The sequence below is a fragment of the Durio zibethinus genome, chromosome 4, assembly GCF_047325235.1.
Source record: "Durio zibethinus cultivar Kanyao isolate XHJ-2024 chromosome 4, ASM4732523v1, whole genome shotgun sequence".
NCBI lineage: Eukaryota > Viridiplantae > Streptophyta > Magnoliopsida > Malvales > Malvaceae > Durio > Durio zibethinus.
In genome coordinates, this window is record NC_143165.1 from 17,494,152 (window position 1) to 17,557,535 (window position 63,384).

Consider the following 63,384-nt stretch of genomic DNA (forward strand, 5'->3'; position numbering starts at 1 on the left):
TTTAGCTTTCTTGAAGTAGAATTTTCATGAAAAATTTCATATCATAAATGAAATTTTTTAATGATTTTTTATACATTGAAAACTTAAATCAAACCTTAAGAGGTGTGAAATTATCAAAACACCCCCTAGGGGCATTTTTGTAATTTAATTTTTTCAAGGTTGAAATTTTGTAAAAAGCTCCAGATCATGATTTTATAATATTTCATGATTTTTAAATTTTAAAAACCTTGCTTATACCTCAAGAGGTATAAAATTACCAAAATGCCTCTTATAGGTAATTTCATAATTTGACCTTTTCGAGATGGATTTTAACGAAAATTTTCATATGTTAATTTCATAATATTTCATTATTTTTTGTGCTTGAAAATCTGAAAAATAAGCACATGAACATTGATTTATGCAAAATGGTGTTTTTATGTGATTTAGGGGCTATAAAAATCATATTTTTACGGTGAATAATGTGGACCTTTAGATCATTTTAGGAAAATGTACCCAATGATGAAAGTTGGCTCCTTGAAATGAAAAAAAAAAAAGAGAAATGTGAGTCATTAAATGGTTTTTTTATCCTACGTTCATATTCAATCTTGCAAGATTTTTTTTTTTTTTTGCTTCTTCTTCATTTCAGAAAATGGGACGTTTGCTACATGGAAAACCAGAGGAGGGGGCTAGAAAAAAATGTGAAACAGAGGAAAAACAACTAAAGAGAAAAATGTGGGAGAAAAAGAAGAAAAAAATTATTGTTGCTTGTTTACTTGAAGGTAGCTTTTCTCAACCTCCATCTTTGCATTTTAATATCTTCATCTCATTTTTCATTGCATTTTTCATCATATTTCATAAATTCCTTGCTTGATTTTCTTGAAAATTTTAGTTTATTTTCTTGTTCAACTTTGAATCAATTTTCATCAAACTAATCAATAGTTGGATTGAAGTTGAAATACAAGCAAAACAACACAAGTCCACTATTATAAAACCAAGTTGGAGGATAGGCCAACCTTCCCTCCCATGGTCGAGCCTCTTTTTGGCTCCCCCTTTAAATGTTTTCCTTATTTACTTTGCTACCTATGTATGCTTAGTTAATTGTTCATTTATTATATGTTTAGTTTATGAGTTAGTTTTGTGATATATAATGGTGTTTGGCTCATACTCTAGTTGCTTAGATTTTCTTTCTTATTTTAGTTTGTTTCAAGTTTGATAAATGACTTTTTATGGTGAAAATGGTCTTATGTGATAGTTTGGAAGGTAAATGAGGTAAGATTGGCTTGAATGAATTAAGAATGCTATGATGGGTTGATGAAAAAGATTCGGCCATAGTGGACTTTAGGTTGGCCAAACCATTCTTTTTGTTTTATGAATGTTTGATGCTTTGATTCTTGTATTAGATTATGTTTTTATGATGTTTAGCAAGTTTTTAACTTGTTTGAACAAAAGTTTCATTGAAAAACTATGGTTTGGTGGTTGTTTTTGGTGAGTTTTTTTATGTTGTTTGGTTGTGTTTAATGATAAACAATTGTGAAACATTTCAAAAGTTAAAAAAGTTTTTTTTTTTTTTTTTTATGTTTGATCCATTTGTCTTAAATTTTCATGCATTACATGTTTGTGATATTAAGTTAAAAAATACCTTATTTTGTAATTATATTTCTAGCTTATGCATTTGGCACATGAATTCATTAATAGTATTTTTGTAATCTATATTTATTTCATATCCATTTTCATAAAACCCAAAAAATTTTTGAAACCCCAAGTTAAAACCTCAAACTTGAAACCCTAAATCAAAACCACAAACTTGAAACTCTAAATCCCAAACCCTAACTTTAAACCCTAAACCTAAACGTAACCCTAAACCTAAACCTAAATCTTAACCCCAAAACCTAACTCTAACTATAAGCACTAATCCTAACCTAGACCTCAAATCTACCCCCAAACCTTAAAATCATTCATGCATTTACATTTCATTTTATCTTGTCATCACATGCATTTTATATTATTATGCATTCATTATCTGTCATTCATATTATATTGTCATCAATGTTTTAAAATAAGATAATATCTTAAGTAAATATGGTCATCAAAATCTTGCTTAATTATAGGAAGACTCTCGATGATTATTATTTATGAAAGGTATTATCTCATTTTATGGAGCAATTTGAAAACCTTTAAATTAGGAATATTTTCAAAACTCTACCTAATTATAGGAGAGTGAAATAAGTGTTTTGATATTTAAAGTGTTTTCATTTTCATCTAAAAATTAGAAAAAAAAAGGTTTTGTTTTAAATTTGATTTGTTTTTGTTTTAAAAAAAGAGAAAAGGAAAAAAAGAAAAGAAGAAAAGGAATTAACTTTAAACATTAAGTAAAACAGGACCATTCTCACTAAAATTAAAGAATAACATGAAATCAATTGGTATAATATTCAACAAGCATTATGGAGGTGCTAATCTTTTCCCACGTGTAACTAACTCTCTGACTCAATTTTGATTTTGCAGACTGTAAATTTGTTTTTTCTCTAAAACTTTTTAAACCTGTTTTAAAATATTTTATTAAAATGACAAAAATTTTTGGGTGACCAATCACACTTTTAAAAATATTAATGGTGACTCATTTCATTTTGTTTTTATTGAAAATATTTTTAACACTTGTCTTTCCAAATTTTTTTCATTCATCCAACTTTCGGGTTAGGCTACCCTTGGGCCTTAAGATGTTGTGACACCATATATTTTTCGTTCGTAATTTTTTTGTTCAATTTTTCTCTAGTTTTTTTCTTTCTCAACCACTCTTTCTCTTTTGTTTCTACTTTCTAGATTTTTCTTTTTTTTTTCACTGACCCTTATTCTTATTTTTATTCACATCTTCTTTCATAGTTTTCAAGCAAAATGGTGCATTTTGCTTCCATTCTAAATATATAAAAAAAAAAAAATTAAGCAACCAATTGTCATGGAATACTTGGCACAAAAATGGGCTTTAAGTGAATAGTTGATGAATAGTCTCCAATTGGAAGACTACTTTATATTGTAATTATAGATTATAAATATTGTAATCATGTTAAATAAACTAAAGAGTTACACCATATTGTCTTGTGAAAAGAAATAAAAAAAATCTTGTATAGTAACATAAATAAAAATTAAAATTAAAAACTAAAATTAAAACTCACTCCAAGCAAAACCAACAAAAAAATGAAGAGAAAAAATAAATGCCAAAATGAGAACTAATAGGTGGACTCATGGAGAGCTAATATGCATTTTGACATTGTTGTTACTTGGTTCTATACTCTCAACTTTTTCTACTCACCTATCTTATTTTGATTTTCTAATGATTATCCAACCCACTAAGCTGAAGCTTAAATCTTTTATAAAAGGTTGCATCTTTGCAACTCAAGTGTCTTAGGTTTCATAGAATGCAATTCTTTTTTAACTGATGCATTTTTTACTTCACAATTTCAGTATCAATTTTATTTTTAAATCCTTATTTGAGTGGTAAAATTTCAAAATAACATGTCATTGCTAGTTAGAATTAGACCTATGCATGTGCCGTGTCAAACCTATACATAATATTAATAAGTTTTAAGTTTGTCTAGGTCTGATCCAACCTAAAATATGGGCCTCATTTTACTATCCAAGCTTAATTCATTTTTAAAACATTCTACTCAAGCCCACCTATATTATAATTTTTAAAATAAAAAATAACAAATATCAACTCTAATAAAATAAATAATCAATAAAATAAAACTTTAACAATATTATATTAATTTATTTTTATGTTTAAATGTGGGTAGTATATATAGGCATTGAATATTAATGTATATATATAAAATTTTCAATTATCTATTTATTTTATGTAATATAAATATAAATAAAAATATATAATAATAATTCGGGTTGGGTTAGGCTAAGCTCAAGCCTTAAACTTCATGTCCAAGGCCTAGTTTGTTTTTAAACGGGCCTAAAATTCAAGCCCAAGTCCATTTAAAGGGCTTAAAATTCATATCCAAGCCCTCTTAAATTTAGAGCGGGCGTTCAAGCTTGGGTAAGTAGCCTCGTTCTTAGACAAGTCTAGATAAAATATTAACTCAAATTTTAAAAAAATTTCATAAAATATTTGTTTAAGATTTTTTTTAAGGTTGGCTAGATATTACTTGATGAACAAAAAGACTTGTAAGATAAGAATTCTAAAAGAAAATAGATTATTGGTGGGCAAGGCTTATAAAGAATAAAAATCTTAATAAGGTTATGTATGAGAGAAATATGCAAAGAAAGTTATAGGATTTTACAAGGTAAACACTCCATAAGATCAACTAGAGGATAACGAAAAGGTCCATATTACTATGTATGTTTGAATATTTAATGTGCGGATATTCTATGCAACTAGAGGAGATTGAGAAAGTACATGAGTATGATGATTGTCATGTTTTTGAAAGGACTAGAGAATAATTAGAGATCCCTATGGGTATGGTGACTATTTGCTTAGGTTGTTTGATTAGCATGTTTGAGATTGGGATGTGAATTTGAATGTTTAATTTTATGTATGTAATTTTTTATAACTACTGGATCTTTTGTCTTATCTGTTGATGTAGGTCACTTTGAGTTGTGTTGAATTACATTAAATTGTTATTTTTTATGTGGATGACTTACGATTTGATTACAATTCCAATTGCTTGGATATCGAATTGATTGGGAACTTTTAATGTAACAACTCATATCATAGCTAAGGTTCAAGATGAGAGAAAAGGCAAACCCTAAGGAGCAAAATTTAAGGAAGGAGTTCGAGTTCATGTATTAAGAGATTAGTGTAAAGCTAAAAACACATAAAAGATATTGTTACGAGACTTTCATTGCAGAGCCAATCATACTTAGCTGAAAAATAATGATTTGATGAAATTTGAGTAAAGGTAGAGATTATTAAGAATATTTACTCAAATCCCAAAAAATTTGGAAAGATATTTGTTTGAAATTTTTTTTCAAGATTTGCTAGATATTACTTGATGGATAAAAAAAATTTTAAGACAAATTTTAAGAGTAAAAGGATTCTAGGTGGAAAAGACTTGTAAGTAGTGAAAATCTCAATAGTATTAATTATGAGAGAAATATATAAGAGAATTGTATAATTTTACAAATAAACACCCAATAGAAATAGAAGAGAATGAAATGATCCATATGGTATCTATGTCCAAACGTTTGATGTGTGAATACTCTACAAATTTATAAAAGATTGAAAAAGTCCATAATTGTTATGTTTGTGAGTGAATTAAAAAAAAGTGAAAAGATGCACATCAATATAGTGAGTATTTGCTTAGGTTGTTTGATTTGTATGTTTGAAATTGGGATACAATTTAAAATGTTTTGATTGTATGCTTGTAATTATCAATAATTAATAAACTCTCTCCCACTTGCTTGGATGCGAAAGTGATTGGAAACTTTTGAGCTATAATAGTGGTGGTTCGAATACCATTTTACCAGATTCATATCAAACCCATCCGGGTCAACAAAATCGGTCTGGGTCATTGGTTCTTTTAAAAACAACCCAATCGCTGATGTGTGCATATTCTACTTAGACTGGCTCCTGTTACATGATAAGCTGATTTTACATTATTATTCACTAGGATTACATATACATTTGATGCACAATATACTACGATTCGAACAATTGTCTGAACTAGTAAAGGGCTGCTATCAAAATAATTAGAATTGAGGGGCAAAGAATGAGGCAAATAATAGATAAAAGCTATGCCACTTTAACTTCTCTTGGGCGTTTTCCTTCCATGGCATCCTTTTTGTTGCGGCAACCAGCACAAAGGAAGGGCCCTTGCCAGGGCTTTGAGCTGGTGGAGAATATGGAACCAGCATGAACAGAGATACCTTCACTTGGAGCAAGGTCAACTTGACATACAGCACAAGTGAAAAGTCCAGAAGTTGTTTGCCCTGCCGACTCATCATTTCCTAGTCTGTATGACACAGAAATTAATAAGATGTGAACAGGTATAATGTAAGAAACTACCACTCAAAATTAACTAGGCAACAAATTATAGATGTGGCCTAAAAAAAGGCTACCATCCAAATTAAAGGTTGATGTCAATGAAAGTTTTAAAGTTCAAACCTAGACATGAATATCCGTATTCTAGATGAACCAACTTTGAAACACTAAATTCCCATCCCCCATTCTTGCCCCTTTAGCTGTCTGGCTGTGTGCAGTCAACAGGAACCGAAAGCTAAGGCTTATCTCAATCACAATTCAAACCAAGGCCTTGGGCATATGTAAGAATGTAACCTATTCAAACTGAACATGTTACAGCTGAAATGCACATGATCAAATGGTTTAATCGATATTTTAGCTCAAAAGGAAGCAACAGTTGCTACATTTCAGTATAAGTATAATAAAATTAACATAAATGATTGTATTTAAGTGGCCATGCCAACTGTACATAAGGTATTTGTTTCATTATATGATGTCATGCAACTTTAGTTCTGACTGCAAAATATTAGAACGAAAGGAGGAACTTCAACTAGCAAGAGAAATCAAGTGCTAACCTTTCAGCAAGCATTGCTGAGCCTTCTTCAAACAGTTCTTCCACTGTACCAATAGCTGAAAGCTTCTTTGATAGTTTATTGGCAGAATCACAAGATCGCTTCCTGAATAAAAAGGTTCTCAGTTTATTCTGCTTTTTGGGAGGAGGCAAAGGATGTGCTAAATTGTCAGGTGGAATTATGTTGACAACAATGCAGGTTGTGTCATCCTTTAACCCTCGTGTCCTTAATGCTTCCTAAACAAGGATCATCAAAACATTATTAGGAAAAGAGGAAAACCGTAGGTTTAAGATAAGGGTAACAAAAGATGCACAGCAATGAATTAAATCACCTTAACAACTTGTCTAGCAGCAAGTTCAGCTGGCAATCCACGGCAAGATTTTGCTGCCATTTCTGATGATAGTGCATCCCAAATGCCATCAGAAGCAATTATAAGCCTTCCACCCGCATTTGACAGCTTTTACATAATAAGAAATATCAGCATTTTCAATCTTAAATAAGTATATATGCACATCAATGTGAAATGAGAAAGTAACGCTAACATTCAACAAGCACACAGAACAAAGTCATAAGCTTACCTTTACTTGCTTCACATATGGTATGGGAACTATAAACTCTCCAACATCCATATCTCCTATTGACCTAGACAGGCATAAACCTCCTGGCCAACAACGGAGAGGGCCAATCTGTGGCGATCAGGAAAATGAAGTGAAACAAAATGTTAGTGACAAAAAAAAAATCATGACTGTAAGTGACTCCAGTACATGTTACTAGGGAAGAAAAAAGAAAGCTAAAGCTCTAAAAGTACCTACCTCAGCACCACCAACAATGCTGAGCCTTCCAACTTCACCCCCACTTGCAGTGACACGTTCCCTCCTAACATCACAAGAAAACAGCACCAATTAAGAATTCTGTTCAGAAGAATGGAAGAAAGGAACCTTTTCAAAATAGAGACACACTCTTCGACATTCTCTTCAAGTCTGTGATCAACAGTAAGGCTGGAGATACCACCACCCTGAGTATCTAAAATGCATCGAGAATCCCCAACAGAAGCAACAGTCACTGTCCATGCATCAACTATTACAAATGTAGCAGTAGTACCCGATGTTTCCCCTGGAGACAATTCAACAAGGACAGAGAGAAATAGTGTTATCTAAATGTACAAAAAAAATAGAAGGCTAAGTCCAATTCAGAAACAAAGCAAAGACTGAAGAAGGCTAAATTTCACGCCTCTACTCTGAAACTCCTTGTCTGTCTTCACAAATCCAGCAACTAATGCCCGAGGTAAAGCTTGAAGCCACTCCTCCCGCCCAATGCCACGGGGAACAGCACTCAATACATGACTCAGGAGGTGCTCCCTCGTAAAAATTGCTGCAGCATTACCGTTGTGCCCGTCAAAGATCTGAAAACAGAAGAAAATAGTTACTATCACAGAGGAAGTGAAGACATTAATGAAGAAACCATCCAAGCACTGAACATATACAATTGAATTTTGCTGAGATTACTACAACTCATTAGAGAATGTATAATGTTCCCCTTGTTTGTTTGTATGTATCATACTTGAATTTAACCAATAAATGAAAATAATTGCTCAAGCATTGAACACTTAACCAAACGCTAAGCTAATCAACCTTGCATATTGTAATGATTAGTTGCAATTTCCACTAAAACATTTAATAGATTCAAAGCATCCCTAAGAACAACATTGATCTAAAAAATGGGGCAGTAAAATTTATCACAATGCACCAAGCATGTCAAAGATCAAATTTTTGAGACAGCAGCTAGACAAAGAAATGCCAGTTCAAAGGTAAGGCTTTCATGAGATGGAAAAAGACAGAATAGAATATGCATGAGAAATCGCAAAGATTACCGCAAAAACAGAGAAGGTAGATAAAGGATTCCCAGGTACTCGCTGACAATCCGTTTTAATCAAGAAATAATCTTCTCCTTTCCTAGACTGAGCCGCATGCCCGTATCTCACAGTCGGCTTCTCCATCTTCTCATTCTTCATCTCTCTGCTGATCAAAGCAGCAAGCGGCACCAGATCATGACGACGACGCCTGCCTTCTCCAGAGGCCATAATATCTACCACAACAAGGTTTACACTTTTGAACCAGTAATTCAGCTTACCAAATCCTTGGGCCCAAAATCAAACTGTTTCCCAACATCCTCAATAACCCATTTCCACGTTCAGTCTAACTCAATCAAAACGCAACTTGCTTCAAATGAACAAGATCTCCCACAAATCTCAAAACCAAAGCCCCTCCTTCCAATTTACTTGAACCGAATTATTTTGCAAAAACAACTGCAGTCGTCAAATGAACTAACTCCCCAAATTAAAAAAAAACCACCATCCAAAAAAGAATTGTAAGTTCACTTAACTATTTTTCAAAAGCAACTCTGAAGTTTCCCCTTGATCTGCAGCTTCATTGAAGAACACGTACAATTATTAAGCACCAACAAGAAAAAGAAACATGCCAGCGTAAGATCCAGCAAAACAACACCACAAGATCCAAATTGCAAATTAAGGAGAAAAAACTTGATCTTCCAAATACAAAATTAAACAATGTTGCTAGAAAATATGGGAAGGGAATAAAAATGGAATCTTTTCACACATTTTATAGCTACAAGATATGGATATGATTCCAATTTTGCTAAAAAAGACAGCTCAGTTAAGCTGCCAGCATTGAGGAGTAATCTAGAAAGAATAAAGCAGACAAGAAAGTGAAGGAATGTGAAGTTACCAGGAAAGAATGTTTGGTTTTGAGTTTCGTACAAAACCAAATGCAGATCTGGTGCTACACTAAACAAACCCAAAACAATGAAGAGAAAAGAAATCTAACACGGAAACGCAACGCGTTTTCGGTGACAAGACATGAACTGTAAAATCCCATTAATCTAAAAATAAAGTTCTCATTAAAAAAAAAAAAAAAAGCCTTAGTTACCAGAGAGAGAAAGGCATTCGTAATTAAAAAAAGATAGAAAAAATACTTCAGAAATGAATAATTTGAGAAAGAAAGAGCCCACCCAGGTCAGCTTCACGACATTTTCCTTCCAACAAATACTCAAACAAAGTTTTTGTTTTTTAAAAGTTCAATTTTCACGGAAAGGATAGCTTCAGGAAAAAAAAATTTGACGGCTTTTTTTTTTCTTTTTTTCACAAAGGAAGCACAGAAAGTGGGTTTTGCTGACTATAAAGCAATCTGTCGACAAAGCCACATTCTGTGTCTGTTTAGAGTCGGTTTCAACAAGCAAATTAGCTGTTTTTTCTCTGTCCCAAAGCCAACCTTTTTTAGTTTAACAATGAAAAACTGTTTCAAGTCCAGGTTAACCGTTAAATAAAGAAAAGCTACAAAAGTAAATAATCTTCGGAAAGACTGCCTTCTGTTTGTCCCCGACTCGGCTCCTGGTACATCTACACATAGAAAAATGTACCAGTATCAGAACAATCGATTAATTTTGTTTTTTTGATATCATATAAATTTCACCAAAAAGGCTTATATATTACTAGTAAATTTTAAAATCCTGTTAAGTGAATTTAAGAATGCAGTTGCTATATCTCACACGGGCTTTCTTTGTCAACTTTTTTTTTTTAAACAAACTAGATCAAATAAGGCTACTTCATTTGAGGACGAAGGTAATGCTGATTTACATCAAGTTTATAAATTATATTTTTTTAAATTATTGATAATCAAAATTGAATTTAAATTTTAAAAATAAAATATTTAATTTTTGTCAATTTGAATAATTCACTTAACCAATATGTTAGTGTCGAGCTCCAATATGAGGGTATTTATGTAAATGCAAAAAGAAATGTCGGTTAAAGGTAAAAGCGAAAGGTAATTTTACATTTGCATTTCGACGTATAAATCAATAAAGAATAGGTCAGAAAGAAAGTGAGCAAGTAGAAAGAAAAGGGAAAGATGAATTAAATGAACATGATTTCATGATGCTTGAGTCTCCATATTAATAAATAAATTGAGGGGGGCAAAAAGGCACAATTAGGACAAGGCTGAGTTAAGGTAGCACTGACCATGTCAGACTGACCTGACGTGTCAAGTCAACACAAATGACCAAGATACTCTGTTTGTTGAAGACTTTGAGAAAAAAAGACTACTATGTCCTTTTCACCATTATATGCCCTTAAAACTCTGTCCCCCATCAAGCAGTATAGGTATCAGATAACCAAATTTATTACCAACATCCTCGAAGTGGGGCAGGTGGTTGCATATTTTTTTGAAGGCTGACTTTGCAAGGGGAGGTCGGTCTTAGAAGACAACTAGTTTTGAGCCACAGTCCGACCTGACAGTTATTCGATCTCATGCGTGTATTTTGAAATGAGTGCATAATCGATTTAAAGGTTGCTGAAATGATAATTATCTGGGGTGATTCAAGATTATTGCTGGAGTTTTTTTGCCATGGTGAAACTTGTGTTTTCTTTTGAAAATTTGGACTTAGCCTTTATTTTGAACCCTGAAAGTGAACCGAGCTCTCGGGTTACCCTCGACAGTTGTTCAATTTGGCCTATTCGATCTAGGGTTCGATCGGTTAGGCTGATCTGATAGCATTAAATGAAGAGAGAGACGATTTAAGTGAGAAAATTTAAAGTAAAAAGATGAAAAGACATCTGCCTACCTGTGGTCTGACATGTGGCGTAGACTGTGCCATCCCTTTGTGCTAAAGCACGTCTATGTAAAAGGACTGGTAGGGCTACAGCTTTCTATCTTTCACTTTCTTTACTCTCAATCCGACCTAAAATTTTCAATCTCAACAACTTTCTTGCTTTCAAAGTTTTTTCTACACCCGTTTATGTATATATTTCTAACCATGTCTTCTAGTATGAGTTTTGGAGGGGTTAAGAGCTATAGGGTAGAACAAAAGGGAGGTTAGCAAAAAGCAATAGGATGACAACCTGATTCCCCCTATTATTGTAAGTTGTAACTATACAAAAATGGCATATTGGTTTAATCCGATGTCTGAGAAAGGACAGCGACGTAATGAAGAGAATGCTTAAGTAAGAGGAGGGTGAGTTTTAAGCACTAAAGAGCTATTTGCTTATATCAACTTTAAACTTCAAAATCCATCTACTTTTTCTATCTCTAAGGTTGGTCCATCTTCTATGGTTGACCTTCTTTCCTATTTGAGTATTCTCTCTTTTGAGGTTTAATCTATTCCATCTCATGCCACTTTTACTCTCTCTCTCAATTAGTTTTTCTTAACATCTAGACTTCTCTTGAGGGGTCTTCACCTTGTCCCTTTTTCTTTGGGATCAAGTTGCTTTTCATCCATTATTTTTCTTCAAGATCCATCTCTCAACCAAGAGTCAGATTCTTTTGACGATGAAAGTTCTGATGAGGGATAAGAGAAAGAGAGCACCTCAATCGAAAAAAGTGACAATGAGGGAAAGAGTCTTATAAAGTGGTACAAACTCACTAAGGTCCTTGTATATACTCTATGTGACATCGACATGGTCCCTAAGGATATGATAAGTGAGCTAAAAGGCAAAATAAATCTTAAAAATTATCTTAACATGTGTTCAACTTATCACGTTCGAGCTCTGGGTACCATTTTTCTTTTTTTCAGATAGGGGTATAGCATAATGACGCTAAACTCCTCAGGTCGAGTTACTAACAAACTAAAGCCACATCAGCTCTACGTTTACTGAGATTCATTTGTAGTCGGTCTGAGATTTCCACTTCATGTTTTATTTGTTTTAATTTTTAATTCTTATAATTTAACCATCACTCAACTCACTCTAAATATTGTTTGGTACATAGTCACTTTTATTATTTTTTGTTAACAACTAAATATTATTCCTTCCTTTTATCTATTCAGAGAGTTCTTCTTTCTTAAAAAATATCCTAGTGATAGTAGGTGATTTTATATCACAACTTAGCTAAATAAAAAATTTCTCGTCGATTGTTCGAGCTCAATAAAAAATTAGAAGATGCTCTTCCTATACCTCAAAAAATAAAAAGCTAGTAAAGATGGTGAGCCCAAAGTTGAGGCTTGAGAAATAAAGAGTACATCTAGCTCTTTTGTAGACATATCAGTGGCCCTCTCCATCTTTGATCTATCAAATAAAAATAAAATTTTAGATTTTACGCATATGAGGTAACTCGTTATCGATACTCATAGGCTAACCTCCTCGAAAGTAATAAACATGACCAAGTATTGGGGTAGGTTTGAGATAATCTCGTAAGGTTTTGTTTTAAATTAATTTTTCATCTAACTGTTAGCTAGGTTTTACAGATATAACTGAAGCTGAGAAGGATTTTGCATCTCTTTGTACCAACATTCATTAACGCCTAAAAAGAAAAAAAAAGATTCAACTTGGGGCCCCATCCCATGAGAGAGACAAGGTGATTAATATAGCAATACCCATGCTCTTCCAAGTCAAAAATCAAAAGCTAGGATAGATCAAGACTTGTTCTCCATGTCTGTGTGAACACCACCCCTTTCAGCCAAAAGATCATGGGTGAAGATGTTATCTTTTTTTCTTATGAATCTCGAAGCTAGAGTACTGAGGCCTAGCTCAGAAAAAATATCCATAGAGTTAGAGTTTGCTCTAACAGATAACCTCATCTCTAACTTTAAGGTTGCCAGAAGTTTTAGAAGGTTATGATTTATCCTCTTAATGAGTATCTTTTGAACTCAGCTCAATTTTTTGTTGTTATTTTTATTTTGATTTTTCTAAGTCTAAGGTTTTTCTATATAGTCCAAAAGAAGTTCTTATCTTACCCTATAGAAAATAGCGGCCAAGCTCTCTATCAAGCTTATCTTGCCATGGGGTATATGCTATTGACTAAAGGAGATATAGTTATCTTTGTCAATGAGCATAAGAAGAGTTCGGAGGTAATGGGCAGCATTAGATCAAGTCTCAGCATATCTCACAAGAAAGAGGTTGAGTTAAAAAGAAAGGTAGAAGAGTTGACAGTGAAGCTGAAAGCCATCTCGATGGATAAAGTCTTAGCTGAATCAATGAAGGAGCAGGCTAAGCTAAAACTAAATGATGTCAGGCCAAAATTGCAAGGCTAAGGTTTAAGTTAAAGGTTCGAGACAAAAAAAAGAAGAAGCTATAGATTAATGATATAAAGAAGTATAAAGCCTCCGATGAATGTCTCTAGTTCAAGGTAGAATTCTCCAAGAAAAATGTTCTTGGTACTTTCTAGCTAGCTAAGGATAAGGTATAATTCAAGTTCTCTCTTAACCTTGACCTCTTTAATATTACCATTAACAATATCAAATCAAAGACTTGTCAAAATCAGCCTAAAGAGGAAAAGAGAAAAAAAAAAGATAAAGATAAGGCCTTAGAAAAAGAGTTGGAGGCTACCATGAGGATAAAAGAGAAAGATGTGGACGTTGTTGAAGCTGAAGTCATCCTTCTTGCTCCTACTGATGAGAATACTTATCCTGTCACTACTGCTACTGATGAATGATTTTTATAATTTTTTTTTGTTTTTAATTTTGTAAACTTTTGACTTTGAAGTTAGCTTTTTTAAAAAACCTATACTTCAACTGATGTATCTTGTTATAAAGAAATAAAAAAGAGAATTTTCTTAATTTTAGCTTGACTTTATTGTTATTTCTTTCTTACTTGCATTAGTTTGAGAATGGGTTACTGATCTAAGGGTAAATAATTTGGACTACTGGGATCAAACGAATATAATTACAACTTCTAGGTTAGGTTTCTTTGAATCACTTAAAGGTAAGTTTACTAAAAATAATTCAATTTATATGCTTGCATGCAAAATAATAAGTGTGGGCTCGATCTACTCCAATCTATTGGTAATATAGTTGATTTGTATTTCACATACTTGGGGTGGTAGTGTCATTCATAAAATAATACAAGTGTAAGCTCAGTTTATGCTGAGTTACTGATAACCTTTAGGTTGTCTACACTTCATGTCCTTGTGATGACATTACCATTCAGATCATGTAATTTATAGGTTGCATCATAAACAACCTCTTTAATAATATATGGTCTTTCTTATGTTGGGGCCAATTTGCCACTTTTGTCATTTACCTCTGAGGTTTAAAATTTTTTGAGTACCAGGTCATCTTTCTTGATGTGTTTCTACAGACACTCTTATTATAATAATTGGCTACCTTTTATTGGTGGGCTACAAGTCAAGTTTTGGCTATCTTTATTCTTCAACGAGGTCAAGATCGACCCTAAATGCCTCTTCATTTTTTCTTTCGACATTAATTCAAATCTTAAGCTCGATAGACTGATCTTAATTGATACTACAACCTTTATTCCAAATACCAAGTGAAATGGAGTTTCATCGATGGGCACTTTCATGGTTGTCATTAGGGCCCACAAAACTTTTGGTAGCTCATTAACCTATTTTTCTTTTACTGTGTTGAGCTTCTTTTTCAGAGTTTCTTGTATTGTCTTATTTGCAACTTTGGCCTACCTGTTGGACTAAATGTGGGCAACTAACATAAACCTGAGGATGATGTGAAGATTTGAGCACCATTATCTGAATATTGGATTATTGAATTGTTTGTCTTGTCCATTATTATAAATCGAGATAATCCGAATTTGTAAATTATGTTTTTCCAAACAAACTTCTCAACTTATGCTTCTGTGATAGTGGCTAGGGTTTTGACTTGCAACTATTTTGTGAAGTAATCTACTGTCACTAAGGCAAATCTCCTCTCATTTATAGCTGGGATGAATGGTCCAAGGACGTTTATCCCCCATTGCATGAATGGTTATAGCTAGTAATATGAGTGAGCTCGATTAAAGGGACATGTTGCACATGGGCAAACCTTTGACATTTGTCATATTTCTTCACCAGTTCAATCACATCCCTTTTTATGGTGACCCAATGATAGCTCTGCCTCAGCACTTTCTAAGCCAAAAGCTAAGGTCTGAGGTGATTTTTATATATTCCTTCATGGATTTCTCTCAGAACATACTTTATCTTTTCTTCATCAACACATCTCAAGTATGGTAAACTAAAGAATTTTTTATACAATTTTTCTTCGATCATTGTGTACCAAGAGGCTTTTCTCATCAGTGCCTTAGCTCGGACTCTTTCATCAGATAGCACTTTGTGGTCAAGTATCCTTTAATTGGCATCATCCAAGTTTCTTTCTCTGTAACTTGTCTCACAACCTTGTCCTCGATGCTTTTATGCACTAGTTTCTCTACTAAAAGTTGGTCCGAGCTTTTCATTACTTCTTATGAAGCCAACTTAGACAAGAAATCTACTATAGAATTTTTTTACCTCGATATTTTTTTCACCTCGACTTTCTTGAAACCAGCTATCAAAGTAGTACTTTATCAAAGTACTTTCGAATTCTATTTTTTCAAGCCCTGAACTCCCCATTTACCTGACTGACCACTAGTTGGGAGACATTATAGGTAGTTATACATTGAACATTCAACTTGGTTGCCAACCTTAGGCTAGCTATCAATGGCTCATATTCTGCTTCATTGTTAAATGCCTTAAACTTGAATCTCAAGGCGTATGGGTATTGTAGTCCTTTTAGACTAATCAAAATGAGGTCTACTTTTCCGTCCTGCTTGTGGCAGATCCGTCGATATAGAGCTTCCAATCATCCTTATATAGAATTTTTTTCTTTTTCTCAGGTTGCCCTTCCAATTGTATTGAGGTGCGCTATACTATAAAGTTTTCTAGCATATGTGATTTTAACACCGATTTGGGTAAAAAACATAAATCAAATTCACTAAGCTATACTACACATTTGATTAGCCTTCTTAATATTTCAAGCTTCTGTAAGATTTGCTTTAGTGGCTGATCGATCAAAATATAGATCTATGGGCTTGAAAATATAGCCTAAGTTTTCTAGCTTAGGTGACTATGGCATAGGCCAATTTTTCTGTACTACTGAAGTTAACTTCAGGTCTTATCAATACTTTGCTTATAAAATAGATTGGTCATCATTTCCCATCTTCTTCTTAGACTAAGATCGAGTTGATAGCCTAATCTATGCTAGCCAAGTACAAGTATAGTGTTTCACCAGTCTTTAGTTTAGACAATACAAGAGGGAAGGATAATAACTCTTTGAGTTCATCAAAAGCTTTTTGGCATTGAGGACTTCATCTAAAGTCAGAAACATTCCTGAGAGTTTTGAAGAATGGTAGACATCGTTCTGTCGATCTAGATATGAACCGACTGAGTGCGGCTATTCTGTTTGTTAACCTTGTATTTCTTTCACCAAGGTCAGCACCTTCATTTCTAGGATTGCCTAAACCTTTTTAAGGTTTGCCTCTATCCCCTTTTGGTTGATCATATAACTGAAGAACTTGCCCTATGTAACCCTTAAAGCACATTTGCTTGAGTTAAGTCTCATATTATACTTTCTCAAAATGTTGAAGGTTTTTCTGAGGTCTTTAAGATGTTCAGTCAAACTCTTGCTCTTGACTATCATGTCGTCTACATATACCTCTATATTGTGGCCGATCTAGTCCTTAAACACCTTATTCACCAATCTCTAGTAGGTTGCCTTTATATTATTTAATCCAAAGGGTATGACCTTGTAGCAGTGAAGGCTTTTCTTAGTAATAAAGGTTATTTTATCCTTATCATCTTTCAATATTTTGATCTAATTATAGCTAGAATAAGTATCCATGAAGCTGATGAGGCCATGCTCGGTACTATCATCTACTAGTCGATCTATGCTAAGGAAGGGGGACAAGCTTTATTCAACTCGGTAAAGTCTACGCACATTTTCCATTTTTCACTGTACTTTTTGATTATGATCACATTGGCTATCCACTCAGGGTAGTAGACTTCCCTAATAAAGTCAGCTCGTAATATTTTATCAACCTCTTCCTCAATGGCTGGCTATATTTCAAAGGTAAAAAAAAAAAAAGAATATTGTCGAATTGGTTCGACCTTGGGATTAGTATGTCGTGCCAAGCTTGGACCTGAAGGTATTCCTATAAATGCAGAAGTAGATGACGGTTAGAGGTAAAGGCAGGAGGTGTTCCTTACGTTTGCACTTCAACTTGTAAATCAATAAGAAATAGGTAAAAAAGGAAGTGAGAAAGTAAAAAAGAGAGGGAAAGATGAATTAGATGAACCTAGCTTCATGATGCTTGAAACGCCATATTTATAGGAAAGTTTTAGAGAGACAAAAAGGAAACAATTATGATAAAACCAAGCTAAGGTAACACTAATCATGTCAGACCAACTTGATATGTCAGATCAACACAAATAATCAAAATACCCCCGATTGTTTGCTGAAGACTTTAAGAAATGAAAAAACTACTATACCCTCTTGGTCATTATATGTCCCTGACACAATCAATTTTATATTTATAAAAAGTGGTTCTAAAATAATATCTTTAATATATTACTTTAACGTTAAAATCTTTAAAATTGTAAAAAATAGATTAAATTCAATCAAAATTTAAAATATTCTAATCAATGTAACAGAAAATAAGATTTTGCATTACAATTTTGAAAGTAATTTTTGCTGTCATAATTAAATGTGATTAAAATTTTGAATTAAAAAAATTTTGTTCTCAATTGTTTGTAAAAATGAATTGATTTACTGTTGCTTCAACTTTAAAAGGCAATTAAAGAGCAATAAGGTGTGGAATATTTGAGCATAGCACTTCATTCTAATTGCAGTGGAAGGGATTCTCTGCTAAAAAGTTATTTAAATTTTAAATATCATTTCCTTCAAATTAAAAATAAAATATTTGTCACACAGACTATCTTTAAGAATTCAGTTGCTGCAATTCACAAGGAATATCTTTGTCAACCAAATTTAAAAAAAAAAAAAAAAAAAAAAAGATAGATAAGAAGAGCCTACTTCATTTCAAGTCATGATATATAATACCTCTGAAGAAAGATTTATATTAAATTTATAAATTATTTATTAAAAATATTGATAATAAAAATCAAATTTAAATTTTATTTTTATTTGATTTTTATCAATTCAAATAATCTGTTGGCTAATCAATTTTATCTTTATAAAAGTATAAAAGGTATTTCTTTAGTAAAATTTCTAACATGTTACTTTAATGTGAGAATCTTTAAAATTGTAAGAAATAGAGATTAAATTTAAACAAAATTTAAAATATTCAAATCATATTACAAAAATGTAAGATTTGGTATTACAATTTGAAAGTAATTTTGTTGTCATAGTTAAATGAGGATAAAATTTTGAATAAAAAAATTTTATTCTCTATTGTTTGTAAAGATGAATTGATTGGATAAAAGAAAATAATCCGCTGTTACTTCAACTTTAAAACACAATTAAAAGAGTAATCAAAGCGGAATATTTGAGCATAGCACTTGATTCTAAATGGTAACGAATAGTATTCTACGCTAAAAAGTGGTTTAACTTTTAGGACAAAATATATTATTAGTAACTTAATTATGAGTCTATTTTTAAAATAATCATTTAATTATTAAAATTTGAGTAAATATTTTTTATTATTCAATCATTACCTTAATGACTTGTTAATGTGATAGCATTACATTAATTGTCAAATGTTATATGATATTTTTCCGTCCTTTATATGCCATGCAATATTATAAATTTTTTAAAAATAAATTTTACAAATATAATAATATCATGTAGCTTTTGATATATTATTATCATGTTAGTACGTTATTAAAATTTAATAATTGAATGAAAAAAACTTAAACTTTAATCATTAAATTAAAAATTTTAATAATTTAATGATCATTTTAAAAATAACATCATAATTAAGTGATAAATTGTGTAATTTATCTTAAAATTTAAATAACATTTCCTTCAAATAAAAAAAAAAAGGGAACACACGTGTGAGATAAAAGGAGAAGGTGACGACACGTGTGGGAGGAGTACAGCTTTGCATGTGTTTATGCGATGGCAACGATGTCAACATGCGTTTGCTGATTTTTGGTCAGAGTAAGGTTACTTTGCTTTTATTTATTGCTGTTGGTTTTTTAGGAAGTGGGTCCCTTCGATTGATCAGTCCAGCAAGGACCACAATCATGATTCTGTAATTGGAATTCAAGCCAAAGGGTTGTAAAAAGAAATCTTGGATCAGTGCAGTAGCTATGATCCAAACCTAAAAATATAAGTTTTTATTTTAAGAAATAATAATAATTATATAAAAAACCCTAACAATAAATGTTTTAATAATCATAGAAACCGGTTCCGAATCAATCGGTTTAACCAATTGATGGATGAAAAGAGTTATATTTTAAATATAATTTTAGTATTAATAACAGAAGTAAATACGTAATAAACACATACATTTGATAAGTCATTAATAAAAAACAAAATAAATGCATAAAAACGAATCAACCATGTTTTGATGCAATTTAGTCTTCAATCAGTTTTTTATTAAAAGTATTCTGGTTTTAAAATTTACTTCCCAAAATATCGTACTTTAAAATTTGTTTTTCAATTTATAATATCTTTTACCATTTCTTTTTCATATCATATTTTTTTAATATTTACGATGAAAGTTGACGCAATTAACGTTCATCTCTTGTGCATAAAACACCAAGCCTGGTAGAATTTTTGCATATGTATCAACATCAACTACTAACATAAACAAAATTTACTTAGTTTATGAAACAAAGTCAATCTTTTCAACCTTTCATAGCTTTCAAAATTAAGAAAATGCGAAGATTCCATGAGAAACATTCAAAACCATGTAATATCAAAAGAAATGGGAAGAGGATTTAGTGGTGTTAGGGGCATTTTTAGATTCAAATGGCAAAATCATCTATTTTTTTTTTAAAGACAACTAGCAAACAATAAGGAGTATTTATGATTTTTGGGTCACTTAGCATAGCAGACCAACTTGACATCTTTATTGCCATGTCAGCTTGGTTACTTTAACATTTTTCCCAAAAGACCCCATTCTATGCTGACTTATCACTCTCTTAGTGGATGACCGATGTCCAAGTTAGCTTGGCCTTTCAGGTTATCTTGATTACAAGGTTGATTGTGGGCAGCTTAAACTGTCACCAAACCCCCACCCTCAACTATAAATACAGCCATCCAAATACTATCTAGACAAGATATACTTTTCTACCATTTATTTTCTCCTTCCTATTTCTCCCCTTAATTGACCTGTGACTCGAACGTCAAAGTGTAAACACTGTAAAAACTTCTAGCCTTTACCTTTAACCATTTTTTCTCTCTTATGTTTTCAGGGTTTTACCCTTCGACTCGACGCTCGACACTAACATTTGGCACGTCAGGTAGGGCATTTAACCATTTAGCATAACTAAACATCATGCTGCATAGAAATAAAGTTCTCGAGGTAGGAGAACCAACTACCTAAGTAGGAATCAAAACTCATACCAGCCAGCCCACTAATCGTACTACCAGACCTATACCTATATAGGTAGGTCCTATAATGAAGTAGTTTCAAGCCTTAACATAATAGTTACAATCCTTTAAGGAAATGATTCAAAGCCCCATGCCCCTATAAACCTTCAAAGTACTAGACTCGATCACCTTTATCGACTGAAAAGCAACCAAGCTTTGGAGATATTGAAGCTTTGTTAGCTTCACAAAAAGAAGAACTCACTACCCTAGTCATTATTGAACTTATACTTCAACATAAGCCATTACCTTAAAATCTAAACAATTTGACTTAAAACCCCTATCGAATAAAGATTTAAAAGTTAGGATACAGGCCACGTAAAAAAAGTTAAAAGGAAATGTTGTAGCATTCGAAGATGAGCTTAAGTTTTTAGAGACCTTATCATTCACTAAGGAGGTTGATAGAACAATGCTCCTAAAAGGATTCAAAACGCTAACTTTGGAAACTTATGATAGTACTTTTGACTTTTTTGATCATTTAGAGTTTTACTGAACTTGCATGATGATGTAAAGGGCAAACAAAGCTCTTATAAGTAAAAGACTAGCTACCACACTTAAAGGGGCAGCTTAATCCTGGTATCATGACCTTTAAAAGGCTCAATCCTACTTTTTTATCTCAATTTGTAAATAATAAAAAAATAAAAAAACTACCCATAGCTTAATGTCAAACTACCAAGGCAAAAATAGGTCATTAAAACACTACGTAACGCATTTTAACACGAAAACCCTTTAAGTGAAAGATTTAAAACATACCATAGTAGTTACTGCCCTCACCAAAGGATTCAATGATAAAGAATATGACTTGAACTAGAAAAGAAATTGGCCGACATGTTACTTTTCACGAAAAAAATACATAAACATTGAAACTACAATGAAAAACCAAGGTGAGAAGGGCTTACCCCCTTTTTTGCTAGCTGAGGTAAAAGAAGGTCATCATTTCTATTCGACCAAAAAAAAAAAAAGAGAAATCTACCATCCTCATTTAAAAAAAAAAAAATCGGGGTACTTTAGGGCTAGGAGCCTAAGCAGACAAAAGAACTACACAGTATTAAACAACTTCATAAAGAGGATCTTGATGCATATATAAAAGGACTTCGAGCTCATATAGTTAAAGCCATTGAGACAATGCAAGAAAAAACCTAACAAAAAAGTGCACATTTCACCGAGACACTGGCTATAATACAGAGGATTATATCGACTTAAAAATCAAATAAAGAGTTTGATTAAAAAAAATCAGTTGGGTAAGTTTATGAACCAAGCAAGGTAAGGTTAAGGTAGGTTGGTTTATAGACAATTGAAGAGAAAGGGTTAGAAGAGACTAAAAAAACAAACAATAAAAGAATCAAGGTGAAAAAAACTAGAGAAATGAGTAGTAAGAAGATAAAGGTTGAGTTGTACATAATAGGCCTATTGCAGGTATCATTAATGTGATAACTGGTAAAAGCAAGACCTTGCTAAAAAAAGTTTGACCAAGGGATGATTATGGCTATTAGCTTTTTTGCCAAAATAAAAAAAAATTGAAAAGATGAGCTGATCTCCTTCAACTTGAGAGATCTAAAAGGATTCAATTCTTGCATGATGATGTAATTATAGTTACTACTACAATGTACAACCATATAGTAAAAATGATTTTATTTAACAGTGAAAGCTTAACTAATGTGATGTATTATGCCATGATGTTAACGATGAGCATAAAGAAGGAGATGTTAAAGCTGTTCACCAGCATTTTGATTAGTTTCAAAAATAGACAAATATCGATAAAAAAACTATTAAGCTGCCAATTACATTGGGTACTGAGTTGATGATCATCATCTCGATCATTGAGTTCACGATGATGGACATACCTTAAACCTTTAACATGATTTTAGACTGACCTAGCTAGTCTGTTATGAGATTGATTAGCATAGCTCTTTATATCAAAATCAAGTTTTTTATGCTAAATGGGGTCGAAGATTAGATGAGACTAATCTGTAATACGAAAATGCTATGTGGCAACAATAAGTTGATAGACTAGAAAGCAAGACAATAGATCAACCAATGTGGAAGAACTATAAAATAAGGATATGATAGGGATGAAGGTCAGGAAAATGGAAGAAATAAAGTAAGACAACCCGGGTAAAAAGTAACATGAAACTAAGAAGGAAAAAAAAGCACGCCCTTAAGCCACTTTGAGCTCTTAAGTCATTTTGAGCTTTTAAACTCCACAATTATATATGCTATAGAATTTTTATAATTTTTTTAATGATTCTACAAAATTGAGCTCCTAAACTGATATATATATATATACTCATGTCAACAAGACTGAGCTCTTAAGCTGGTTAAAGAAAATATGAATACAACTTTACATTTTGCTCAATTATACTTTTCTACATGCTACCCCATTAATAATTCACTAACTACCCATTGGGATTCACCCTTCTTGCAGGAAATAATTCGACCTAGCAAAACAAAAAAAAATAATTGATTAAAGATTAGAGATCGATGACAATTAACCAAAACAAGCAGAAAACCTATTTTCTATACCATTCTTAAAAAATAACTTTGAAAAATGCATGCAATTTGAGTTAAGCTCAGCCACAAAGAGAAATTAACTCAATTTTTAAGAGATAATGCTGACTTATTTGCTTAGACTCCATTTGATATGCCTAGGATAAATTTTGAGGTAATGGTTCACAAACTACACACTGATTTGAACAAAAAGCTAGTTCGACAAAAGAAAAGAACCTTTACCCTAAAAAAACAGAAGACAATAGAAAAAGAGGTCGACAAACTATTAAAAATAGGCTTTATCAGGGAAATATACTATCCTGATTGGATTACCAATGTAGTAATGGTAAAAAAGCATAGTAAAAAATAAAAAATGTGCATAGACTGTAATGATCTCAATAAGGCTTACCTAAAAGATAATTTTTCTCTACCTAACATAGATCGGTTGGTTGATGATAGTACTAAGTATAGCCTGCTTAGCTTTGTGGATGCTTATTCTGGTTATAATCATATCAAAATGTTGAAAAATGATGAAGAAAAAATGAGCTTCATAACTGAGAAAAGGCCTATACTATTATAAGGTCATGCCTTGTTACCTAAAGAATGCTAGAGTGATCTACTAAAGGTTGGTTAACAAAGTCTTCAAAAATCAGATTGATTGAAATATTGAGGTACATGGAGATGATATGATTGTGAATAGCAGGAGCTCAAATGAACACCTAAAGAACTTAAAAGTGACCTTCAACACCTTTAGAAAATACAATACGAGACTGATTTCGAACAAGTGTGCTTTTGGTGTCATGTTGAAAAAGTTCATCAACTACATGTTCACCAAAAGAGGCATAGAGGTAAACCTCGAAAAGGTTCAGGCTATTTTTAATATGCAAGCACCGACTTCGATGAAAGATGTATAAAGGCTAATTGGGAGAATAGCTACCCTAAGCAAATTTATGTCTAGATCGGCATGTTGATGCCTACCATTTTTTAAAATCTTTAAAAACATCTTAAAATTTAGATGGACACCTTAGTGCCAAAAAAATTTTGAAAAGCTTAAAGAGTTCCTTTCTTCTCCTCCCATTTTGCTAAATAGAGGTCCAGTGACACTTTATTCCTATACATCACCACAACTGACCAAGCAATCAGCTCAGTATTGGTCAAGGAAAAAGAAAATAGATAGAGACCAATATTCTTTGTGAGTAAGGTTTTGACAAGGTTCAAAATAAATTATACTAGGATAGAGAAACTAGCTTATGCAGCTATCATGTCAGCAAAAAAACTTAGGCCATACTTCTAAGCTCATACGATTAATGTTTTGATCGATCAACTATAGACATCTAATTTTGTCTGAAAATATTTTATTTTTTAAATCGGGTTTATTTTTTTAATTGAGCCTCGATCATCAATTTTTCAAGTCTATTAACAATCTATTTTTAAATGCTTAAAGATAAGGCCTAATATATACCTCATAATAAGGTTTGTTGCATTGGCCTAAATAATGCTTAAAATAGTCCAACAAAAAGCTTAATAAAAAAGTGATCCTAAAAACCAATTAGTGGCATGTTGTTGGCCATTAAATATATAAAAAATAAATAAAAAGTATATATATAAAAAATAGATATAAAGAAAAGCTTGAACCAAGCAAAGTTATGACTGTCCAAATGCAATTAAAATAAAACTAAAAAAATAATCTTAAACCAAGTCCAAAATAAGTAAAACAAGAAAAAACAAAAAACCAAGCTTGGCCACAAAGTTGGGCCCAATTATAATCTCAAGGCCCATAAGTTTCTTTGTAAACCTTAAGCTATGGCCATTTTGGCTTAAGCTTGCTACATGAATAAGTGAAAGGAAAGGGGCTTAAGCTTGCTACATGAACACGTGAAAGAAAAGGGGAAAAGCTACTGCACGGTAATAAGCTAGCACGTGAAAGGGGAGAAGAAACATGCATGTCATGCATGTCATGAAGCAAGGGATAACTGTTGACAATGAAATTGCATGGAGGCCAACCTAGGGACGTGCAGCAGAAACGGAAAGCAAAAAAAAAACTGAAAAGAAAACGTGGTGAAAGGGATTTGGGGAGGGGCTGCTAAGAAAACCAAACAGGTGAAAAAAAAAAGGTGGACAGGCGGCAAAGGAAAACTGGAAAGAACCGAAAGCAAGAAAAAAAACTGAGAGGGAAGCATGAAACAAAAACAAAAAAAAAACTGGGCAGTGAAGCATAAAAAAAATTAAGGTGGCAGAGGTGGGGAAGGTCGTGGGGGCAGTAAGGAAAAGGAAGAGAGCAGAATGGGCGGCAAGCGAAAACCAGCGAAATGAGGAAGAAAAGCGGGAAGCGAAAAGGTGGGAACGAGCAAAACAAAGCTGCTACGAAAAGAAAGAGCAGCGTGAAGTTGTGAGAGAGCACCAAAGCAAGAGGAGGAAAAAAAAAGTGAAACAGAAATAGAAAAGCAGCAAAGAGGAGAGAAAGACATGGATTGCAACGAAAATTGAAAAAAGAGGATTGAGCAGAACCAGACGGTATTCAATAGCAAGAAACCAAAAAAAAAATGGAGCAGCAGTAGCGAGAAAACCAGCGGTAGCAGAAAAGAATGCAAAAAAGAAAAATTAAAAAAACCAACCAAAAAAGAAAGAGAACAGCTCCGAAAACGCAAACCAGTGAAAGTAAAAGAAAACAGAAAAGAAAGTAGTATAGAGCACAAAAAGAAAAATCGAAGAAAGGCACGCAGAAAAATAGAAAAAAGGTGAAAACAAAGAAGAAAAAAGAAGCTTTCAAGTGAACTAGGCGTGGAGGAGCAAAAGCAAAGAAGACCAAAACGAAAAAACCAATAGTGGACAATTGATGAAGAGAAACAACTAGCAGGAAAAAACTAAGAAAGGTAAATCTCTTTTCTTGCGCAAAGTTAAAATGAAAACTAAAAAACTACTTGGAAGTGAAAAAATGGTTTGTGGCTGGAAAGTCACAAGCAAGTTTGATCCTCTTTTTTACCATCATAGAAGCTTGTGCTATCACTTATGTTTATGGTCCTCTGGTTTTAATGAAGGATTGTAACAAAAAAATAAAATCCAAAAATAGTGGCTTGTTCGTTTCTCTTTGCATGCCGCTTTTGTGTGCAACATGCTTACAGAAGTTCACGACTTCATTTTGTCTTATGTGTTTTGGTTCTTCTTTTCTCATGAATGAGGTTTGCATGCAAAAATTTAATGCCTCATCCATTTTCACATGTGCTGCTTTGTGTGGTTAGGGAAGGTTTTACATGTGATTTTTTTTTCTTCTCCATATGTTGGCCGAATATGAAAAGGAAAAGGGTTAAAGCCTAGGCTTTTTGTTTTAGATTAGGCTTCTTGATTTGGGTTAGGGATGGACCACCAAATTTGGCTTTTCTTATGCCCATGCATATTTCTTTTGTAAATTTAATTTTAGTTTAAATTTTGTGTAATTTTAATTTTTTTGTAGTTTGAATTTATATGTTTGTACTAATTTTCATATGATTCAGTTTTTTATGCTTTAATTTATTTTGGATGCAATTCATCTCCATGCACTTTAAATTTTTAAAAGAAAATAAAAGAATAATGATAATAAAAATAATAAGTTTTAAATAAAAAAATCTCTTAATCCTTGCCTAGAGGTTGGAGGGAGTTTGATATCATGTTTTTAAAAATAATAATAATTTTGCCTTGGTGTTGAAAAATTATTAAATAATAATAATAAATATTTAAAAATATAAAATTCATTTTTTAAAATTATAAAAAATGAGCTTCTTTTAAAAGTCTATTTAGAAGTTAGAAATTTTTAGAGAGATTTGTAAATTTTTAAAAATCTAAAACGATACCCTAAATGAAACCCTAAACCTTAGGTAAACCTTAAAACCCTAAGTGAAAACCTAAACCCTTAAACCCGAGACCCTAAGGCCTTAGGTAAAACCTTAAATTCTATGTGAAACCTAAAACCCTAGGTGAATCCCTAAACCCTAAGCAAAACCTTGAAACCTTAATTAAAACCCTAAATGAAAACCTAAGCCCTAAAGTTTCGAAGCCCCAAATCATTCTAAATTTTTAAAAATTTATATGAAAACCTTTTGTGAGATAATTTATTCCCGAATGCAGCCTAAATAATGAAGTATTTAGGAAGTTTTATTTCATTAAGAATTCTTCATATAATTTTGTAACTTAAAAATAATAAAATTAAATAAAGAATAAAAATAAAAATAGGATCTCAAATATAAAATTCACACCATAACTCTGCCTATAGGTTGAAGAGTCTAGGTAATCTTTTTATGTTTAAAAACTTGATCCGAAATTCACATTTATTATCGCATAAGATACATTTGCATATATTCATTTTAAATCATTGTTTGCACTCATCATGCTCATATATATTTATTTACTTTAATTATTGATGTTTAATGTTAATTATATCATTCTTTATTTTTTTTTATTGCATAAAAACTTCTTTAAAAAATTACTTACAAAAAATAATAAAAATAAAATAGCTTTTCGAGGAAGATAATTTTTTATACTTTGCTTAGATATTAGACAGTCACAAATAATTATCATTTGTAAAGAATGTTATTTTTACTTTTAAAAGAATTCAATGGTGAATTTCAAACATAAAGGATTACTTTTGGATTCTGCCTAGATGATTGAAGAATTATAAGATATTTCTTTAACTTAAAGGTTTCCACAATATTCCCAAACAAAGATTTTTTAATTGATTTTCTTTCTTTAAAAAAGGAATTATTATGAAATCCTAAATAGAAACCAATTTTTGTCCAAAACTATAAATAGCATATGGTTAATTAGTACCAATTTTTATAGGCGCTGTGGGGGTACTAATATTTTTCCATGTGTAATCGACTTCGAAACTCAGTCTTGTTTTCATAAACCAAGTTTCTAGAGGGAGTTTATGCAAAATAGTGGGTTTTTTCATTTTCTATAGCAGCAAAAGTGAATCAGAAGACTTCACAGTGGAAAAAGACAGCAGTGAGACAAATAGTAAAAGAAATGATAATAAGCATGATGAAAAATTTGACAAGGTTATTGAAGAAGAAAGTGGAGCAGAGGTCAGTGAAGATGGATATGCTAAACCTGATATAGCCTTTTAAGATGCCAGAGACTTGGCCACGATTTATTTATTTTTGCTCTTAACCTCTAAATTAAAAATTATTCTTTAATATACTTTTGCATGTTAATCAAAACATGCAGCATAAAAGTGAGGTCTTTTTTGTTTTGTACTTTTAAATAAAGCTTTGAAAGTTTAGATGCTTGGTAGTAGACGAATGTATGTGAATTTTTTTTTTATTTTAGCATCAAGGTTTGATGTTAGTGCTTTAGGTCTTACAATGCATTTAGGTGGTCAATCCAATAATGTGACCCATTATTTTTGCCCACTTCCAATTGGTTTCATCTGCTCATATGAAAAAGCATGGCTTTGAAAGTACAACTATTGCTAACATTTTGAAAGTAAAAAGGTAAAGGTGTAGATGGTTCTTGGCTTTGGTGCATTACAGTTACACTTTGTACAATATTGTGAAGTCGGTAGGCATATTTATGATTTTCATAAAATCTTAAAAGTTTGTCATTGAAAACTTGATATGTATGCTTAATTAGTTCACTTCTTTTCATATAACTCAACACAATGTTGGTGCCTTGGTGGTTGTAAATCCTTGGGAGTAGAAATCAATTATGGGTATCATCACATAAAGAGGTATTTAACCAAGTATACCTTTATAAGATCAATTAGGCACCAACACATTTCAAATTTTGAATGAATAAAGTATTCATAATTTTTTTGTACCTACAACGTTATGGGAAGGATGGAAAAAAAATTCATGGCTTATGAATCTTCTTATAGTTTTTTTTTATTTATTGAATAATATTATTAGTCAAAGAAAATTGGACAAAACTAAAGATTGTATGACGCAAATAGTTTTAAAACCTCGATCTACTTTCTAAGGATTTTACAAAATTGTAAACCAAGTTATAGAGATACTCTTCAAGTTCTTAGAATCAAGATATTTTGAAGCCCCATTGGTATTCGATTTCCCTTATCCTTTCTCTTACAAAAAAAAAATTTCCAAGTTAATATATAATCAAGTTAATATATATGTATTCTTTATGTAGGTATATTGCTTTTTCTTTTCTTTTCTTTTCTTTTTTTAATTGGAATTTTTTCATTTAGAATCTATACCACAAACATGCCTTACTGATCTTGGTGGAAAATACATTAAGGATAGTGAATAGGAAGGGAAATTTTTCTCTAGAATTCTCAAAATTAAATGAGGCAAAGACTGTTAGGTCTTAATAGTTATGCAAAATAAATTGATTGTGTTTGTTAATGAAAAATTTAAAAGAGTTTATTCCCCTTTTGGAGATTTTATTAGAACTAAAAAAATATGTTTCTCAAAGCAAACATAGTTATGATTGCCATAGCTTAATTATTCAAACATTATGAAATGTAACTATAATTTTGACTTCAGGGCCTTTTAGAAATAATCCATTTTCATGCAAATGGTACGATGCAAAAAAAGATATTCTTAGGAAAAAAATGAATGTCGATTTCCATTCTTAACTTATATAAGATTTATCAAGATGTTGATGGTTGCTAACTAGATAAAAATGGTGTAGGACTAGTTGAGATTCAAAGTTGCATTGTGGCATACTTTCGTGGGACTGGTGCATTCACAAAGTTTTGGTTATGGGAAGATGGTACCAATTCCATTATTGTGGCCAAAATAAAAAGTAAAATTGATAGTTATTGCCTAATTTTCTATGATTATTGATTAATACTAATTCACAGTATGTAATAATTTTCTTTGCTTTTTTTTGAAACAAATAGTAATAAGAACCAATTCTGATTTCATAAACAAGCTTGCAGTTAATAGGTGGTGTTTCCATGACAAAGACATTGCTTTTGATGGTAAAATGCTAAGGGTCGGATAGTTTTCTTATTTATTCTTAAAGTTACTTTTATATTTGAATGTTTTGAAATGAACTAGTTTTTTCTAAACAATCTTAACAATAATCTTGTTGCTTTTGACAATTGTCTATCAATCATTTTTTTATTGTGTTTGTTGTAGGAAACTAAGGCAAACTTGGATGAAGTGGTGGCCCTTGCTAAAGAACTTCAAGAAATTTACTGAATGTGCATAAAATGTTTAGTGGTGTGTTGTCTTGCTTAAGCAAAGACTTAAATACCAAACCTCTTTTTTTTTTATTTCAATAATTTCACAATTTCCTGAACATCTCATGTTAGATCTCTTTACACCTTATTTACTTATTTACTTTTAGTTTGTTTATTTTAATAGTCTAGCTTTATTAGTCAATCACTTAGGTAACAGGAGCTTGTTGTTATTCAAGCCACCCATGTCACTTTTGGACATATGCACATCATCTAAATAGGTTTATGTTGTTCTTACCTCATTAGAAACTTATAATATCTATATCTAATTTATATATTTAATGATTTTATTATATTATAGATTTGTTCAAAGTGTTTGAAAATATGCATTACTTGATAATGAAACTTGCTTTCACTTTTTTAAAATCTAATAATTGAGAAATATCAATTTTCCTTTGGTATTAATCTTTCAATTTTATTAGTGGAATTAAATTATTCATAAGTTTTATTCTTTTTTATAATTTTCTTTAAAATTGATAATTTAATGTTTGTTGATTTTAGTTTAATAGATTGTTTTGCATTGCATTTATTTATATGAATAGTATGTAAATAATGCATTTATTAAATCCATTAATAATCAAATATTTACATCATATGTGATTTAGAAAAGAAATGATTCCTACAGCGTAGTGCAATCTGATTAAATTTGAGTAAAACAATACTAAAATATTTAAAAAAAACCCTAAACTAAAAGTTAATTCATAGAACTTCTTATTTAAAATAAATAGCAACTTTGATATTGTAAGTTTAAGTAGTGTAAAATTTTTGAATGAAAAGATTTTAAGTTGTGTAGTTTCAAATCTAGATAGATCTAGAATTTGTACAGTAGTGTAGATGAATGGTTTGATCTAGAGTTAGTAAAATTCTTGAATTGATAGATTTAAGTTGTATAGTTTCAAATCTTAAATTATCCTAATTTTAAGTATCATCATTTCATTATATTTTATTGTCTTTTAAATTTGACATTAAAAAATATATATTTCTATGAATTTGTGTAGACAATATATTTTGTTGCCTATTAGGTGATCTTTATTTGTTTAGTTTGGTAATGTCAAATTTTGTCATCTATGATTGGATTTTGTCAAATAAATAAAAATGACTTCTAAAATCACTAATGACCTGAACATAGAGAAACTTAATGATTTTTTATAAAGTGCTGTAAAGCACATTGACATTAACCATATATTAGTTTTAGCTATAGAAAAATAAGGTTTTCCTCCAAAAGCTTATAGGCTTTCTACTTTCTTAATTTATGAAGTCCTTACTTTTGTCTATTTTAGAGTTTTTTTTGCAATAATTGGTGTTTTAAATTAATATATCTTTCTTTCTTTTTCTTAAGTTATTAGGTATATTTCTTTATGTTGAATGCTAAGTTACAAAAATGGTTACTTATTCTTTTGTGATCCAATGATAATGACAAACAAACAAGTCTTCAATGAATAAGTTTAATATCTCATCATCATTGACTTTAAGTAATGTAAAAATTCAAAATAGAAATAGCCACACAATTCTTTTTCCCTTGTAAATTGTTCAATATTTAAATTATTAATATATAATTTTTTTTTTTACTTTTGCAACTAAATTACAAGTATATAATTTTATTTTGTTTTGTGACAAAGCACGATCTTGAAATTTAATTTTAGTAAATATTGACACATTGAATTATAGGTCTAAATACAACAATAATATCAACATCACACTTGAGTATTATTAAAACTGATACCAATACAATTACTTATCATTTGACATTAACTAAACTAAATCCGAATTAAATGACTTTACTAATCACACCAAGAGGTAAATAAAACTATAACATGCCTAAATTCAAGTCTCCAATGCCATCACGAGCTTTTAAAACAAATGGGTACGTGAAATTATTAGGTAAAACTTTACATTCGAGCATGAAATTGAAAACCCATAAAACTTTGGCCTTTAAGTTCCCATTTTGAGCATAAGCTTTAATGATAGTATTAAAAAAGAAAGAATCGTAGAGATGCGTGTTTGTAAGAGGGAAAAAATGAAGCAAAAAGAATTTGGTTTTGGATGCAAATTTGGTGAGAATTAAATGGTTGTTCTCGAAACCCAAATTGAGAATTTGGATTTGGATTTGGATTTGGATTTAGAGGAGATTGAGGAAGTCTCGCTCTATTGCAATAACTTGGTAGCAGCTGGTGGTGGCTGATGTGTGATTGTTTAGAAGATGACTGAAAGCTTGTTTTTTGGATTGAAGATTTCATGTGTAGATTTAATAAAAAAAAAACTACATGTACAAAAATTTGAAGCAAATTCATTAATAGTTAAATGGGTATTTTTAAAATTCATTATATTTTATAAAATTTTATATTTCAAAATAAATATAATTAAAACTTTTAATATTTTTGTATTTTTAATTTTTTAAAATACAATTCAAATAAACATATAAATACACATCAAATTACACATATTTCACACATGACTAACATATATTACTAACTAATGCTTAGAGTGCATTTGGTTTCAGGGGAAAATTAGATTATCTCTCGAAATCTTACTTTTCATAATGTGATTTCTACGTTTGGTTACAATATCTGATTCTTGGGAGTATTCTAAAATTCCCAACAGTGTCTAAATATCCTGAGATCAGAAATCTACCTCTTTCTATGATTTTTTAAAATTCTGAGAAGAAAGTTAATTTTGTCCCACATTTGACCATAATAATAAATTTTTTTGATCTATTTTACTCTTGAAAATCAACGTAATTGCATGATAAATGGAAATCCATTTTGACATGAATTTCTTTTATAAACGAAAGCATTACATTTTTTTTATATATGACATGTAGTAGATTAATTAAAATAATAACAAAATAAATTAAATATTTTCATATCAATGACATTTTTGGTGTTGACAACATAGTAATTGATATAATATTATAAGATAATATTTATGATACTTTTAACTATATTTTTTTTATGTAAGAAGCGTAATGTTTAATAACAAATACCATATTTTTTACATAAAAAAAGTTTTTTTTTTTAAAAAAAACCACATTTTTGACACAAGAAATGTAGTCTTTTGAAAATAACAAATACCATGTTTCTTAGTAATGAAATATGGTTGATATCTTTATAAGATGGTAGCATAAATGAACGGTTGAAATTTTTTGGGTTGAACAATAAGGTGGCCCACATGTATGGGGGAAGTATTAGTGCTTGATATTAAAAGTTAGATGGGGCAAAAGAAAAGACTAAAAAGGTGTGATATTGTTGGATACCATGATTAGATGGCCATCAGCTTCACTATCATCATCAACAACAGCTTTCAAAGACTATGTTTATCAAGTAGGATACGTGGTTTTTAATTAAAGACTACGTTTCTACATGTATAAATGTAATCTTTGATTAAAGTCAAAGATTGCATTTCTACATGTATAAACATAATTTTTTATTAAAGTAAAAGACTGTGTCTCTTCCTCCATAAATCTTGTCTTTAATTAAATGCAGGTGTTTGGTTTCAAAACATAGTGGTTAGTTATTTTTAAACACTGCACTTATTTTCATAAAAGCGTAGTGTTATAAATATTACGTTTATATAAGAAAAAAGGTAGTTTTGATGTATAGTATACTAAAAATATAGTCTTTGACTTTATTTTTTTGGTCAAGAACTACATTTATATTAAAAAAAAAAAAAGTAAAATTTGACATTATTACAAACACATAATAAAAGGACATTATAGTAAAAAGTTTTTATTAGATAATCTGAGATTTCATGAACCAAACACAGAAATCTAACATTTTTATAACATGAAAAATCACCTCTTGTCAGGAATCCACACTTTCCCAATGATCACTTTCCTTCTTGAAATCTAAAATTCTATGAAACAAACGTCCTTTAAGTCAAAATTAATGAAAATATTGATAGAAAAATCATTTCATTATAAATTTGAAAATATAATATCACAAAGTAATCTTTGAAAGTACAAAAACTAAAATATTATGCGATTTAAAATTTAAGAATTATAGATGTTATTTATTTTAATTAATTTTAAAGAGTGCTTTAAATACTCTCATTACAAATTTTATTAATTCTTGTAATTTGTACTTTTACGCTTGTGATTCAAAGGAGACATCAAATTTGACTAGCTTAAACCACTCGACTAATGTCATGCCTAATTTCAAGTATTTTATTACTTAACTCAAGAATATTTTAAAATATTATAAAACATATAAAAACAAAATATAGTCCTATTATATGCAAAAAAAAAATGTTTAACTTTGAATTTAAATCAAGTTTGGAGTTTGATAAAACCAAGTCAAATCAAAATCAAGCTTAAGGTTTTGCTTAGTGGAAATGATGAAAATGAAAAACTAATTAATCTAATAATTAAAATTCATAACAAATTTTCTATTTTATAGCTTACCATTTAAATTAACAAAATTTTAATTTTTTCACCATTCTTGCAAAGCAAAACTTAAGTGTGTAACATAGTGTGTGTGTGTGTGTGTCTATATATATATATATATGTGTGTGTGTGTGTGTGTGTGTGTGTGTGTGTATATATATATATATATATATCAATTTCAATTGGTCTATACTTTCTACTATAGGAGAAGATCCTCTTTCAAGTTTTACTAATAATTATGTGATTTGTTGGTAGAGTATTAAATTTTTAATTTTAATGATTGAGGTTCAAATCTTGGTAACCTCAAATATAATATATATATATATATAATCCTCTTTAATATTTTTAAGTGATACATAGATTTGTTCAATGGTTGAATTATTTGCCTGAACTCGAAAGGTCACCTAATTCATATATATAAAGTTTTTAATTTTATATATATGTGAATTATATATAAATTGATTCACATATATATAAAAATTAAAAATAAAAATTATATATATTTTATTAAACTTAATTTTTATTTTTAATTTATATATATATATATGAATTAAATATAATCTCATTAAACTTAATTTAATCACACTTTTTTAATTTTTTATTATATAAATTAAGTTTAATAGTTGGATTTGAGAATTTTTTTTTTAATTTGAGCTGTGCTTGAAAAAATTTTAAGGTCCAAAATTTCGGATTGGTCTTGAACAAGTCTATAAGTTATTAATATTAAATATGAGCTCAACCTAAACCCAATTCAACCCGACTCACAAACACCTTTAATGATACAAATACTTTTAAATAAATTTATTATCAATATTTGTTTCAAATTATTTTTTTACTTTAAATAAGTCTTATTTATTTTTTTACTTAATATATACTAAACCTTAGGATGAAATACTAAACCTCTTAATTAATTTATAATTTATGGAAAGGATATTTTTCCTTCTGTTATACCCTATAAACAATGTTTAAAATGCATTCAAAATTAAATAGTGATAAATTTGTTATTAAGATAGTTTTTCATTTTTAAAGAAAAAAAGGTAAACCAAATAAAGGAATTTTAAGTTTTCACGATATTCGCGTTCAATCAAAAAGATTATCAACTTTGATGAAAACAAATAATAAAGCTCAAAAGAATTTAAGCTACAATCCTTCATTCCTTTTCCTTTTCCTTTTCCTTTTTATTAATTGGTGGAGTACTTGGTTAAAGGGTAGGTTGGGGAGAGATCAAGTTGTAAAAAATTAAAAAAAAGCTATTCATTTTTTTATATATTTTTTAATAATTGATTTTAATATATTCAAATAATAAAAGAGATAAGTTCCAAAAAAAGAAAAATGATTTAATTTTAATTTTTTAGATTTATTGAAATTAATAGTTAAAAAAATATAAAATTAAAAAATTTTACACTGATATAAATTGATCCCTTTCTATATATATATATATATAATTATCTTATTGATCGATTAGTAAAATTTTTAAACTCCATCAACAAAATATCTTTATATATATTATATATAATATTATCAAACATTATTCATCAATAGATAATTTACATTGATAGGGACAATCATTTTTTAAAAATAATGGACCTATATTTTATTTGAAATAAAAATTTTGCTAGCATTTCATTGCAGGATAAATTTTTTTTAATTTAAATGATTAAATTTTTCAAGAGTTTATTTTAACAAAACAAAATGTAATGTAAAAGATGAAATTAGTAGTTAAACATTTTATTTAATTATAAGTATATGTATGTCTCTATTAAAGAGTTAATTTTGCATCTCCATCTATAAAAAATTATACTTACCAAAAGTAAAGACGATGATGAATATAATTTTAATGCATTATACCATTTCATAAAAATAAGTAAATATTTTAAATATATTATTTAATTAACTATATATTTTTTCTTTCATTAATTTCTTTTTAGAAATTATAAATAATAGTAAGAAATAAAATATTTTAATAAAATATATAATTTATTGAAATAACATATAAGTATAAAAATTAAAACCAATTTTAATATTTACATTATAATTAATAGAAAATATTTTTTATTTTTTATTATCACAAAATTAATAATTTATCATTATTTATTATATTTGATTAAATGCATATTGGTATGCACCATTTTATTTATTTTTATTTAATAAAATATTTAATCTCATTTTTGTTAGTGAGGGTTTTTAATTTATGTTTTTAATTGATATTTTAATGATATTTTTTTGTTGCTTTTGTAATTTTTAGGACTGTGCAAAATTTGATTTTGTCTGAAAAAATCGATCAAAAATTGGTTTGTAAGTTAAATCAGTTTCAGTTTTTTCGGTTATACATATTAAATTAGTTTCAATATCGATTAATCGGTTTAGGCCGTCGATTTTTGGTTCTAAAATTTATGAACCAAATCGATCGAAAAACTAGATTAAATATTATTAAAATATTTTATATTGTTATTAATATAATTTTAATATTCTTTTTTATTTTTTACATTTTATAATTTACACAAAACTAATTAGCTAAAAATAAAAGTCTAAAACCAACCCTATTTCTTTTGTAACTTTCTCTCACTGGTGGCCAACACCCAAACATTTAGCAATTCTCATTGACATACCTACCCTTACAGCCACTTTCTTTGTAACTTTCAATCACCCTTCTTAGAAGCCATTTTTCGATCGATCATTATTGGCCAATTCAAGTACACAACACCCAAACACTCACTCAATGGTTCACTATTGTAGTCATTTCCTAGTCGATCTCGAAGGCACAAGCTTCAATCGATGACCACTATAACTTTTAATTGGCTCCTCTCACCTGTCACAATTTTTCATCTGCTTGATCTTCTCTGTTCTGTAACTTAACTTAACTCAAGGTAAGATCTTTAATCCTTCATTACCTATTTTTTTGGTGCTTGAAATAGTGGGTTGTAATAAGTTTCAAAACTGTCGCTAGTTGTGTTCAAAGTTGCTTAATTTTTTAGCCTTAGAAAAAGGGAGACTATTGTAATTAAATAAGAGTCATGGGTTCTATTGTTGCTTTTTGCGTATTGCCTTTTTTTGAGATAAATTTAGAGTTTAAGCTTTAAAGTTTCATTTTCGAGTGAGAGCTACTGTTTTTGAAAAGTTTCAGTGTATTTTATCCATAAGTTAAGTGGAGATAGAGAAGATAAAACACTCAAAACCTGATCAAAGATAAGACCTGGTTTTTGATCTTCTAAAATCATGCATGTGTTATTTAGACTGAACTAAGAAAATCCATAATATAGCTTTAGGAAATAATGGGTTCAGATTCAGCTCTAAAACATTGGCCCATTTATTTCGGCTTTAGCTCTAGAGCTCATGGATTGAGTTCTAAAAATGGTGGCTCGTACAATTCAGTGAAACGTGGGATTGGGATTCAAAACAATGGCCCATATTATTGGATTTAAGCAGAAGAGGTTAGGTTTAGAAAATCCACAACACAGCTTATGCATTCAGGAAATGATGGAATTTAGTTATAAAACAATGGCTTATAAAAATTTGCTACCTCATATCTAGATATTATAGTTGGTAGTCGTATAAATAACATATTAGCTATGGTAGCTTAGAAATCATAGTTGTCCAACATATGTAGGCTTAGCTGCTTGATTCATAGATATGTTGCTATAGCTTTACTACATCAGTTTCTATTATAAAAAAAATTCTTGCTAATTCAAGCAACTTCCGTTAACTATTTTATGGTATATGGCGCATTTATAAACATAATGAAAAACTCCATCTCATGAAAAGGTCTATAATTACATAATTTATAGCAAAAGCTAAATAATAAAGTTAAGAATAAAACAAATACTGTTGAATGGTGACAAATCCATTTGGCTTAACAGTTTTTGTCCTCCCACATGACCACCCTGCAAGATTGACTTTATCCAATTACAAAAATTTTTTTGTTATTTGATTGGATATTTATTTTATCATTTGATTGGACATTTATTTTTAGCATGTAATGTATATTTGATTGGACATTTATTTTATTATTTTTTCAGTTTGTATAAGCCGTGTTTACTTTTGAAACTTGCATTTTATTATTCTTTTATTGAAGATGAGTGATAGAGATACTACACAAGCGAATACTCGATCAATCCCTCAAGGTTAAGGAGACATACATGAAACAAAAAGTAAAGTTGTGAGCACAAAAGCAAAAAAGAAATGACCTAACACATGGTCGGAGGTATAGGATCATTTCACCAAATTTACTAGTGACAATGGTGATCTCAAAGCTAGATGCAATTATTGTGATGGAGAACTTTATGCTTACCCTAAAAAAATGAAGCATCTGCATTAAAGAATCACATGGGTATTTGTACTAAATTGCCTCGTGCTAGTGGCAATCCTTCCCAAATGGAATTAGTTTTAAGCTTAAGAGAAGATATGTCTTTAGATAGTTAGAAGTTTAATCAAGATGCCATTATGAGAGATGTAGTTAAGATGATTATTATAGATGAATTACCCTTTAGATTTGTTAAAGCTAAAGGATTTAAGCATTACATGTCTATTACTTCCCTTAGATTTCGTATGCCATCATGATAGACTGTTGCTAGGGATTGCTATTAAATTTATATAGATGAAAAAAAATTTTTAAAGCAATTTTTCAAATCGTCTACTATAAGAGTATTTCTAACCACTGACATATAGATTTCTATACAAAGAGTCAATTATATGTGTCTTACTGCTCATTTTGTAAACAACGATTGGCAACTTAACAAAAAAATTTTAAACTTTTGTCCATAAAGTTTTGTAAACAACTTAACAAAGGGCAATTGAAAAATGTTTGCGTGATTGGGGGATTGATAAAATTCTCACTATCATAGTTGATAATGCTAGTTCTAATGATATTACAATCTCATACTTGAGAAAAAAAATTTAATAATGCAAGAACTAGTATTGTACGAGGTAAATATCTTCATTTAAGATGCATTACTCATATTGTTAACCTTATTATGAGTGATGGGTTAAAGGAATTAATTGATTCAGTTGCTCATATTAGAGGGGCAATTAGATATGTGAGACAATTACTCTCTAGGTTAGCCAAGTTCAAAGAGTGTATTGTCAATGAACATATTCAAAGTAAGAGCTTCTTAGGCTTGGATGTTAATACTAGGTGGAACTCTACTTTCTTGATGTTGGAATAAGCTTAAAAATTTCAAATGGCTTTTAAGGCATTTGATGATATTGATCTTTATTATGGAACTAAACTATTATTAAGATATGGGGTGCCCGATTAAAATGATTGGGCCAGTGTTAGAAAATTATGCATTTTTTTTCAAAATTTTACAATCTCATAATTAGAGTTTTGGGTTCTACATATGTCACCACTAACAATTTTCTTGAAAATATATGTAGTGTTTATGGTATTTTGTAAGATTGGCGATTGAATGTTAATGTTGAGTTGAGTGTAATGGCTAAGAGAATGAAGGATACGTATGACAAGTATTAGAGGAATGTGGAGAAAAATGAATATATTACTTTATATTGCTTCTGTTCTTGATTCTTGGAAAAAACTTACATTTATAGAGTCTTGTTTTATGAAAATATATTCTCGTGATCAAATTTCAATGATGATTAAGAAAGTGCAAGAAATAATAGTTGAGTTGTTTGATGAATTCAAAAACATGTTGCAACCTCAATCTGAACAAGTTGGTGATACTAGCCATGCAAGTCAACCACTACCATCCACCAATGAATTTGGAACTGTGGACCTATATGACTCACAAGTTGTTATGGTCAAATTTAAAAGGTTTAAGAAACCACAAGATAGAGAAGAGAATAAAATAGAGTTGGATAAATATTTGAATGAAGAGCTTAAAGCTATTAAAGAGGGGGTGGACTTTGATGTTCTTCTTTGGTAGAAACTTAATAGGCATAGGTTTCCTTTCTTTTCCCATTTAGCTCGTGATGTATTGGCGACTTCTATATCTACAGTTACTTTTGAATCTACTTTTAGCATTGGTGATCGTGTGCTAGATGCATATAGGAGTTCTTTAACTTTTAAACTTGTTCAAGCTATTATTTGTGTTCAAGATTGGTTATGTAAAGCTACAGATTTTGATCCAAATGCCTTAGAGAATGAAGTGGAACAACTTGACAAGATTGATTTGGGTAATTATTTTATTTATATCATTATTTTTCAATGCTTATTTCTTTAAATCTTTTAGTTAAAGCCAACTTTTTTATTTTTTATGTACTTTTAGATTTATCCAAAATTAGATTAAACCCTGTAATTGGTTAATAAAGTTTATTAATCAATTAAGGTAATATTGGCATAACTTACATTGAATATGATCCACACAATTAAATCTTTTTGTTTTAGATAGTTTTAAAAGGAATAATTTTTCATTGAATTGTGTTTTGCTTTTATTTATTTATTACTGAAATTTTAAAGGGTGTTGTTGCATGCTGCTCGCTACCTTTTACTTGTTGCTACCTGTTACCTATTGCCCACTGTTGCCTGTTACCTATTACCTACTAGATATTAATGTTTGAGACTTGAAATTTAAGTGCTGTAATTGGTTAAAATGTTTAGTCTTGCTTGTTGAATATCGTTTGAGAATTAGACTTTATGGATTGTAATTTGCTATATGTTGTATGTGTTTATGTTGTTTAAGACTTAGACTTAGAGTTTATGAAGCTTGTATTTAGATTTTATTTGAGTATTGCTCGTTGATTTAGAGCTTGTGTATTACTCACTGATTTAGAGCTTATGTGTTGCTCATTGACTTAAACTTTATAAAGCTTATGTGTTGCTTACTGATGTTATTTGATACATAGACTTATTGTGTATTGCTCACTAATTTACAGCTTAAGACTAAATTTATTGTGTATGAAGCTTGTGTTTATGAAGTTTGTGTTTAGATTTTATGAAGCTTGTGTTTATGAATTATATGAATTACATTAAAAGTTGAATATAGGAGATAAAAAATCAAAATCGATTATATTAAAAAAATCAACTGAAACCAACAAGATTAAATCGGTTTGGTTTTCTCAGTTTTGTATTACTATTCAGTTGGCTCGATTTTATTTTTGATTAAATTGGTTAAATCGGTTTTTGGATTTTTTGAATTGAATTAACCGAAAGGGGTGATTGCTCAGTCATAATAATTATGGAATTTTATTGATTACTTGATTTTATGTTTTGTTTTGCAAAAATAAAAAACTCAAAGCAGGCTTTTAATTGACAATCAATTAAGGTTCTATTTTTGTAATTTTTTGAGAATGATCATTTTTAATTAATTTTTTCTTTTACAAAAAGAAAAAAAGAAAAACTCAAAATAAGCTCTTGGCAATCCATTAAACTCTAATTTGAAGCTTATAGACAGTATCATTTGAACTTAGTTTTAATATTAAGTTTATAAATTGGCATGAGAAATTAAGATAAGAAAAAGAATAATTTAGAAAACGGAAGACAATGGGTTCCAAAGGGAAATATTTATCTCTAACTTTATGGATTGTAAAAAAAAATGTCATAAGAAATGAAAAAAAAATCCAAATTTTCTACATTTATTTTATCAAATTCATCACAAAAATATGCAAAATTTATGAAAATGTTTTAATTAAATTTTTATTCTTTTACTTCTATTTAAATATCTCAAATTTTAAAAAGAAAAAAAAAAGGAAGTAGAAACAATATGACTATCTCTTTAATTTTTTTGTTACTTCTTTTTGCAATTTGTTATCACAATTAGAAAAGGGATAAGATTAATTTATATCAATGTAAAATTAAAATTTAATTATTGATTTCAATAAGTCCAAAAACGAAAGAAGCAAATTAAAAAAATAGTTTAAATTCATTTCTTTGATCTATTGAAATTGATGATTAGAAAAAGATATAAAATTAAACAATTTTACACTAATATAAATTGATCCCTTCTCATAAAAAAATATAAAAATTTATTGTTCTTTCAGTTTATTCAATTCAAATACTATACATATTATGCAGCATTTATTTTCCTTTTTCTAAAAAAAGTTTAGAGGAAAAGAAAAATAATCTAAATTGGTAAAAGAAAAAATTTTTTTATTATGAGTTGAAAAGCTTACTAAAGAAAATGACCTAAACAAGCAATGTTATTTTTTAGCGATATTGTTTTTTAATGAGTTTGAAAAATATTATTTATAGTTTAAAATGTCGCGTATTGATGTTCCTAAGAAAGATCTTTTAAAGCCTTGTAAAAGAGGTTATTCATGTGTTTTTAATAATTAGATTAAGTGTTGAAAGTGGATCAAATAATTGAGCTTGCTAAAAATTATTCTAGTGTGTCAATAATACTAAAAATTACAAAAAATGGTACTTGGACGCTTGTTTATTTGATAATTTTTTCAAAAAAATTTTCATTAATTTTTAAAATATTAATAAAACTAATAATATTTATTTATATTTTAAATAAACTTGTTTAAATAAAAATAATTATGATTGTTCATATATAATGGACTATCATAGCTATTTAAACAAAAAAAAATCAGATGGTTTGATTAGATATAACTATTTAAACAAAAAAAATTACTGTTTATTTATTATAAAAAAAATTTTAATCACTTTTAGTATTTTTATTAATTTTTATAAAAGTGTTTGAGATTTTATTATAAAATAAAAATTAATTATCTTTAAAAATGTGGCGACTCAAATCAAATTTCTTATTTTTTTACTATTATTTATTGATTCTTAAAAGTGGGGAGTGGAAAGCAAATTTGATTTGACAACATCAGCTTCTCAGCAAGCCCAGAACAAATGCAAAGAAAAGAACTGGGCAAAACAAAGCAGGCAAAGCAAAACTTTTTCTCTGAAACTTCATTAATTTTACTTGACACAAAATCCAAATGTCAACAAGACATTATAGGCCAAAACTTATTTGCACTTTCCCATTAATATTCCTGCTTAGAACGAAGAAAAATATAACGAAAGTCACTCCTTGAAATTCAATTTCTCACCCAAGACTCATTCAAGAAAAACTAAAAGTGGAAGTGTCCAACACGGTCTTAACCCTTCAAACAAGCTAAAATCCAGAACGTTTTTCACGAACGGAGAGGGTTTCAATGTGACAGACAGAAGCTATATATATAGATCGTTGATGGGTTTTTTTGCTTAAATGTTTTTGAGTTGTTTTTAAGAATTGAAGGTTTTGAAGATGGGTAGTAGGCAAGGTGGGCAATCTTCTCATCCTCAAACCATAAGCATCAGAGAATTTATCTGCCACGCGGGTGCAGGTGCCACTGCAGGTTAGCTTTACTTGATTGCTTTTTTTGATTTATTCTTTTAGGGTTTCTTTTATCAGTTCTTGCCAAAAGATTAGAAATTTAGTGGATGTTTTAAGTGATCAAATGAGGGTTTGTATGGTTTATTCTTGGATTATGGGTGTTTGGAAAGAGAGTTGAAAATATGAGTGTTACTTTTGAAATTGCGATTTCTTGATGATTTTGGTTGCAAAATTTTAGGTGCAATTGCAGCCACTTTTGTGTGCCCTTTAGATGTAATCAAAACAAGGTTACAGGTTCATGGACTCCCTGAAGCTTCACAATCTGGAGCTAGAGGTATTGTACATTCTGTGCTTTTTAAACTGATTTTAATTGCTGTGCATGTTTTAGCACAAGTACTGGGTTTGAATTTATTACTTCTATGATACTGGATTATTGGATAAGCTGAGAACAGTAATTGAGATAAAGGGTTGATATTAGTGTGTGAATTCAGATTTTGTCATCTAAGAGAGTGTTTGGTATGGGGTGATCTGTTAAAAAACGACAATGATCTGCATTCAATAATTGCATTACCTTATTTGGTAGCAATTTAAAAATTCTAGTGTCAGTGATCTTAAATCACTAGGGTGATAAAATCACTATCTTGGGGAGTGATTTGATTCCCAACCTAAAGGATGGGAAAGTTTTATCGCCATAGGAAAGTAATTTTCAATATTATTTTCTAACTAATGTATCCTGACGAAAAATGTAGTTAACATTAACTCAATAAGTTGGCCACTAAAAATTTTAAAAATTTTGATTTTTTTAATCACTTATTTTAAAAAGTTTTATGTTTTAAATTTATATTGATTAGAAAAAATATAATGAATTTATCTAATAATTATTTTAGAAATTATTTTTATCAAAATTAATTTATGCTGTGTAGTTTTGTATAAAATAACGTTTAATTATTTTATAAATTATTGATTCAATAAGTATTAAATATATATTTTGAAAGGTTATCTTGGATATTTTGTATTGTATAAATTATTTTTTCATATAATACCAAACAAAGTGATTTAAAAACACCAATGATTTATAATATTGTATCAAATATAGTAATCTAAGATCAGTGGTAATCAAATCACCTTAATGATCTTATCACTATGGCAATTAAATAATTGTGGTGATCTTGAAAATGATACCAAACTCTACCTAAGTGTTTTCCTAGGTTCATCTTTAGAATGCAAAATTCTTGCTTTGTTGGGCTGCTCCACACCAAAATTTGAACCATTTGCAAATTTTTTTAGTAAAAGAGCTGTCTTTTTCTGATATTGAGTACATTGTGTCTCAAATCTTAGGTAAAGAATGATTTGTTCTTAATAGCTGAGTTTGTGGGTCTGATAGATTTTGGTCATATGAACTGCTCGCAAGATTGAGAGTGGTTGATAGATATAGTTTTGATTAGATGTTAAACATTTTGAAGTTGGATTTCAAATATTGGGTGAAATAGTTTGTGCATGAGTTAATGATTGCTGAAGAGTGACTCTTTTTCCTGCCCCTTTTTTGGTCCATACTCAGGCAGTGTCATTATAACAAGTTTACAGCATATAATAAAAAATGAAGGTTTTAGGGGGTTGTATCGTGGGCTTTCACCAACAATAATTGCTCTACTTCCAAACTGGGCGGTAAGTAATCTTTTGATCCTGAAAGCAATTAATTGGAAGCTACTTATTAAAGTGTTGGATTTTTGTTTTCTCTTTATATTAGTTTATGACTTATCTGGTTTTTCTTTTGAGTTTTTGAGTTGCTTATGATTTATGTTACATGGATACAGGATAGGGTGTTGGATTTTGGTACACTATGTCTTTGGCAATTTTTTACATTAATTTTGAGAATCAAAGTGGCATGCCCTTATGAACAGTAAAGTGTCCAAGAAGTGTCAGACATTGGTACATTAGGACAAACTGAAGACTCCATATAACATAGCCACCCTCAAAGGCAAACTTTACCCTTCCCGCCTATAATCTCCTACTACTATTTGAAACTGGCTTTAACCTGATTTTTGTAACTAATTTTCTTAATATGCCATGAAAAAGAGGCTATTTTGTGTGAGATTTCTTGCTAGTCTCCTTAACCTATCATTAGCATCATAGAGGGAAATTAAGTAACCAATTAGTATCATAGAGGGAAAGTTAAGTGACCAACTACCATGTTTATAAACCATAAGTTTCTTGGAAAATATTGATTCCAACTACAACGTGAAATACCATTTGATGTAATTTTGGTCTCCTGCAAAGTAACAGAAACTCTCATTTCATATGTAGGTGTATTTTGCACTTTATGAGCAACTAAAAGGCCTACTCACTTCACATGGTTGGTTCTTCTTCTTGTAATTTTCTCTAGAGTTGAAGATTGACATGTCTTCTGCCAATCCAGCTTCAGTTGTTTTGATTTCTATTATAATTATAAACCGATATGTTGCAGATGATAATGGTGGGCAACTCACAATTGGGGCAAACATGGTAGCTGCTGCTGGTGCTGGGGCTGCCACATCCATCACAACGAACCCATTGTGGGTTGTAAAGACGAGACTCCAAGTAAGTTTGGTGTTATGTGTGAGGATAACATGTTTCTTGTAAAATATATCAGTGGCTGTATAATATTTTGTTTTTCTCTTTGCTTAAACCATGTTCATTTGTTTCTAAAATACTTACTTTGTTATGACCTTGATATTGATGTATGCATGCATTTGCAATTCAGAGTTAAGTAGCTGCAGTTAGTACTTAGTTTTGGTTATTGGAGTACATTCTCTTTTTGCAACAGAATATGCTTCTCTTTGTTGCTGTCTCCTGGAGGTACCCAAACCAAGGTTTATGACTGGGCGTTTGGAGGATCAAACTCCTTATCAATGCTTTGACAGAAGCATAGGCCTAGGAGGCTTAGTTTAAACCATAAAAGTAAGCCTTTCCTGGCAAGGGGATGAGTGTGATCAATAACGTTTAACTTTCTTTTAGGTTTCAATGTTGAATAAGGCCTATTCTAATTTATTCCGCAAGTATATTACCTCCAATAAAACTGGATTAGTAATTTATTTTCTAAGATTTATTGATGAGTGAAGACTGATTTGGTTTCCCCATTGTGAATTGAGGCAGTGGGATTTTCACCTTCATTCATTATAGTCAGAAATGCTCTACTATGTCATTATTTTAATGTAGTAGTCACTTTCAAGGACATTTAATGTCTGTTGGTTTGGCTGCATCTCTTTGCATTGACGTTATTGAAGGTTATATCATGACAAACTGTAAGAACATTGATTGCATGCAATAATCATTGGATGTTTTCTTCTCCTTTTGAAGTAGTAATCTTCTCTGGGATATGACTGCAAGATTAGATTTGTTTGTTGTGTTCATCTGATTGCCATTTCCTTGTTGAAGCTGCCTTTGATGCTTTAAAAGTCACAAAATCCCTGTGACTTACCTAGGATGTCATATGTATTAGATATTATTGTGGATATATCGATATGGTCATTCTTTATGCATTCATTGTTATGCTTTTTTCTTTTGGTCTTTGTTTAGACACAGGGAATGAGAACAGGCGTGGTTCCCTATACTGGTGTACTTTCTGCTTTACAAAGGATTGTACATGAGGAAGGCTTACGGGGGTTGTATAGGTTAGTGATAGTAATACTGTGCTTGGAATATTTGCAGGCATATTTGCTTCAATTGTAATCTGATTTACATTTTTGTTTTCCATTTACCATTGGTGCCATAATTTATTTCATTATTTGACACAGTGGAGTTTTACCTTCTTTGGCTGGGATTAGTCATGTGGCAATTCAGTTTCCAGTATATGAAAAGATAAAATCCTATATGGCAAAAAAGGGTAAATAAGTTATCACTATTCTCTCTTTATGTGATTTCTAGTTTGTGGAAATAAGATTCACGGAATCCTCTGCCGAATAATTTATTTAGTTGGTGATTCTGGTCATATTAATTTTTATTGTTTTCTTCAGACAGTACACCTGTTGGTCATCTAAGTCCTGCTGATGTTGCAATTGCCTCTTCAATATCTAAAGTGCTTGCCTCTATTATGACTTACCCACACGAGGTATGTTTTTGTTGGACTTTGCTGTTTTTACTAAACTCCAGTGGGATCACCATAATTGAATAAACTCTCATGTTTTGCGGATCATGTGTGCTTCTTTTTCTTCTGAAGTTTTTCTTACTCTTCAATTTCATATCAACAGGTTATCCGATCAAGGCTTCAAGAGCAAGGGCACGTCAGAAATTCCGAGGTCCAGTATGCAGGGGTGATTGATTGCATTAGGAAGGTATTCCGAAAGGAAGGTCTTCCTGGCTTTTACCGAGGCTGTGCGACTAATTTATTGAGAACGACACCATCAGCTGTCATTACATTTACCAGTTATGAGATGATTCACCGATTTCTGTACCAGGTTTTACCTCCAGACACGAAGAATTCCGATGCCTACCCTAAATCTGATGGCCAGTTCAAATCCCAGCCTGATAATAGAGGGACCATGGAAGACAATAAACAATTGCAAAATCACTCAAGTAAGATGACACCTGCAATCCCTCTAGGTAACAAATAACAACTGACAAGTCTCCACTGTTGGTTTTTCTTTTTTCTTTTTTTCCTTTTTCCTCCAACCTACATTATGTTAGACGAAATTTTTCCTAAAAAAGAAAATGAAAGCCTGTTAGTCAAATGTTAAAAGTGAATAAAAAGTGTAATTTTTTATTGCTTTATTGATAGTGCAAATGATGCTTTAATTTGTTTCATACTTGGGGAATAAACCAACGATTTTGATCCTTACAATGTTACAATCCGTTAGATTGATGTCAAAAGCAACTTTTTCACGTGGACATTGGAATATATTCAATTAAAGATTTTAGAATTTTTAAATTGGGTGATTGAATGTTCCATAAGTTTAAAATGATAGATGCATAGGATTCAAATTATTATAACCAAGAAAAAAAAAATTCAGAAGATTGTGATGCGGTCAGATGGTACGAGCATCTTGTGCCTTCTAACCAAATGGTCCTGGAGGGCAACCGATTCTAGGCTTATCATCACCAAAAGCAGAAGCTGATATTCCTTTCTTCAGCATTGGAACACGTAAGAGATGATAGGTCTACACTGGTTCACGCTAAACAACTCCTGTATTTGAAAACTTAATGACATTGAGAGGGCGTTTCATTCGGATAGTCTTACGATATTGTCTGCAATTTGTGTTTTCGTTATGAGATTACCTGTTTGATTTGAAAACTTTCTTCAATATTCGATCATATCAACGAGAGTCACAAACCCATACCAACTTCAAATTAGTCTCAGCCAAAAGAAAATTTATATATACAGCCATTTGTTTGCTCATTACAATTTACAGTGAAATACAACTATTCTTTTAAAAATAGCCCATTAAAATCATAATAGCATTTACAAAAATACTCTTACCAACAACCGCGGTTAAAATCAGTCTAATCCATGTATCACTCCCGATTTTCGAGAAAGGTTTGGTCGCAGTCAACGGACGGAACCAACAGTTGAGCTGAGGTAATTTTTTATTCCTCTTTGGATTTGTGTTTTAAACATGGATTTAAGTTGTTTTAAGTTCGAAAATTCGTTTATTAAACAAAAAAAAAAGTTATCATAAAATTTTTTTTATTTAGAAAGTTTTTAACACCCTTATAACATTCATAAATTGATAACAAATTAATTTTATATTACATCGTTTAAGTTTTAATCAAAAATAAATTTTATTAATTTTAATATTTAAATATTAAAAAAATTTTAAATTTTCACCAAAAAACTTTTTCACTTCTAAAAATATTCAAGATAAACTTGTTATTTATTTAAAGAGGCTTCATCCATTTTATTTATTTATAAAATAATTTCATACAAAAGTACAATAAAAATTATCTTAGAAAAAATAATTTCATTAAAATATCTTTAAAATATTATGCAAAATGTATCATAAAAATATTATAAAAATATTATAAAAATATCATGTAATAATATCATAATAAAATCATGTAATAATATCATACAACAATATCATAAAATAATATAATAAAAATCATACAAAAAATCATGAAATAGTATAATAAAAATCATGCAATAATATAAGAAAAATTATAAAAAAAAAATCATACAATGATATAAAAATCATGTAACATAAAAATTCAAATCGAAACCTTTATTTTCTTTTTCTTCTGTCTCATTATTAAGCAAGAGATTCAATCATATACTAAAAATAAAAATAAAAAAATGAAATAAAAATAAAACAAAATAAAAACAAGTACAAAAATAAAATACCTACAAATAAGTCAGACCTACTCAGGTTGAAGCGTAGGTCATAAAAAATTCATTTCTTTATCTCAAACGGCGTCGTTTTCCTTTTGACTTTAAAGACAAAAACAAAAACTGTCCATTCATTTTCACCTTCGATTTCTCTTTCTAAGCTAAAGCTTTCTCTTCATTCTTTCAAAATTTTTATAACAAAACCATCATAACTAAAAGAATCTAGTACCAGTGAACCTTCTCAAAATCCAACGAATCCACCGTTGCTTTTGTCACCCAACCACCACCTACCGCTGTACACTGGTTACCGTGAAACCCTAAATAACCTTAAGCTCCCCCTTATGTTTTTCAAACTAGTATTTTTAGCCTAAATCTATCATCAAAGTTGCAACCGTTTGCTGCCGGAACGCCTGCCAACCATCAGTATCTTCTTCACACTAGCAGCATCATTCCTTTTTTTCCCTAAACCTCTAAAACTGACCCAAAACCTCTAGACCAAAACCAGCTCCAACCATTGTTAATGACCACCAGCTCTAGTCACAAAACTCTTTCTTTCTCCAAAAAGATAAAGTCAAGAAAACATCCCAAAAAGCAAACTAAACTCGAAAAATTTTCGCTAAAAGAATGACATTTATTTTTACTGTTGAATTTTTTTTTGTGTTTGGGTGATTGCTTATGTTCATGCTTGTTGCTTCTGTGATTCTTATTCTTTGGATTCTGGGTATGGGTTTGTTAGAATTATGCTTGTTGATTTTGCATGTTTAGGTTTGGTGAATCTGTTTTGAATTTCTCTTGAATGTGTGGCTGTCAAATTGCGTTCTCGCTGGTTATTGCTGCTGACTTGGGTTTATTGATCAGGTATTTTGGGTTTACCAATTTGGCTTTGAATTGCTTTCCCTTTCTCCCTTTGTGCTTTTAAGGGATCATTTAGTTCGGGGCAATCACACTTTTTTTTTTAAATTTTACTATTATATATTTGATTTCAATGTTTAATTCAAGGTAATATGATTTTAAAAAAATTTGATAAATTTTCAATAGTACTTAAAGTCTCGAAATCAAAGACCCACTCTTCTTATGGTATTATAGGATAAGGAAAAAATAGCGTTATTTTTAAATTTGACTCGAATAAAAAAATATGAAATAATTATTACCCTTTTAATTTTTTTTAAAGAGATTATTTAAGGTATTTTTGAACCAAAACGTTTTAAATAATATCTTTTGATTTTTTGAAAGAGATTATTTTATTCTTTATTTAAGGTATTTTTTGACAAAAACACCTTAAAAAATCTCCTTTAAAATATATCAGTGAATTTTTTATGATATTTTTAGTCTAAAAATACCTCAAATAATACCCTTAAATTTTTTTTTATTTGGCTTATTTAATGCATTTTTGGATAAAGATACCTTAAATAATTCTTTTAAAAATGCATCAGTGGATTTTTAAAAATATTTTTAGTCCAAAATGCCTTAAATAATACCTTTCAATTTTTTTAAATTTGGCTTATTTAAGGTATTTTTGAAAAAAAAAAGTCTTAAATAATCTCATTTAAAATTTATCAGGATATTTTAAGGTGCTTTTAGTCTAAAAACACCTTAAATAATATCTTTCAATTTTTTTTATTGGGCTTATTTAAGGCATTTTGGATAAAATGCTTTAAATAATCCCCTTTAAATGTATTAGCAAATTTTTTTAAACCTTTTTTTATTAAAAACACCTTAAATAATTTCTTTCATTACTTATAAGATTTAAGAGATAAAATATAAAAACACTAAAATAGCTTAGTCGATTAAAGCATATGGCTGTTAACCATAAAGTCATAAGTTTGATCCTTCCATCTAGCATTTTAAACGTTTTCCAATTTTTTGAAAGACATTTTAAAAGAGATTATTTAAGGCCTTTTTGTCCAAAAAAGCCTTAAATAAGCCAAATAAAAAAATTAAAGGGTATTATTTAACGTATTTTTAGTCTAAAAATATTCTGAAAAATCCATTAATATATTTTAAAAGGGATTATTTAAGTTTTTTTGGATAAAAAATGCCTTAAATAGTCCCCTTTCAAAAAATATTACGGATTATTTAAGGCGTTTTTAAATAAAAAACACCTTAAATAATTTCCTTTAAAAAATATTAAGATTACTTAAGGTATTTTTGGACCAAAAATAGCTTAAATAATCTCCTTATATTTTTTAAATGGTTAACAATCATCATATATATCAAGAAGATTATAGTAATTATTTAGGATTTAATATATATAATTTTTCCTAACCAAACAAGTGAATATGAACACGAGATACTCTAAAAATGAAAGAAAACTCTCGGTATCATACTTTATCGAAAATTACACTTTTTTTTCGAAATTTATCATTTCACGAACCAAACGCTCCATAAGTGATCTTCTTGTATATAGGACCTTTATGCTAAATTTTAGTTCTTGAATTAATTAAAAAACAATCGAATCTACTTGAAAAATTTAATTCTGATTTCTTTTGATTTTCCTTCAATCCCACGTCTTTTCAAAATTTCTTGATTTCCTTTTGTTGAATTCTTAAAAATTTCAATTTGATTAAAAAAGATTTGATTTTGATTTTTTTTTATTTTTTAGATTTTCAGATTTTTTTTTTTTGTTTTGACTCTTTAACTTTGATTGATTGAAAAATAAAATAAATACAAATGAAAATGAATATAAAAAATTAAAATAAAAGGAAGTATTTTGGGTCTTTTAATTCTTAAGCTTAAATCTCATTTATGAATTGAAGTCCAATGTCAAATTCAAGGTCCAATCGTTTTAAAATATCCTAGACAAAATAAGGTGTTTACAATTATCCTTCTTTACACATTTTTTGTGAAACAAGAATTGTATAAAGATAAAAGATATTCATTTTTTCAATTACAAAAAAAAAATCTATAAGGTTCCTCCTTAATAGAGATTTTGAAACTTTAAAAATCTTAATAAAAAATAGTTTAAAAATCATTACTCGAAGGATTTGAAAAGATGATTTTGAAAGGAATATTCGAAAGTTTTGAATATATACTGTTAGGTTTTGAAAAAAAAATTCAAAAGTTTTCAAAATGTACCTTGAAGTTTTAAAAAGTGATACTCGAAGATTTTGAAAATGGTACTCAAAAGTTTTAAAGATAATACTTGAAGGTTCTAAAAAAAATATTTGAAAGTTTTAAAAAAGAAATGTAAAGATTTTAGAAATCATACCTAAAAGATTTTGAAGATGATATTTGGAGGTTTTTGAGAAAGATACTTGAAAGTTTTAAAATGATACCTATATATTTTTAAAGATGATACCTAGAGGTTTTTGAAGAAGATACTAAAAAGTTGTTAAAAATTATGTCTAAAGATCTTACAAACATGTCTAGAGGTTTTAAAGATCATGCTCGTAGGTTTGAAATATTGTTTTAATTTTTGAAAAAGCTGCTCTTTAATAAAATCTTTGAAACTTTTAAAAATCTTATCTAAAAAGGTACTAGAAGGTTTTAAAAATCATGCATTGAGGTTTTATAAATCATGCACGAAGGTATTTTAGATCATGTTTTGAGGTTTTAAAAATTGTTCTCATTTTTTAAAAAACTTCTCCATAATAGATACTTTGAAACTTAAAAAAAAAAATTATTTGAGATAAATGATCCTCCTCAACAGAGGCTTTGACATTTTAAAAACTTACATTAAAGCTTAACACCATTAAAAATCTTATCTTGGAAAGTTCTCATCAATCAAATGTCAAAAGTCAAAACCTCATCTTTGCATTTTCCAACTGTGAATTAAAATCTCATTTTTGAAAAATTTCCTCAATTGAGAATCAAAATCTCATATTGAAAATTCTCAACCTTGTCAAAATCCAAAGTCAAAACTTTCATTTTATTATAACTAAATATGTAATGAATGCAATGAATGCCATACATGTAATGCAATTAAAAACCCATGTCATGCACCTTTAATTATGGTAAAAGATCTTTAAGCCTTTTTTCATTCTTTATCACTAATCTTTAGAACTAACTAACAAGTTCTATCAACTAGTTTTCATGAATTGCAACAATCTTTCACCAATTTCTTTTGATTTAAAGCATTTTATTTTGAAAACCATTTCTTTTATTCATGGATCTTTTCTAATCCTTTACTTTAGACATTCTCTTTTCTAATCCTTTACTTTAGACATTCTCCTTGTCCTGAAAAGTCACTCTTATCATAGTGATATGAAATCACCTATTTCTCAATAATACCAATTCATATAAATTCAAATATGAATGTCTTTATAACAAATTCCCTAATATGTTCATTTTATTGTCATAAATTTTCAAATGACAACAAAAGAAATTGCCTCACATAACTATTCCATGATAAAAACAAAAATGCATATTCTTTTGAAAACATATGATTGAATCTCTTAGAAATTGGTGATTACTACATAGAATTATGGAAGTAAATCACATCATGATCTTTTCAAAAGGATGAAATGATTTTACACATTAAGATCTTAATTAACAAAAAAGGCTTTAACATTGGATAGGAAAAAGCAAATTAGCATTCTTCATCTAGAATTACAAATAAAAAGTTATTTTTTAAAAGCATAATCCATTTTTAAACTCTCTTAATTTCTTGATATGACATTTTAACAAATGTCAAGACTAATGATGATAGGTTCAAATTTTTGGAAAACAAAGAAATGTTAAAATTTCAAAACAAATCTTCAAACTGGGTTTAATTTTCTTGGATTTCTTAAAGTTCTTTATTGTCCATTGGTTCATTCAAAATCCATTCCTCTAATGAAGTTGCATGAGTTGCTTTTAAAATTTCAATCTTGCTTTAGACTTCTTTTTTCAATTTTCATTCTAGAGCTTCATTCAATTTATTTTACTATTCTATCATGTATTTGAAAATTTAAAATTTATAGCAATGGTGATTTCCCAAAGAAAAGTTCTTTAATTTAGATATCCACACTTGATCAAAATAGGTTTTTCAAATGGTATAGTGTAGGCTGAGGTTCAGGGTTTTGAAAAAAAGATAAATAGGCCCAAAAATATGTGTTTAAGAGTAATCAAACCAAGAATAATTTATTTTCTTAAATACATTTTCCTTTTTTTTTTTTTGTTGAAACATGCATTCACCTTTTTCCTTTTTCTTCTTTCCATTTTTTCATTTTTACTTCTCTTTTTTTTTTCTTGCATGCTTCTGTTTTTGACAAATTGAGTTCAAAAATTTGAAAATCTATTTACTACAAACTTACCTTTTGATTTTAGGCATTATTTCTTTGTCTTTAACTTTAGATCTAATATTTTCTCGAAGAGATTCACATTTATGCTTACCCTTACAATGTGAAAGGTGATATTTGATTAGGGTTTATTAAAAAAACAACAGAGTCAAAGTGGTAGCAAATGGACAAATTCATTTTTGTGAAAGCAATATAAAAAATGGTAATTTCTCATATCAAATATGGATACTTCCATTGAAAATCAATTCTCAAGAAAAAGATTTTTTTCATTGCTTATAGAATAATTTGAATGTCTTCGATGTATGATGTTACAATCAATTTTTTTTTCTTTCTGTAACTCATGTATCTCTCAATTAGTCATAAAAGTGAAGGCTTAATTGTTGTCACATAAATCAAAAGGATATTGGGGACATCAAGTAATTTGATTCTTTGATAAATTTGTCCCAATATATAGGTAAATAGAGACTTTAGAGAAAGGATTGAAAGAGGAAAAAAAAATTGCACTAGTCAAAATATGGTCTTTTTGATAATTATACCCTACGGAAGAAATTGAGATTTGTCAAGAAACTTGGATGATTTTAGAAATAGCTTTAATACTCACCGCATTACCAAAATCTAAAATCTTTAAGTGAGTGCATCATGTATTGGCTTACAAAGAATTTTGCAAATTAATCGATCATTTTATTGCTCATAGCCTTAATGAAGATCATTAAACTTAAAATGCCATTAGGTCAAGTGAAAATAAGGGTTGTGAGACTTGGGAAGTTAGGCTTTTGAGTGGTATGATTCTCAACTGAATTGGAGTATGAAATGATAAGTGAAACAACTATGTATGTTCATTCTTGACAGTAATTACCAATACCTATCAGATTATTTTTGTACTTTTGTAAAAGTTTATATTCAAACAGAATTGAAAGTAAAACTTTGGTAAAAACTCAAAATTTTGAAATCTTCCCACAAATAAATTATTTGATACTTTACATCTAAAAAAAATCTATTACAAAGTCGATTTTCATTACTCCATAAGTTTTATAGCCAAAATGCCATTATTGATGAAATTTTCAATCTTCTTTTTCAATTGTCTACATCTTTCAGTTAAGTATCTAATTGCCCTTATGTGATAATCACATTTACCATTCGGATCAAAACTCTTTGCCAATGTATTTGGAGTTCTTTTCATAGGCATGAAGTGAGAAATTGGTGCTTTAAAGACAAGAAGTCAAGAATTGGATTTGAAATTTTCTCTTAATTTTTCTTTAGCTTTCTTTAGTTGCTTATTAGTTGGGTAAAAAATTGAGTGATAAGGGTAAGGGTAGTTGTCTATGGGTAAAGACCTACATGAAAGTATAATTACTGGATTGGTTGATAAAGATAAAGGTTTTAAAAGATTTTGTTTATGAAAAGGTAATAAGGTTGGTATATCGGATAAGGCTAGTAAGGGATAAAACTTTCAACCTATTATCTTTTACAAATCACAACTTGAGCATTTTTTCCTTTTTTTTTTGACACATCATCTTTCTTTACGTGATTTGTATCATTTCTCTTAAACTTGTCATTGTTCTTGATCACATTATTTATTATCTTCCTAGAAATCACTATATCAGTAAAATTCTTAGTGACATTTTCAATCATTCTTTCATAATATAGAGGTTTGAGGGTATTGGCAAATAGAACATTAGTCTCATTTTTAATGAATAATGGTTAGACTTAGGTAGCAGTCTCCTTCCACCTCTAGGCATATTCTTTAAAGCTTTCAGTATCTTTTCTTTTCCATGCTTTGTTAAGATAAACGGTCTAGCTCTTTCTAGCCATGGATATGAGATCTATCCAATTGGACATACCATCTTACGGTAGAGCTAGTGAGACTATTTTTAAAAACATGGATAAGCAAATTTTCATCATGTGTATGCGTAGCCATTTTGCTACAGTACGTAGTGACATATTTTATTAGGCATTTGGTTCTATCATATTTTTTAAAATCAAATACGTTGAATTTGAGTGGAATAACGACATCAAGAATTAGGCATAGTCCAATAGCATCATCGAACCATAAAAATGCATCTTCTTAATAGCTCGAAGCCTTTCCTTTATGAGATCTAAAGCCTTCTTTGGTTTCTACTATACCTATTTTTAGTTTGTCTTAACCCTTTGGATCATCTAAATTAATAACTTTAGTTATATTAGATGTTTCACATCAAGTGTAAGAATGATGTGTCCTTAAAAGTGAGTAAGAGCAATTGTTGAAGGCATGCCATTTTGCATATATGGATAACCTCTAATAAATGGCATTTAAGGTTGTGCCCTTTAAAATGTTTGAGTTTGGTATGGGCCAAAACCAGGTGCGTATTGTCATTATGTATAAGTTTGAGAACTAACCTATTAAATACAACACATGAAGTCACTACCAATCTTTTTTATCAAGGTGTGATTGGCCACCTAAGTGAATTTATCCTTTCCAAGGTTATCCTAAGCTTGACTAAGGGTCCTTAAAAAAAATAGGTTTTGGTCTTCTAAACAAAACTGAGTTTAGGAGTTCAGTTACATGTAGGGAAGGTTATAGCACCCCCACAATGCCTATCTTAACATGGTACCAATTAATCTTAAGTTATCTCTTTAGCGTTAATTCAATAGTCTGTTATTCCTATTTCATTTTTTATTTTTAGTGATTTTAACATTTAATATTGATATTTAAATATTGAACAGACTTTTAGGTTTCTCCAACACCATGGTTGACCTAAAAATATTACTCATTTTAAGAGTATTCAAGTAACAAGTCAGTTTCCTTGAAGAGGTTTCATTATCAAATTTATTAAATATTTTATAGAATTTAAAACATTAAATACATAACTTAATAAAATACAATAATCAAATATAAAATTTACTACATGCAATCACAATTTATACAATAATCAATCAAGTAATCAGGCAATTAAATAAAATCATCATAATTTGTTCTCAATTTAAATTTTTTCAAATTAGAAATAAATAAAAGTATATATTATATTGAGATCAATTTCTAAATCCTCTACCGCTTTGATCGAATTTAGAAAAAATTTTCTCATTTAGAAATTTTCAAGAAAATTACAAGCTTGTAACTTCTTTAGAATTTCATCATTAGGCAAAATTTTATTTATCCTTAATTATTTTATTTTATAAATTAATTAAATAAATATATAAACATTACAACAAATAAATAATTTAATAAATTAACCAAAATAAATAAATAAATAAATAATGATCAAAATAATAAAAAATAGAAAAACAAATTACTAAAGGAACCAGCTCAACTCAGCAAAGGCATGGCTGGGCTTGGCTATAGAGGCAAAAGGAATGGCTAGGCTATTTTGCTTGGCTTGTTAGTGGCTCAACTCATGGCTCAATCAAATGCGGGTGGCTAATGGGTTGCAATCTAGTTAGGTCTAGGATCTAGTAAAATAAGCGAATCTTTTGGCTTACTGAAAAGTAAAATGGCATTGTATAGGGAAAGCTATAAAAGCCAATTTTTTTTTTTTATTTTCCTTACTTTTCTCTTCTTCCTTTCTTTCTCTTCAATTGAAATCTCAAACTTCTCTATAGAATTGTTTGAATGGCAACTGGAAAACCAAACAAATCCTAATTTTCGTTGAAAAAATGTAGAATCCGACAACAAGTTGCCAAAAAATTGAAACTTGGCTTTCAGAATCTTCAACAAATGCAAAATTTTTCCAAAAAAAATTACAAAAATTAAAAGAAATCCCAACGTCTTAGATTTCAACTTGTCTCTTTTCCTTTCAATCCCAAATCCCTTAAACACCTTTCAAGATCAAATTCCAACTCCAAAATCAAATCAAGATATTTTTAAAAGAAAAAAATCACCACAAAAGATTTAAATATACACTTTTTTATTGCCCAGTACTTTCATGATTTTTTGCTACCATTTTTTTCTTGATTCTTTTTTGATTTTTTTTTATTTTTCCTAATAGGATCTTTAAATAGACCTTTAATCCTAATCTTATCAATACAAGGTTTTCTTGATTTCAATTTCCTAATCAAACTCAATCTTGTATTTTCAATACAAGTCTTTTTCTTGTCCTTTTTCCCAAATACACTTCTTTATCAATTAAACTTTCAATTCAACATCCCAATTTCATTCTCGACCAAATTCTCTTTTTTTGTTTCTTTTTTTTAATTAATCAAATTACTCAAAATAAAACTAGAAAATAACAATAAAAATAATCTAACCTACAAACATTTAATCTTAAAATATAAAATTAATCCTAGACTAAATGGGATATCTATAGGTATAATGGATTATCAGCATTTTTGTTTTAGACAACAACCTCCTCAACCACTACTTTCCCTTTATTTTGATTTTTCAATAACTCAACTATGTTTTCCAATTGCCCTTTCATCTCCAAAATGTGCAATAATATAAGAAAAATCATGCAAAAATACTATACAATAATATAAAAATCTTGTAACATTAAAATTCACATCAATTCTTTTTTTTTTTTTTTTGTTTTCCTTATTATTAATCAAGAAATTCAATCATATACTAAAAATAAAAAATATAATATATAAATAACAAAAATAACCAAAAATAGAATAAAACATAAAATGAAATAAAAATAAAATAGAATAAAAGAAGTACGAAAATAAAATACCTACAAACATGTTAGACCTACTCGGTTGAGTGCGGGTCACCTACATAAAAGGGGTCAGCAAAGTACCTTTTTAATCTCCAATAATATCGTTTTCTTTTTTACTTTAACGACAAAAAAGTAAAAATTTCCATTCATTTTCATTTTCGATATCTTTCCCTAGGCTTAAGTACTCTCCTTATTCTTTCAAAATTTTAGAATAAAACCATTAGAACTATAAGAACCCAAATACCGATGACCTTTCCTAAAATATGACAAACCCACTGTTGCCTCTACTACTAGATCACTACTTGCCGCTATACATTGGTGACCGTGAAATCCTAAATAACCCTTTTCCAAGTCTCCTTGAGCTCCCATTTATGTTTTTCAAACTAGTTTTTTTTTTTTTTAAATTCATCTCAATTAGCCTAAATCTATTATCAAAATTGCAACCTTTTGTCATTGGAATGCCTTCCAACCATCAACATCTTCTTCACACCAATAACATTGTTCCTCTCTTTCCCTAAACCTTTAAAACTGACCCTAAACCTTAAGACTAAAACTAGCTCCAACCATTGTTAATGACCACCAACTCTAGCTTCAATTAGATGGATCAAGTGTTTTCAAAGAAAATAAGACTTGACTCAAAAGCTTGTTTCTAATATTTTGTCTTGAGCTATTTTAAGGTGAATAAAATATATTTTTTTATTATTTATTTAGTTTTATACACATATATGAATTATATTAATAAAGTAATTTTTTACCTTAATTTAAGAAATTTATGTTTTAAAGTTAATATGAGATGTCAATGTAACACACTCAACTACTTTTTTTTCCCTTTTTTACTCATTTTTAGTTTTTTCTACTTTATTTCATTTATGCTTTTTCCACTTTTTGTACCTTTTCGGTATTTTTTAAATTAATTTTATGAGAAAATGGAGTTAATTAAGATATCCACATTTCATTCTTTTTTTTTTAATTTGATAAATTTTGCAAAAAAAAAAAAAAAGTGAATAGATTTGACAAAACAAAAAAAAATTAACTCGCAATTAGACCTAGCAATTCAAAATACGATATGAAAATAATATGAAAAAAATGAAAATAAATGAAAATCAAAAAATATATTTTATATTTTTCGTGTCAACGCAAATTCTTTATACAACAAGAATGTAAAATTACCAGATCTACCTGTGGTTAAGTGCGGGCACCTTTCAATGCATATAAAATTTACATTATTAAAGGGAGGAACCTTGAAATTCAAGAAAGAATAAAGGTGATAAAGAAAAGAATAAAAGAAAGGAAAAAATAAATATTCACATGATTAAGTCCACTTTTTAAATTATACAAAATATATTTATTTTGTCTTTAACTAGAAAGTAAGTTTTTATATTTTAAAAAATTCTTTATTAGACAAATGTGTGCTACGTGTAGTATACTGAATACAAATCTTAATATATCAAAGACAAATCTAAAACTATTGATAAATAATTGGTTTAACATAGGTTTAATATAAAATTTTAATAGACCTCATTCAATTTTGAATTATTATTAGTTAGTTATAATATAACAATTGTATGTGATATACGTTAATTTTAAATGCACACCTCATGATTATAATTGGAGCATATCATATATAATTATTACATTATAATTAATCAATTAAAATTTAAAATTGTGTATGCTCCATTAAAATTTTATATGGATCTCACACTTATAAATAATAAATCTTATATAAATTTTTTTTTGTAATTGAATAATTATAAAATTATAATAAAAATAATTGTAAGTGAAATACATCCAGTGTGTTAGGCCAAAAAGTCCCAATCCAATCACATTAGTAAAGCGAAATCAAATAATCAATCAATCACATAAGAAATAACAATTTAACGTGGTTCGATCCAATCAACCTACATCCATAGATGAGAAACAAGATTCACTAGTTGTAAAGAATTACAAACATACATCAAATCAATCTCACTCAACAATCAATTCCCATAAGCTCTCTCAATCTCCTTTAATCCTATTGAGTATTCTCAACCTAAACAAACAAAAATTCATGTGCACCCTTTCAACATAACCAAACACATACTAGTATGTACCAATACATTATATCTATGTGGACCCTCTTAGTCTCTTCTAGTCCACTCACAAATAAACATACACACCCATAAAACATAAATCTTCAGTAGTCTTATGGGGTGTATACCCTTAAAACTTTACAACTCTTTTATATCTTTTTTCTCATACCTAATCCTATAGAGACTTTACCTATTTATAACCATACAAATTTATCTATTAATAATCTTTTTCTTTTTAGAATTCTTTTTCTGCAAGTCCTTTTGTCCATCAAGTAATATATAATAAATCTCAAACAAATCTCTTATGGGATTTGAGTCACTATTCCTAACAATCTCCACATTGACTCAAATTTCATCAAATAATCTATTTTCATACTAGACATACCTGGTTTTATCTGCAATGAAAGTCTCACAATCATCTTCTCTTATGTGTCATCACACTTCATATAAACTGATCTTCAATCCTCAAAACTTGAACTCAAACTCTTCTTTTGAATCGAGGTCCTTTGGACTTACCTCTTCTCATGTCTCGAACTATACTGTGATACCACTTGTTAGGCTAAAAAGCTTCAATCTAATCACAAAGTTGTAGAGAATTACAAATATACATAAAATCAATTTCACTCAACAATCAATACTCATAAACTCTTAATCTCCTCTAATCCTACAAAATATTCTCAACCCAAACAAACATAAACCTACGTGCACTTTTTCAATACAATCAAATACATACCCATATGCATTCATACATCATACCTATAGAGACCCTCTTAGTTTTTTTTAGTCCACTCACAAATAAACATACACACCCACAAGATGTAAATATTTAGTAGTCTTATGAAGTGTCTATCCATAAAACTCTACAACTCTCTTACATCTTTTTCTCATACTTAATCCTATAGAGACTTCATCTATTTATAACCATACAAATTTGCTTATTAAGAATCTCTTTTCTTTTAGAATTATTTTTTTGCAAGTTTTTTTGCCCATCAAATAATATCTAACAAATCTCAAATAAATCTCTTATGGGATTTGAGTCACTATTTTTAACATAGTGAAAATTTTATTTTTGTTG

General features: G+C 29.5%; 2 protein-coding genes across 5 annotated transcripts; one reads left to right on the plus strand and one right to left on the minus strand.

The window, feature by feature from the left end:
• Positions 1–5,553: 5,553 nt before the first annotated feature.
• On the minus strand, positions 5,554–9,674 carry LOC111287484 (putative protein phosphatase 2C 15). Of its 3 annotated transcripts, none has more exons than XM_022878082.2 (9): positions 9,258–9,674; positions 8,384–8,931; positions 7,744–7,915; positions 7,473–7,626; positions 7,326–7,389; positions 7,092–7,199; positions 6,845–6,970; positions 6,517–6,749; positions 5,554–5,933 (listed from the first exon to the last, which is right to left on the minus strand). In XM_022878082.2, the coding sequence occupies exons 2-9, from the start codon at positions 8,591–8,593 to the stop codon at positions 5,714–5,716; spliced, it is 1,287 nt and encodes a 428-aa protein (XP_022733817.1). In that variant the 5' UTR covers positions 8,594–8,931; positions 9,258–9,674; the 3' UTR covers positions 5,554–5,713. The 3 variants fall into 3 exon arrangements, with proteins under 3 accessions (XP_022733817.1, XP_022733816.1, XP_089615932.1); XM_022878081.2 differs by having other exon boundaries at positions 8,384–8,937; XM_089759806.1 differs by lacking the exon at positions 5,554–5,933 and adding an exon at positions 6,082–6,280 and having other exon boundaries at positions 8,384–8,937.
• Positions 9,675–43,601: 33,927 nt separating this feature from the next.
• On the plus strand, positions 43,602–48,874 carry LOC111287678 (nicotinamide adenine dinucleotide transporter 2, mitochondrial-like). 2 transcript variants are annotated; one of them, XM_022878350.2, is made up of 9 exons: positions 43,602–44,117; positions 44,334–44,429; positions 45,654–45,760; positions 46,400–46,448; positions 46,560–46,672; positions 47,651–47,745; positions 47,869–47,957; positions 48,088–48,182; positions 48,322–48,874. In XM_022878350.2, the coding sequence occupies exons 1-9, from the start codon at positions 44,027–44,029 to the stop codon at positions 48,682–48,684; spliced, it is 1,098 nt and encodes a 365-aa protein (XP_022734085.2). In that variant the 5' UTR covers positions 43,602–44,026; the 3' UTR covers positions 48,685–48,874. The 2 variants fall into 2 exon arrangements, with proteins under 2 accessions (XP_022734085.2, XP_089615933.1); XM_089759807.1 differs by lacking the exons at positions 45,654–45,760; positions 46,400–46,448.
• The last annotated feature ends 14,510 nt before the right edge of the window (positions 48,875–63,384 follow it).

What these genes read in the sequence shown, in the direction of transcription:
- LOC111287678 (XM_022878350.2), top strand. Translation starts at nt 44,027, where the DNA reads ATGGGTAGTAGGCAAGGTGGGCAATCTTCTCATCCTCAAACCATAAGC. An exon ending in AGGCCTACTCACTTCACATG is followed by an intron (nt 46,449 to 46,559) that starts GTTGGTTCTTCT and finishes GATATGTTGCAG; the next exon opens with ATGATAATGGTGGGCAACTC. An exon ending in TTATGACTTACCCACACGAG is followed by an intron (nt 48,183 to 48,321) that starts GTATGTTTTTGT and finishes TCATATCAACAG; the next exon opens with GTTATCCGATCAAGGCTTCA.
- LOC111287484 (XM_022878082.2), bottom strand. Translation starts at nt 8,593, where the DNA reads ATGGCCTCTGGAGAAGGCAGGCGTCGTCGTCATGATCTGGTGCCGCTT. An exon ending in CAAGGAGTTTCAGAGTAGAG is followed by an intron (nt 7,627 to 7,743) that starts GCGTGAAATTTA and finishes AATTGTCTCCAG; the next exon opens with GGGAAACATCGGGTACTACT. An exon ending in CTGCTAGACAAGTTGTTAAG is followed by an intron (nt 6,750 to 6,844) that starts GTGATTTAATTC and finishes ATCCTTGTTTAG; the next exon opens with GAAGCATTAAGGACACGAGG.